The sequence below is a fragment of the Myotis daubentonii genome, chromosome 9 (assembly GCF_963259705.1).
Source record: "Myotis daubentonii chromosome 9, mMyoDau2.1, whole genome shotgun sequence".
In the NCBI taxonomy this organism is placed as follows: Eukaryota; Metazoa; Chordata; class Mammalia; order Chiroptera; family Vespertilionidae; genus Myotis; species Myotis daubentonii.
Window position 1 is genome coordinate 29,712,037 of NC_081848.1, and position 72,089 is coordinate 29,784,125.

The 72,089-nt window shown below is 41.4% G+C and overlaps 1 protein-coding gene across 2 annotated transcripts; it reads left to right on the forward strand.

Moving 5' to 3' along the window:
* The first annotated feature begins 5,947 nt into the window (after positions 1-5,947).
* Positions 5,948-51,470, forward strand: CTSC (cathepsin C). Of its 2 annotated transcripts, XM_059708192.1 has the most exons (7): positions 5,976-6,223; positions 7,947-8,092; positions 27,665-27,831; positions 34,501-34,656; positions 40,760-40,875; positions 47,478-47,609; positions 48,966-51,470. In XM_059708192.1, the coding sequence occupies exons 1-7, from the start codon at positions 6,049-6,051 to the stop codon at positions 49,466-49,468; spliced, it is 1,395 nt and encodes a 464-aa protein (XP_059564175.1). In that variant the 5' UTR covers positions 5,976-6,048; the 3' UTR covers positions 49,469-51,470. The 2 variants fall into 2 exon arrangements, with proteins under 2 accessions (XP_059564177.1, XP_059564175.1); XM_059708194.1 differs by lacking the exons at positions 27,665-27,831; positions 34,501-34,656; positions 40,760-40,875; positions 47,478-47,609; positions 48,966-51,470 and adding exons at positions 13,943-14,027; positions 15,625-18,308 and having other exon boundaries at positions 5,948-6,223.
* Positions 51,471-72,089: the final 20,619 nt, after the last annotated feature.

Below are 72,089 nucleotides of genomic sequence, written 5' to 3' on the forward strand. Positions count from 1 at the left end.
AAAGAAAGCACATTCTAACCCGGCTGAGAGTTGTATGCCCTGGCACATGGGAGCTGACTTTGGAATGCAGTCCATCCTCTTTTCCGAGAGCGGCCTTCCATTATGGAAAGATTTACAACCTTGTGGCAGAAACAGTCTAGTCCAGAGGCTCCTGCCCTCTGCAACCCCAGCCCCTATTGCCTCTAATCTGGTCCAGGAGGTGACTAGAGGCACCTGCCCTCTGCGACCCTTCTGCCCACATTGCCTGTAACCTGTGACCATTATACCTTGCCTACGTTACCATGCCTGTAATTCTTACTTTCCCACATATTCTTTACTCTTCTACCTAACCTAATATAAGCTGCTGGCTTATGGGGAGGAGCAGAACAGAATTTTGTGGATGACCTGCGGCTCTCCCATACTGCAGGCATTGTTGGAATAAACACACAACCCTGTCTCTCCTTCATTCACTCAAGTAGTGACAGGCAGCCCAGAACTATTGGTTGTCCAGTTGCACAAGGACAATGGGCCAGGCACAGAAAGTCACCAGGATGGAGAGCCCCTAGTGCTTAGCAAAGGGCAGAACTGGAAAAACAAGGACTTTGCCCTTAGGGTTTCGCTGGTCACGCAGTTTGGTCCCTCCAACTTTTTATATCCCTGGTCATGTAGTTTAGATCCCGACTTTTCCTCCCTAATGATAACACCTAGGCCTCAGTTGTCTTTTAGCAGCCAATACCGGACAAGTGACACTATAGTTGCCTCACTTGTTTGATTTTGCACCAGAAAAGCAGCAAAACCAGACAAGTGATGACATGGCTGCATTAACTAATGACCCCCTGCCTTCGGAGACCACCAACCTGAGAGCACACCTGGAAAGCTGATGAATATTCTACTGAAACCCTTCCCTGAGACCTCCCCTAAGATTCCCCACCAGCAAGAGAGAAATAAGGACATAGGACCCAGTGGTGTTCTGGGGAACGTGCCCATCATTCCCTCCCCCCTCTCCTTTCCCACAGGCATGCATCCCTTAACCTCAAAGACCTCATGAGACCAGCAGCCAGGGAGCAGTGGCCGTGGCAGCTCATTCCAGGCTAACCCCTTTAACCTGTCTCCAAGGCAGCCTTTTCTCTGATTTCCCAGTGAGCCAAAGCAGATTAGCCTAGACGAGTGGTCGGCAAACCGCGGCTCTCAAGCCACATGCGGCTCTTTGGCCCCTTGAGTGTGGTTCTTCCACAAAATACCATGTGTGGGCGTGCATGTACAGTGCAAAGTTGACTTAACACTTTAAGTAAAGTTTATTAAGTTAATTTTAGGGAACGTTGTGGAGTGAAAGAAGATGTAGTGTCGAGGATTGAGAAAGGTATGTTGAGATGGTTTGGACCAGGGGTGGGCAAACTTTTTGACTCGAGGGCCACAATGGGTTCTTAAACTGGACCGGAGGGCCAGAACAAAAGCATGGATGGAGTGTTTGTGTGAACTAATATAAATTCAAAGTAAACATCATTACATAAAAGGGTACGGTCTTTTTTTTTTTTTTTTCGTTTTATTCATTTCAAACGGGCTGGATCTGGCCCGCGGGCCGTAGTTTGCCTACGGCTGGTTTGGACATATAGAGAGGATGAACGAAAGGCAAGATGAGTGTGGATGGGAGAGTTGGAAGGGGTCAACCTCAGCGAACGTACCTCAATCAGATTGAGGACGTTTTTAGCAAAGGCCAGCTTATGAGTACCCTAATTAAGTTAATAACAATATACCTACCTATATAGTTTAAGTTTAAAAAATTTGGCTCTCAAAAGAAATTTCAATCATTGTACTGTTGATATTTGGCTCTGTTGACTAATGAGTTTGCCGACCACTGGCCTAGGCCCTCCTGTTGCTTCTTCTATGCTAATCCCTTCCTTATTTCACTTCCCTGAGTGTGCTTTTGCTGGGGCCGATAAATTCTTGCTTGCTATGCTGCACTTTGTCTCTTGACTGAAATCTTTCCTTCAAGAAGACAAGAACTGAGGTCTCGTCGTGGTTTCGCTGGTAACATCTCGATCTCCATTTTCTGATGTTAAATAGTATCCATTAGACTAAGAGGTCTCCAAGATCATTTTTTTACTTACCATTCATTGAATAAAGATTTTTTTTTGAAAAAAATTTATTTTATTGATTTTTTACAGAGAGGAAGGGAGAAGGATAGAGTCAGAAACATTGATGAGAGAGAAACATTGATCAGCTGCCCTCTGCACACCCCCTGCTGGGGATGTACCTGCAACCAAGGTACATGCCCTTGACCGGAATCAAACCTGGGACCTCTCAGTCCGCAGGCCGATGCTCTATCCACTGAGCCAAACCGGTTAGGGCAAGACTGTTTTAAACTTCCCTCTAAGTTAACTATGCTACTTTGACTACACTAATAAATTTCCAACACACTGTTCAGGTCTTCAATAGATATATTTAAATATAGTTTTTATTGATTTCAGAGAGGAAGGGAGAGGAAGAGAAAGATAGAAACATCAATGATGAGAGGGAATCATTGATTGGCTGCCTCCTGCATGGTGGGGACTGAGCCTACAACCTGGGCATGTGCCCTTGACTGGAATCGAACCCAGGACCTTTCAGTCCACTAGCCCACACTTTATCCACTGAGCCAAACTGGCAAGGGCCAGCTCTTCAATATTGATGTCTAGTAAAAGTTTTAATGTTTGAACAACCAATGACACACTTTTCCAGGGAACCAGGAAGGCAATGCTACTCTGTCAATGTATCACTAAACTGTAAGTGTGTTGTGGACGAAAGGGGCCACATGCTGACCTGACAAGCTCAGGAGAGGCCTGCATGGCAGCCTAGCAGACTCAGAGACCTAAAATAACCACAAAGGATGGGCTGAAATTAAACTTTAACTAAAAGCAGTTATGGTGGGCAGTTATGTCCTAAGCCAGTATCTTCACTGACAAGATCAACTTTGATCCTTACTGAGCCCATTTGCCTTTTTGCCTCTAAGATAACATACCCTTGAAATGTCTGGGTAACTTGTAACTTCCCTTTTTCTGGAGCCCCTGGGGCATAACCAAATGTTCTGGGCGCCAGGACAAATACTACAAATTCCTTCATTACCATGTTAATTGATCCGGCACCCACCTAAGTATGTGTCCATCATTTTACTTTTTATCCTATCACAGTGGTTTCCCTGCTTTGCTTAATCCCACCTCCTTAAATCTGTCAGCAGTGAATTTCATGTATAAATACGGATGTAACCCTGCCATTCTCCGGAGCACTATCTCAATTCGTTGAGATTCTGCTTCCTGGCATATGTCGACAGTTTGGCTCAAATAAACTCACAAAAACTTCTTTACAGGTTTCAATGGTTTTTTTACGTTAACAGTGTTAATTTTATGATGCCAACTTTTTACCCTGAGTAAAAGGCAATACAACCGAAAAGTAGGGTGTTGTTGCCTACATTAGAAAGCATGTTCATTTCTGAGCTTTCAAGTGCAACTCCTCTTGCCAAATGGAATTTGGCTTTTAGGCCTAAAAATCAAGATAATGTTTAGTGCATTTAACACCCCAGGATACTTCCTGAGTGCTTTCAAGCCAGAATCTCAGGAGACAGTGGTGAATAATGTATACTTGCTCTCTTTGAAAGCTTGTCATCTGTGGAAAGGTGGACCTACAAATACTTATTTTAACCAGTGTAATGAGGGCAAAATGCATGTGCCCTAAAAGTCAGGGACACAGACAAGTCTGTCTGGCTCATCACTTGTCCTTGGTGCTGGCTCAGGGCCTGACACCTGATAAACTCTGTGCAGGAAAGGAGCCCCAACTTCCAACAACAGCCAATAAAGTCAGAGGAGCTCTCAACAGAAAAGGGTGATATTTAAACTGAGCAAGGGAAACAACAGACAGAAAATAAACTGAGCAAGGAGGCATCTGGAAGTAACATGTAGAGGAAGAAGACAGTTTCTCTACCCTGAAGGTGATCCGGGAATTTTCCCTGGGCAGGATGGCTTCCCTGGATTCTTTGTCCGTGGGAGTTGAAGAATGAAACCACTGACGGAAGATGGTATAGTAAAGGTGAAAATTTATTGCAGAACAAGTACAGACTCCCACGTGGGGAGGGGGAAAGAGTCCCACTGAGTTCCTTAACCCCTCTCATCCCGTTTATAAAGGCTGCAGGTTTTTTTGTGCCTCGATATCCCCTCTGATTGGCCACTATTCCCCTTTGATTTGGTCACTATAGCAACTCCAGAGCTCCAAGGTCAAACCTCACCTGGGACAGGTAAGGTCCTCCTTCCTCATTGTTCTCCCATTCCCTCTGGACTCTTCTTTCTCCCTCTTTGAATGAGGGGCTGCCTTCCCTTTATTTGTAAATGTGTATCTTCTGCCACTCCCAACTCCCTTGTCTTATGGAGATGTAACTGCTGCCTCTTCCAACTCCCTTGTCTTATGGAAATGTACCCTTTTGGAACTTTGTAGCCCCGTATTGTTGTTTTCCCCCCATGGACCCCCAATTCTAAAAATTCCCTAAACCTGCCTATTTTACCCCTAAAAATTCCTATTTCAAAGGTTCTTTCCCTAAACTAATAATCAAATAGACATTGGCTAGAGTTACAAAAGAAAATAATTTAATTACCCCATAACATGAGAGAGTCCGAGACCCCACGAAAGGTTCAAAGACAGAAAGGCAAAATGGGTATGTATGACATTCTGAGCTAGGAACGAGGTAAGGTGACGACAGAGCTTTCAAGGGTCATCACAAGATGATAAGAACAGATGTTTAGTGATTAAAAATTTGCTCTGCCCTCAAATAGGGCAAAAGAGGTTATGTCTGATCTCTTTTTATGGGCAAGGCCCCCAATTCAAGTCTTTTAGTTAGTTAATGGAGGGGCAGATGTTTCTTTTGAGCCCGCAGCTAAAATTGCCTTTAGCTAAAAAAAAAAATCTGCATATCACTGAGGCATATATTGGGGTGGATCTTTCGGAACCCCCACAGGTGCTACCTAATAATTATGGAATTCAGACTGGCACATTGGGATGCTGCTCGTAAAACCAGCCTTCTCCTACCAGCTCCCTTCCTCACCCTGGACAAGTTACTTCCTCTGCCTGGGCCCATGCTTTTCAGCAGAAAAAAGAGAAGGGGTTGAGCAATATAATCTCTGAGCTTTTGTGCGTGTGTGCGCACCCAAGTGTGCACTAAATCCTATAAAATTTGCAGGGAAAACAAAGACCACTGGGACACAAAAACTGCAAGCTTGCACCACAACTGAATTCTCTGATGGGTCAGAAGCAAATGACATTAACCGGAAACCAAACAAAACGAAGCCAAAAGAAGGTAGTGAAAGTTTCGGAAAACGGAAGGAAGAGCAGTTCTCAAACAGCTGCGGCGGCTGGGGGTAACAAGTTAAATATTCTGAGAAAAAAACCAAACAAAAAACCCCTCCACAAAACCTACAGCCTTGAGTTGGTGAGGACAAAGTGAAGGAGACAAGTAACACTCCACTTACTAGATCTTTCTTTTTCTGGGACTTTTTCTCACCTCTGTCTCCCCCACCTCCCTTCCCTCTGTCTGTCAATGTCTGACCTTTGTCCCTGTCACCCCAGTTCCTTTGTCCCTGCCACCCCAGTGTCTGTCCTTCTCTCTCCCTGTCTCTCTCCAGCTCCCTTCCCTCCTCCCGTCCCCCCTCCTCTCTGCTGGCGTGAGTACATTTCTCTCTCTCTCTCTCTCTCCCCCTCTCTCTCCCTCCCTCCCTCCCTCCCTCTCGTGTGCCCCGCTTCTCAAGAAGGAAGTCTGGGTCTCGTGCGGACCCACTGTGGCTCTTAACTCCTATTTTGAGTCGTCCCTTGGCAATTAACCTTACCCCGGGCTCACCCCAAGCCCAGGGTGCAGGCGACCGGCGTGCTGGCTCCCAGCTCCTGGCCCAGGTGCCCAGCCGCCCCTCCCCCTCCGCCTGAGACCAGGACCGAGACCCCGCCCCGCCCCGCCCGCGGAGGTTTCCGCCCTCCGGTTATTTTAAGGCGGGCGGTCCGGGCCGCCTGATTCCTCTCGCTGCCCTCCAGCTCCCTGGCCACGCGGCTGCCGGCAGCATGGGTCCCCGGCCCCGCGCCCCGCTCGCCGCCCTCCTGCTGCTGCTGCTCTGCGCCGTGGGCACCGTGCACGGCGACACACCTGCCAACTGCACCTACCCCGACCTGCTGGGCACCTGGGTCTTCCAGGTGGGCCGCGGGGGTTCCCAGCGCGAGGCCAACTGCTCGGTGATGGGTAAGCCGCCGCGTGCCCGGACTCCTTTGCCGCCCCTGAGCCCCGCTCCGCACAGCGCCCACCGAGGAGCACACCTGCTGGAGGCGGAACACTGGCTGGCCCTGGGCCCGTGGGATGCCCGCTCCAGCGCCAGGGCTGCCAGGGTCGCCGGGGCCCAGTTGAGCTGCTGAGAACTTCTAACTTCACCTTTTCTTGGTTCTTCCCGGGGCTTCTATACTTTCTAAAAAGACTGTCTTTTCACTCCCCTTAATTTGCTGTTTTCTGTTTTGTTTGTTTTTCGGTTCGGAAGAGAGTTCAGACCTTGCAATCTTAATTATCCCCCATCCAACCTGTAGGATTGTGTGTGTGTGTGTGCGCGCGCGCGCCAGTGAAATCTGAGCTCAGACACTCAAGAATATACAGCAAGAAAAGTTTTCTACTTATATCCAGTGGTTTTTACTTAGATGTGTGTTGATGCTACTAGTCTGAGACAACTTCTGTACTGTCTTATGTATCCTAGGGGTGTATATAAAGTTTGTAGGGTTTTTTGTTGTTGTTTTTATTTTAATAACTCTTTAGCAATTAATTATATGTATTTGGAAATGCCTAGAGCCGAGCACAATGCCTGGCTCAGGGAAGGCACTCAATAAATGTGTAGTGTGTGAACACACTGGATAGTCCACGTGCCCTCAGATAACGTGGTCACACCAATGACAAGGAGTTTAGTGAAGGGAGAAGAGAAAACACTGTCTTGGACAGAAGTGGCACTTTTGTTCTGCCCAAGCACTTAGCAGCCTGTAATGAGTGAAACTGTGTCAGCTGCACTTTCCTTGTCAGCAGAACAAGGATTGCCAGGTGATCTGTCTCTAAAACAGACGGATCCAACTTGTCCAACATCCGGTGACTGTGGCATTGCATAATCCTGTGCATTTTAACCATCTGCTCTTTTAAAAAGTTGCTGTTGGAGGTGAGAACTTGCACCATTTGGGCACATGCCATGAGCATTAAAACCAGCCACGGAAAAACTGTCTAAAGTGTGGAACCCTGCAGGGGGTACCGCAGAGCCCTGTCCAGGCAGCCTCTGTCTATAAACTATGCCTTCGACTCTACTGTAATGATTGAAGGCACCCACATGTCTGAGTCCCGTCTTCCGAAGTTTAAAAGTTTGGTTCCTGTCAGCACACATGAGCTTCACGGGATAGAACCCTGGAGTTTGCTGCATCCCTTGGAAGAATGCAGATTCTGAAGTTGTGAACTGTGGAGAAAGAAGCCCCATTTCTTCGTGGAAGAGATCATCTCCTGTGTTCTTGTGACTGGTGGCAGGTCTTTTATATGTTTATGTTTCCAGTGTTTGGCTACCATTTTGTCTTCCCTTCATTTCCACCTGTCATTTTCGGCATCCCCCATTTTTCATTTTCTTCCGCGGAAGATTTTCTTCAGTCTTTGGATGCCCTGGCAAGTTCAAGGCTGTACTTTAGGGGGTCTCTCTGCCTGCTGGCCTTTTTCTATCTTTTGAGCCCTCACTTCACAGGCGTGCGTGACTGGGACCCCCTCTGGAATGATGTATACAGAGGGAGGCAACAAGGTGGGAAGTCTTGGTATCTTCACAAGCCAGATTGGCTCAAAAAATCGGTGGCCCGATTTGAAAGGAAAGCAGTTTAAAGATGATGGGAGTTACAGGGGAGGTTTTCCTGCCATGGAAGTACAGATAATTTTCCATTGTTGGGCATTTTCTTTTCTTTAGGACCACCAGAAAAGAAAGTCGTGGTGCACCTTAAGAAGATGGACACAGCCTATGATGACTTGGGCAATTCTGGCCATTTCACCATCATTTACAATCAAGGCTTTGAGATTGTGTTGAATGACTACAAGTGGTTTGCCTTTTTTAAGGTTAGTTTTGTTTAAAAAATGCATTCATGATTACAGTTATTTAATATCAGTAGACCCTCAGAATTTTAATTTAAGATTAAGAAGATAACCAGAATTGATGCCACTTTTCCCAAGAGAAATTAGGCGGTGCAATTTTGACAGTTTATTTAAAATTATGATTTCAGTAGATTAAAAAACCTGATCTATATTTGAATACGTATAATCCATCTATATTTAAATGTAAATGTTGCTTTAATCACTTGTCTTTGTACTGAATCTCCAGGAAAGATATGGATATTATAAAAAAAAATTTCAAGTAATTATGCTTTTCTATCATTGTTTGTTCTGAGAAATTGGCCTAAGTAACTCATTGAAGTAATATGATATACTAAGTACATTAATGTGAATAATTTATTTGACTAAAGTAAGACAGAGATAGAGAATATCGAGTTACTCCTTTGGCTAATTAAAGTAAAAAGTTGTCCACTAAAGTTCTCTCAGTAGGAAGAACTTTTTTTAATCGGCACCCAAAGATATGTTTATTTTTTTGGAGTGAGTGGAAGGGGGGTGGGGTGGGGCCATTGATTGGTTGCCTCTTTTTTTTTTTTTAAATATATTTTATTGATTTTCTACAGAGAGAAAGGGAGAGGAATAGAGAGTTAGAAGCATCCATGAGTGAGAAACATTGATCAGCTGCCTCCTGCACACCCCCTACTGGGGATGTGCCCGCAACCAAGGTACATGCCCTTGACCGGAATCGAACCTGGGACCCTTGAGTCCGCAGGCCGACGCTCTATCCACTGAGCCAAACCGGTTAGGGTGATTGGTTGCCTCTTGTAAGCTCCCTGACTGGGGTGCCCTGACCAGGAATTGAACCCGCAACCTTTCGGTGTATGGGATGATTCTCCAACCAACTGAGCAACGCAGCTGGGACCATTGTCCATTCTTACGTGCTAACACATTGCTCCCAGTTGCAGGCAGACTCCAGGGTAAAACAGTTCAGCATGGATTGTAGTCCAGCTATCCTGCTGCAGCTGGAAATTTTCCTATTGGCAGATTATGAAATGGTTTAAGTAAATTGAAACCACAAGCCTGAGGCTAGCTGTTTCTCATTTTAAATTGAGTATAAATAAAGACAGACTTTCCCATGGGGTAGGGTTTACAACCTTTGGAACATCTGGTAAGAGTTAGGCAATTTTAGGAATTCATGGGAAAGTGGGAGAGTGACTCTGTTAATGACGATAAAAGACAAAGTACCAGCAAAAGACTAACTTTTAAATTTATTGTGATTTTTCTTGTGTTGTGATTTAATGCCTAGGATATGTTGTTAAATCTGAACCAACTCTTTCTTTGAATAATAACTCCATATATATATATATATGTGTGTGTGTGTGTGTGTGTGTGTGTGTGTGTGTGTGTGTGTGTATGTAATTTCTTTAATAGTAAAAAAGAAAATAGGAAAAAATTGTCTCTCTTCACCTGGATTGGCTGGTATGCTACTCAGCTGGCAGGAACTGTCTATCCATGTTGGCTATTGAGGGTCAAAGTCCATTTTGTTAGTTGAAGCCCATGGTCGACCAGTTATTAAATATTACCTCTGGATACTATGTATTTTTAAAAATCATAACAGTATTTATATGAAATTTCAAAAATATACTTTTATTTATTTCAGAGAGGAAGGGAGAGAGAGAGAATCATTGATCGGCTGCCTCTTGGGGATCAAGCCTGCAACTCTGGCATATGCCCTTGACTGGACTCGAACCTGGGACGCTCCAGTCCACAGGACGACACTCTGTCTACTGAGCCAAACCAGCTAGGGCTTATATGAATTTTTAAAACTGTAGTGCATATGTAGTAAATATAATTCAATCTGATTAGAATTCTTGGTTTGCATATTCCTGAGCCTCGGGCTCTGCAGACTTCTTATAGGTATCCTATTACAGCCCTTCAATATTTTTTGCTTCCAGGTTGAGAATTCCTATGGAATTGGTGCACAAGAAAAGAGATAGTCAAGACAGTTGTTACTGTGTATCATTCTCCCCTCCTTCCCTTTCCCCTCCCCTCCCCCCTCTTTTTTTTCTTGCTTGACACATAATAGACACTTAGTTCATATTTATTTTAAAAATGAACTGAAGTGGAATTCAGTTGAGAAAAAGGTTGAATAAATTATATAAGTGCAAGGTGGAAAGCAGTATATAAATAGATGAGTAAGTAGTTTTACCCATTTGGCTTAGAAAAGTTTTCATTCTTTACTTCTGTAGAATTGGAGAAACTGGTGGGGAAACTTCTAAAGTCAGCATTTCATTGCTTGACTCCTAATCTGAAATAGACAAGGGCAGTTTCCCTCCATCAATATTTTTCCGTCAGTTTGCTCTCAGCTTCCATAGTTGAGGGCTGGTGGGGGCAGAGGGGACAGCTGGTAACTGAAGGAGCACTCAGACCACATGTTTGCATTTCTTTTTAAGTCACTGTGTAAGCAGATTTGGTCTTTCCCCATAGCCTCAGACATTAGTAGCAGGTCAAGAGAAAAACTACTGGTTAGCATCAAATAACGTTATAAGTGTTCTCAGTCGTACATGGGAAGAGCCAATACAGGTGGGGCAAAAGTAGGTTTACAGTTGTGACTATGCGAAAGTTTATTCTTGTATTATGTATTAATTATTGTATTATTTTCCATATGAACAACTGTAAATCTCAACTGTAAACCTATTTTTGCCCTACTGTAGGACAGAACCCTAACTAATTATCTGCTTCTGGATGGTATTCTCTTACTAGGAATAAAAATAGGAAGCCTGTTCTGCTACTGATTTCAGTATATATATATATATATATTTTAAATGTGCATTTGACCAGAACCATTATCAGAAACATGTTTTTTGTTCCTGCTGAAAAATCAACCCCTCTGACTGGTCAGTAGTTAGGACTGGTCTTAAAGATGGTAATATCAGTAAGCAGAGTAGACTACACATACGATGCTAGTTTTTAAAATGTCTAGCATAAGCAGTTCCAGATAAATATCCTTTGCAGAGTGGTAAAAGCTTATCTGTTTTGCAAATCTAACTGAAAGATATGGGGAGCAGAGTTTTAAAACTTTTAAGAAAAATGATAGGGTGGAATTGATTTTAGATAGCAGGAAAGTCATGCACTTTTGGTGACACTGGTTGACACAGAAAGCTTGCTGGGTTTCACCATAAACACCAGGGTTTTTCCTACTGTGGTGTTGGGAAACCATGCGGGGTGGGTAACTCAAGAAAAGCACAAACTATTTAATGAGTAAAGCACATGAGACTTTTCCCTACAGACTTAGAGAGTATCTCCCAAATAAAGATTGATTTATTTTTTTTAAGTGAACAATGATCAAAACGTAACCAGGATTTTGTTCAAGTTTAAGTGTCTCACGGAAAATACAGCATCCGGCCACTCAACCTGTGGCTGTGACAGAAGTATCTCAACCTGTGGGTTGTGACCCCTTTGGGGGTCTAATGACCCTTTCACAGGGGTCGCCAAAGACCATTGGAAAATATATATAATTACATATTGTTTTTGTGATGAATCACTATGCTTTAATTATGTTCAATTTGTAACAATGAAAATACATCCTGCATATCAGATATTTACATTATGATTCATAACAGTAGCAAAATTACAGTTATGAAGTAGCAACAAAAATAATTTTATAGTTGGGGTCACCACAACATGAGGAACTGTGTTAAAGGGTCTCAGCATTGGGAAGGTTGAGAAGCACTGTGCTAGATTATGCTGAGCTCCTGATGCACGCAGGGCATTCTGGGAGGCTCCTGCTCCACCCACTGCTCTGCTCCCCCAGGACCTCCTGCAGCTCAGATTTCCAACTTTGAAGCAATTGCAATGCCGCTTCTATTGCTAGGAACTCCCTTCCACAAGTTGTCCTTTTTCCGGCCTCACTTGGAAGATGAACATTTTCTAATGACTTTTGAGGTTCCTGTGTCTTTTTTTATCTTGCTTTTTATCTGCTTGGTAATCTTTTTTTTTTTTTTTTTTTTCCATGTGACTTCAAGCTAGATCAAAGCTTGGCAGGAAGTGAACCTTGACTCTGACACTTGGTGCATAGTTTGAGTCAGGCGGAAAGCATGATGTAAAAAATATTCTTACAAGATACTTTCCCTTCTCAAGTTCCTGTAGACATTCAGTTAGCTGAACACTTTATGGGGGTTACGATTTCAAATGCATCTAGGGCCCACCCAGGCAGGCACCTAAACATTTGAAACAATCAGAAGTAATTAGACCTATGGCAAAATAGAAACTTTCTTATAGGTCTCCATTTCAATCTTCTTTTCAAACAATATGCTGCCCAAGAGAAAATACAATACCGTCTTGCGGGCCAGTTTCTAAGACTATCAGAGTTTACTAGCATTTACCATTGGGTTATAGTTCACACTCCAATAAATTTGAACCCTTAAAAGTACCTGCAGATTAAAAGCAGCCAACTTCTTATAAAATTACAACATAGCAAAACAAAACCATGTAAAGGACATTTAATTATGGTTGGCTTTATGTGATGGATAAGTTACAATTTTTCTCCTTTATGCTTTTATATTCTTTGTTCACTTTTTACGATTAGCTTGTGTAAAGATTCTTCTCTATGTACTCTCCTACCCACCAAATTGCCCAATGGAAGGAAGTCAGATGAAACAAACCAAACTCCAAAGAATATCCTCAAGTTGAATAGGTTTCTAAATTTTCACTGTTTCTCATTTCACTTTCTCTGAGGCTGGAAAAGAGAGCTCAGATTTTATTTTGAAAATTAAAGCTACTCAAGGGCTGAAGAAGGTGTCTAGAAAAGAAACTAGACTCATTGTGGCTGAAAATTTTATTTGGTGATAGTCAAGCAAACTTCATTGATTTCTAATTGAGTTTCGCTTTGGGCCCAGCAGTCTTCATAGAATTGTAAGCTAAAAAAGATTACCATAGTGTTTCTTAAGCAGGTTGCTACTTAGAACAGAGAAATTTGAAAATCTTGGGGTGTTTTGGAAATGGTTGGTGAAATCCATACCAGAGGATTTATTTGCCCATTTTGTGTGCCCAGTGACTTGTAAGTTTGTCACAACAGCCAGAAATGTCAACCATGTGTTTCCACGTAAAGCAGCGGTTCTCAACCTGTAGGTCGCGACCCCTTTGGCGGTCAAACGACCCTTTCACAGGGGTCACCTAAGACCATCCAGCATATCAGATATTTACATTACGATTCATAACAGTAGCAACATTACAGTTATGAAGTAGCAACGAAAATAATTTTATGGTTGGGTCACAACATGAGGAACTGTATTTAAAGGGCCAGAAGGTTGAGAACCACTGAAAGGATTTGAGAATCTACCATTTTTCTCACTGTGCTTTCTGGGTTCATTTTAAAGATGTAACAATTTAGCCTTTAGAATACTTTTTATTAGGATAGGTTTACTTGTTTCAATGTAGAGTCAATACACAAATTAGGATATTTTTTAAAACCATCTTGGAGTTTACTTTTTTAAAAAATTTGTTTTATTTTTATTGATTTCAGAGAAGAAGGGAGAGGGAGAGAGAGAGAAACATTGATGATGACAGAAAATCATTGATTAGCTGCCCTCCTGTATTCCCCCTACTGGGCTCGAGCCCACAACCTGGGCATGTGCCCTTGACTGGAATTGAACCCAGGACCCTTCAGTCTGCAGGCCAGTGCTCTATCCACTAAGCCAAACTGGCTAGGGCATGGATTTTACTTTTAAGTATATTTCAATTCAGGGAAGGAATGAGAAGTTTAACACTTAATGCATGCCTAACTATGTATTTTTGTTTTCTTTCATGATGTTTAATTTCAACATAATGACTCAGTTTCCCATTGTAAACTCTTCGTAGGATGTCACTGATTTTATCAGTCAGTTGTTCATGCAGCTGGGAACTGTGGGAATATATGATTTACCATATCAGAGGAACAAACTGGGTGAGCTCCATTGAAATATTTTTAACTTTTCTTATTAAAAGCAAGCGTCCCTCCTCCTGGTGGCTTATGCACATTAATCTCTATTTATCAGGGAGATGGAGAGGAAACTGCAAAGATGATGGTTTTCTTGGAGATTTGTAGATTTCTTGCTTGAGCCTGCTGACTTGCTGCCTTTTTCATGCCTGCACTATTTTGTGTGAGTGAGCTTTTACTTTAACATGTTCTGTGTGCGCACATCAGATGAGCTCTTCCAGGAATGATACTTATAACATAAATAGACATGAACCCCAAAAGGTAAAGACCCAGTTAAGAAAAGATTGACTGTAAGTCCAGTTCAAATCCTTGAAGTAGCTGTGCTCCCTTGGTTTGTTCATTTTTTCCTTCTTAAAAAGACTCACGAGGGAACCATGCCAGGCCAAGGCACCTGAAGGCTGTCTTCCGTTAGAGAAGGTGGCTCTTCCAGAGACATTGAGGTGCTTGTCCCTTATTCCTGTGATATGTCACCCATCTTTTAAATAAACTGTGGACTGGAAGAAGAGGATATTTGTCACTCTGTACATTCTCACACTTGCACAATAGATGTTCAAATCATCGCTCGTGCTGGACCCATTCATTTAAATGTCCAGAATTTTGATGGAAAAAGTGGGTGGTTAGAGAGTCAAGTTGACAGGGACTTTCCTTGCATTTTAACATTTCCCCCCCTTTCCCTTCCTCTTGTACTTAGCTCTGAAGTACCAAAGCGAGGTATGAAAAATGGAACTGGCTAAAGCCTTTTATCCTATGACAGCATTTTCCAAAAATTGTTTAATGGCCCAGCAGTGGTCCACAAATCTGCCAGCTAGGATTGCTCATTACGTATGACATTTCATCTGGTTACGCTTTAAGGATCATTCCAGGCAGCCACTAATAAGAGATCAAAATGAAAACTAGAGCTGAAACCAAGAAGCTGTTTCTTCTGAGTTCTTTTCGGTCACTGAATAATTTTCTTTATTTCAGAACTCCTCAGAATCTTTACTATAATACATGATGATAGTTTAGGAGAAAGATATAATAGGAAATAGGAAGATATAATAGGAAATTGTTTGTTTTTACCTTACAAAAAAGTAAAGTATTCTCAATGCAGTTGATGCACTCCTGGCTTAAAACTCTCCCTCTCCCTCCTAATGATTGAGACAACAGTAAAAAGGACAGTCCCTGGTATTTGTTCTTAAATGATAAGTAGCCCATAACCTGGAAATAAGGATCTTCGCAGCACTAAGCCTGCGTTTAGAATTTGTAAGGTATACATGCTAATGTACCTAGGTTGCCAGATTAGCCTGTTTCTTAAGTACATTTCCAAAGTGTATGAGGTTTGTACCGTGGCCGTTAATTTCAAATGCATCTGCATGTGCCTCTTAAGCCTGTTGACTGCATTGGGCAATACCTGTTGCTTCAGCTTTCAGCTTTTGAGAATGGCAGCTTTTGGCGAATGTCTTACACAGCATTAAGAAAGCCCGCACAAAAACCCAGCATCGGGTATTTTTTTTTTACTTAAGAAATTAATATGGTTAAGCATTGTGAAGAGACAGTATTAACTCCAGTTTTTATTGTTTTGTAGTTATTACATAGAGCATCTGTTGAGGGGCTCTTTTAAAACCACAGCCCCAAACAGGCTTTGGGGCTGAGAGGCTGAGCAGCATGCCGCACTGGACCACCTACCTCTAACCGCTAGCGGAGGCCCCCGGCAGCCACAGAGCCCTCTGGAGTCTGTCTGTGCATGTAGAATGCAGAGGAGGCCTGGGGACCTACCTCCAAGGCAGCTGCCCTCCTGAACGTTTCCGTGGAAAGCAGCCACCACCATTTTGGAATGTGAACCGCCAGAGACTGCTCTACAGGAGAAAGAAAAACTGTTCTGGAAGTCTTAGGTGGCTTTACCATGCACCCTTGAGTAAAAGGAACACTGTGCAACCTAAGTTTTTTCCTCTTTTGAACACTCTCCTCTTGAGGGACCCCAGCATCCATCGTAAGGAGAAAATAAGGCCTCCGGATATCTTGAGATGCGCAGATATGTTATTGGTGGGAAGATGGTCCCTTGGAAGAGGCTTTTCTGAGGGAAGCCATCTGCCGAAGGGTATCTTTATGTTTTCATTAGGTGCCAGCCTTGTGCTAAGAATTTGAGGTACTTTACCTTTCAGAAACCCTATAAAGTACACACCACTAGCTTCCTTTCCTAGTTCGGGGTAGTCTCATGTAGTCACAGCTGAAGTGATAAATGATCAGGGCTAGTCTTGCAAACCTAAGAAGCATTTCCTTGTTCTGTGCTCTGAACATTTGTTTTGATGATGGAAGGAGAGAAGATTGGGTGGGTATGAAACGGCAAATATATGTGAAAGAAAAGCCCTTTCGCAAGTACTTGGGGTCACATTTGGGTAGACTTTCTGGCGAGTCCCAGTCCGTAAACATCACAGATGTTAGTTTAATGGAGTAGAATGTTCACTGCATTGGCTCCTGTTGAGATTTTAGGAGAAGAGTTGGCTTGAAGCTTAGGTTTCCTTTCCAAATGAGGCGACTCACTTTCTTTCCCAAGCCAGGGTCCTGTCAGTCAAGACCAAAATAAATAAAAAAATTACCTTCTACTTCCCTTTGTAGTCCCTCAAAGTGGAAAAGGAGAGCTTTGTAATCTTCAAATTAAGTACAACTTAAGTACCTTTGCCAAGTTCTCTTCTCTTAATACCACTATTGTTCACACCGATTGCTATCATTTAGCTCTTTCCTGCTGAACAATGGACTAGTTTCCTCCTCAGGTCAGAGCTGACTAATATCAGCCTTGGTAAACCGAACATGGGGGCTCCACCTAATTCATATTGTCTGAGAGAACTTCCCTCCTGCATCCCAGCTTGAATGGAGGAGTCTTTCCCTAGGTAGCAGGTTGCCATCATTACACTGTGAGCTCAGATAACTCCTTATACTACCTGAGAGGTCCTGATGGTCAGCAGCTCTGGGAAGGTGATATCTTATAAAGAGGAAGTAACGGTACAGCCGACTACTACCTGGATATTTTCTTCCATCCTACCTCCGGACCTGATCGCCCGTCTTCACTCAGGGCCTTCATGCCACCTCTGTGAAACCCTCCCCCGCTCTTTCTGTTGGTGGGAGAAATGCCATTATTTTGGTTCTCATTGTGCTACACAGGTCCGTCCGCTCAGGCAGTACTAACCCTGCTGTAATGGGATGATGTGATAGCATGTCTTCACCTTTTTCCAGACTGAGCATCTCTTATTTCCCTGGATATCGTAAGCACTCGGTGCACATAGAAATAAGGGGTTGGAAGGTTAACCATGCTTCTCTTGTCCTTTCAAAGATTTCTCACAAGTAATACCAGCTTACAAAATAAATCAGGGATAGTACTATGTTTAGAGTTTGGGTTCTCTACTCTAAGATGTGTCAGGTTACCTGTTTCCAGAGTCCTGAGAGAGTTGTATGTTTTCAAACAGATTTTCAGGATGTAAATTGTGACGAAGCAACCAATATGTGTAAAAATGTATTATGGAATTTAAAATCACCTCTAAAGTAATTTGTTTGTTTCTCTGAGAGTAACTGCATCTAAACCAGGGGTGGAAAACGTCTGGCCTGTGGCCTTATGAGGCCAGCAAAATCATTTGGTCTGGCCCTGCCAAGGCATTGGGGATGAGTTAATTAAATGTTTGCCCAAATATAGCAGGGTACTTTTAAAGTTGATAACTTTGAATGGCCCGCAAACGATGTTATAAATATCCAAGTGGCCTTGGCAGAAGAAAAGGCTCTTTATTGTTAACCTAAACGTTCGTTTTGATTATGGAAGAAGAGAAAATATTTGGTGGATATGAAACTGCAAATATATGTGTTAAAAGGCCGCATGGGCCGGGCTAACATGGCTCAGTGTTTGAGCATTGACCTATGAACCAGGAGGTTATGGTTCGATTCCTGGTCAAGGCATATACCCAGATTGCTGGCTTGATCCCCAGTATGGGGCATGCAGGAGGCAGCCAGTCAATGATTCTTTCTCATCATTGATGTTTCCATCTCTCCCTCCCTCTCCATGCCTCTCTGAAATCAATAAAAATATATTAAAAAAAAAAAAGGCCACATGGTATAATACTGCTTAGCATTCTCTGTTGTAATTGCCTGCTTGTCCTCTCCTCTGGGCTTTAAACTCCATGACGGCAGAGATGAACTCTGTATTACCATTTTATTCCCTCTGTATAGCACAATATGTGGAAATAATAGGGCTTCAATAAATATATATTTGTACAATCAAGAGAATTGAATATGTCATTGTGTTGTCCTCTTGTGTTATGGATGTTTCTGGACATATTGTTGCCTTTGAGTCCTCTGAGCCTGTGGTGGACCCTCAGGTCTTATTTGTAGAATGACTTTAGAAAATAGATGAGGTTTTCACATTTTATTCTGTTTATGTTTTAATTTTTGTGTGAGACTACAGAGGTCAAGATAGGACTCAAAGTTAAAAAGAGTAGACTTTCAGAATGACTAAAAACTAAGTTAGCTGTCAGGGGAATAGCTTTGTGACTGCAGTGGTTCCCCAAACCCTGGAGAATCAACTAGCCTGGGATGCGTAGAGTACAACATAAGGAATATAGTCAGTAATCATAATAATAAAGAGCTAATATGCTAATGGTTGGGAAGCCATAATGTGTAACGACCGATCGCAAGAGGCTGCCTGTGTGTGCACAGCGGGGCGTTGCTCTAGAAATGGGGTGGAAGCAGAGAGGCGCCCAGAAGAGGTGGGACCATCCTGTGCCCAGGAGGGCAGGGGTGAGAGCCTGTAGCGCCCCCCTCACCACTCCTTCACCACCCACCGCTTGCACTCAGAGCGCCCCGCTGCCCAACTGCCAGGGGAAGGAGCACAGCACAGCAGTGGGGAGGCTTCCACGCTCTCCTCTGGTGGTGTTGCTCTGGAGACGGAGACGGGGCTGAAGCAGGGAGGCGCCCGGAGAAGGCTGGACCAGCCCGAGGCCACTTGGACTGAGGATGGGGCTTGAAGGGGCCAGAGAAGGCCAGAGGAGGGGTCAGGGGCTGGGCCAGGTGCACTGGAGCTCTGTGTGGAGAGGTTCGGGTGTCAAGGCAGGGCAGCGGGTAGGTGGGAGGGGCCACGCGATTTCACTAGCTGGGCTCCTAGTACTGTAATAACTATGTATGATGTCACATGAGTACTAGACTTTTGAGGTGACCCGAAACTAATATACTACTGTATGTCAACTTTAATTGAAAAATAAATTTAAAATAAAAAGTTCATGAGCAAATAAGTGATGAATAAGCCAGGGAATTTGGCTACTTTGCTGAGTGGTAAATTGCTCTGTTTTCTTTTTCACTAGTTCTCGATCATGTATTTTGGCTCCAACTGATTCTCTTTTCAGGACTAGAAATAAATTTATGACCCACCATTTTTCCATGTAAATCTAGCTTCTAATTCCTTCAGTTAAATGCTGGAAGTTATTTGCAAATAATGTGAACAGTTTCATAATTCATTAAAATTCAACAAAAACAATGGTTAAGTCCACTTAGTAAGCAGAAAACTAGAGCAAATCCTTGAAACTAACATAGGGAAGTTTGTTTCTTTAGAAGAAAGACTTACTTTTGCCTGGCCAGAGGGACTCAGTCAGTTGAGTGTCATCCCATGCACTGAAAGGTTGTAGGTTCAATTCCTAGTCAGGGCACATACCTGAGTTGCAGTTTGATCCCCGGTCAAGGAGCATAAGGAAAACAACCCATTGTTCTTTCTCTCTTCTCCCCTGCCCCTCCTTTCCTCTCTATTCATGTCCTCCAGTGAAGATTAAAAAAAAGATGCTGTACTCGGGTGGGTTTGGTAGAACATCAATTTAGTAAAATGTGCCTTGCTCTCTCTTGTTGCCATCTAACAGCTTTACTCACCCCCCAGACCAAGTGGTTAGTATAGAAATAATACAATCTATACAAATAAAAGGGTAATATGCTAATTAGACTGGGAGACGGGACATCTCCTGACCATCTGAATTTTTCCAGACAAAGCCACGTTGGTGGGGGCCAAGGGAGAGGCAGTTAGGGGCCATGAGGCTGGCAGGGGACTGCAGTTGGGGGCCATCAGGCTGGCAGGGGAGGGTAGTTGGGGGCCATCAGGCCAGCAGGGGAGCGGTTAGAGGCGGTGATCAAGCCAGGAGGCAGGCAAGCAGTGCGGGATTGCAAGAGGGATGTCCGACTGCCGGTTAAGCCAATAAACTGGCAGTCGGACATCCCCTGAGGGGTCCTGGATTGGAGAGGGGTCCTGGCAGTCGGACATCCCCTGAGGGGTCCTGGATTGGAGAGGGTGCATGCTGGGCTGAGGGATCCAATCCCCCCACCCCCTGCATGAATTTTGTGCACCAGGCCTCTAGTAATTAATAAATAAGAATAAATTCACAACTGTAAACCTACTTTTGCCCCACCCATTATGTTTACATTAAACCAAGGGCAAAAAATTGAATAAACATTCTTTATCTTAAAGTATTGTCAGAATGTAATCTCTCTCCATACATGGTTTACCATTAAATCATTCCTCTTTTCTGCAATGGTGAATGATTTGGATGGAATAGACCTAGATGTCCAAGTTTTTAATTATGGATCTCACAGAATGTATAGGTACATTTAAAAATTATATACATGCACTATCAAACATGAAATAATAAATACAAATAAATAATATTGGATTGATTTATTATCAGAAAAATGTCCTGCCAAAATACATTTCACGATGATAACCTTTGAAAACAATACACAAATATGCTTCATTATCATGACTTTGTTGCCAAAAGCCGTGTGAGAGTCTCTGTTACTGATAGTTTTCATTACTGCAAATTTTCAACCTTTGGAAACAGAATTTTCTAATTAAAATCTTTGAAATAAATAATTTTATTAGTTTTGACCAGTTTTGCTAAAGTTTAGAAGTTCCGCAGGTTCATTGGAGTTTAGAAGAATTACTGTTCTAAATGTCACTTGGGATAGTGACATTTTAATAGACAAATTTGAATGGAATCATTTGCTTTATTGATGAATAAGATTAAAAATTGAATACTGCAGTGATGGAACCATTTCAAAGCACTGTTTTTTAAAACCTTATCTTTTAACTTTCCTGACAGAACTCATACAGGGAATAGGGTAAATGTAAGCTTCGTCCTTCTCTTATGTGTGCTCCTATTCACATCTTTAGTATTTGCAAATATGATTTCCTTGCATGCATTATGTTAAGCTACTTGTTCATTTTGTGAGAGCTTAATTAGTAAGGATACAAAGTTCAGCAGGCACATATAAAAGGGAATATGCTATGTCCTAACCATCTCATAGGTAGCACACTGTACATGACAAGTGAACATGTACACTGGAACTTCGTGGAGGTATCAGTGTTGCTTTGTATATTAAGTAATAGTGGAGGTTGTTTTTCAATTTTACTTCTATATTACAAATATAAATAGAAGTAATAATATTTTTTCCAAAATTTCTATGGATTATCTTTCCATCTCATTTTGGAAATCCCTAGTTGACAGGGTAGGCTGTATATTGACAATATGGGTTGAAGTGTAAGTTCTTTGATGACATGGATAAAGTCTTAAACAGCTTTGTATCCCCATTGTTACAGATGGTCGTGTTTATATTGTTACTTGTTTAGTGCTTTAAACTTTTTGAACTCTTCCAATTTCAGTGTCATCTTTATCCTTTATAGGAATCCAATGAAATAGATATCATTCCCATTTTCAGATGAAGAAATCGAGGCTCCCTAGTTATGACTTGCTCTTGAGTAAGTGGCAGAACAAGGAATTACAGGTCAAAGTCCTTTTTACTAAACTGCATTTGTCTCATAGCCAATATATTACATATTCAAATATTTGCTAAGTATAGCATTAATCAGGGAAACAGTGGAACAAGGTGTAAGTGATTTTTCTCCCCTCTGTGTGTCAAGAAGTAGTTGAGAAAGAGATCTTCAGTAAATAACAAGTTATAAAATAGGCCAATCTGTTTTTGTTTTTGTTTTTAAATTGGTTAATATTTCTTAGTAGAGCTGATTGAATAGTGGATAAAATCAGTGAGAAATGGAAGAAAGATCTTTTTGATGAACGCTTGGCAACCCAGTAGTAATTTTGAAGAAGCAAATGGATTGGATCCTAGTAGTTTTCTAAACTTAAGTGTAAGGGTTTGGAGGTTCTTCAAATTTTATGAAATTATCTACTTTGCTGCAATAAAAATTGGCATAAGTGAATAGAAACTTAAATTACCCTATCTGTGCAAAGCAGTATTCAGAGACTAATGTTTATACAAAAGAAATAAAAGCCTTAGAAGAAAAATTCTGGCTACATTTCACCCAAGATTTCAGCTTCTTAATTGGTAATAATGTCAAAAACCACATAAGAAGTATTTCACAATAGCAGAAAAAATGACAGATACCCTGGGAACATTCAAACCAAGAAGATAACAGGGGCACTGTGTGTGTGGTCCTCTCAAATTAAGGTACTGAGTAGATGGCTTCTGGAGGGGTAAGGGCCTCATTCCCCCTAAGTTATAGCTGTCTTGCATAGCAGTGTTAGAGCCCTGTCCTACCTTTTATAAGGTAATTTCAGTTTCTTAAAAAGAAAATACCAAAGAAAACCCAACAAATTATTTTAGATGGGGGAAAACTGCAGAATAATATAAAATAACATTTTAAAATGGAAACTAATTCCATCCATTTAATGTATCAAAGATGGTACACAAATGGATAGCTTCTTTCGTACATTTATTTGAGCTAAAACAACAAAAACAGTTGTAGTTTTTTTAGGATTATTTAGGATTCCGTAGACATATAAATACTGAAAATACATAAAGAGAGTGTCTAAACTAAGAATTACTTGCCTGGCTTTATAAATATTAAATAGAAACCTACAGATGTAAGGAATGCAATTAGGAAGCTGAAGAGATATGTTGGAATTTCCAAGCTAAAATTGCTGATAGAGAAACAGATTTGGAGAGGAAAAGTGACTTCTAGAGTAACATTGTAAGTCAGAATTTGGTCTTTGATCATGGCAGGACCACACTTCTGTTAATTTTAAACTTTGTATTTCTTCTGAGGTTCTGTGTGATTGTTGAAATAAGACTTGGCATTTGTTCTAACTGCCTCTTAGTGCCAGACAGTATCCTACTTATTGAATAAACAAAAATCCTGTTCTCACGGCACGCGCGCGCATGTGTGTGTGTGTGTGTGTGTGCGTGCGTGTGTGTGTGTGTATGTGTGTGTGTGTGTGTGTGTGTGTGTGTGTGTGTATCTATGTGTGTCTGTAAAGAATAACCTCAAAGGCTGCTGTGAAAATTAACTGGGTCAGTGTATATAAAACAGGACCAATCAAGGAGAGGCTATTATTGTCATCCTGCTTCCATAGATGAGGAGACCAAAAGTACAGAGAGGATGAGTAACAATCAGGATCACACAGCCAGTGAGTGGCAGAGCTAGATCCAGTCTGGGTAATCACACCTAAGACCATGTCCCTCACCTCTGCTCAGCATCAAAAACCCTTGACAAAAATGGTGAAAAGACTGACTAGCCAAGGAAATGTAGAAAGTGGCTGTTAGTGCTTCTAGCGTATTTAGGTGACCCTTGAAGGGACTTGGGTGCAATTTGGACCTCAGTTTTTTATTTGTTTGTTTGTTTTAAGGAAAGAATGGATAAAAGAGATCCTCATAAACTGTCAATTCATATTTGAAATTTTTCATCTCCTTTTCACTTTGCAAAGCCACTTTATTTTTTCCATGAGTGGTACAAGGAATTGGGAAGAATGCTTGCTTCTACCAGTCTTTGATTATACATTCTAGTTCGACCACCTTCTTTAGTAAGTCTCTTTTTTTGTTCCCTGAGACTATATTATCTCTATGTTCTCTTTAACCTCTAAGATTTAAGAGTAATCTATGAAATGTTTATAAAGTATTAAGTGATAGGTAAATGTTGGGGGAGGAGCAGAGAGTCATTGAACAAATATGAATGATCAAGGGACTGGAGCAAAATCAGTCATGCTGACTCAGTCTAGTGATTTTCCCTCTCAGAATAACAAGTTGGCCTTCCTCTTACAGGGGGAGTTTAATTGCTGATAACCATCATGCTTATAACTATGACTCAGTTATGCCAAGTAGGTGAGCGAAACCACACGGATGAGAAACACAGGGCCTATTTCTTCTACTTTGAATGCCCCTAACTCTTTTGGTATGTAAGTTATTTCATCTGTGATTTTTTTTTTTTTTTGCTGAGACAGGGAAGTTTCTCGGGCTTCTCCAAGCATGGCTGGCTTGCTGCACCACATGATGTTGTAATGAACTATGTACATGTTTGTTTACTTCATAGAATCCTAAACTTCTTGAGGGCTGGGGCCTCATCAATACATATGTACTTGCTAATACATATGTACTAGCACTTTGCACAATGCCAGGGAAATAGTATGTGACCATTATGTATTTGATAAATAAATGAAAGAACTTAGCAAACTGTACCAAAAGTTATGTAAATAATGATTGTTTTCGGGAAGTGTAACAGTAATACCAGATGGATCCAAGTCAGTAGCCTCTAGGAACACCTGGACCCCCCTCATAGATGTCCTCTTCTAGGACTTTGGAGGCTACGACTCTCATTTTTAGGAAATCAGAGCATTTTTAAAAGTGATTAATTCCACAAAATCTATATAACAGTCTCCATTTGGTAAATAACCAAGAAAATCCCACCCAGAGACTCATTTCACCTTCCATGTCCATTTTTCAAAAAGCATATTTCATAATGTATATATTTGTATATATTTGCATTCAACCTAAGTATTACCTTGTATTTTTCTCCTCCTAATGTGTCATAGGTGCTCTCTGTTTATTGTTCTATAGAGCCGTCAGCAAACTTTCTCTGAGACACTGTTTAGGCTTCAGCGGCTTATGGTTTCTATGGCAGCTGCTCAGTTCTGCTGCTGTAGCACTAAAGCAGCCATAGACACATAAACAAGCAGCCTGGCCATGTGCCAATCGACCTGTATTTATGAAAGCAGGCAGCCTTCCCTCCCTTAGTTTGCTCACCACTCTTCCATAGAACTCATATGGATCATTTAAGATGGTAGGTAATATCCCTTTGATTTATTAATTTACTTAGTTACTTGTATACTTGAAAATTTGGGCTATTTTTAAAAAATGTATTTTTTAATGATTTCAGAGAGGAAGGGAGAGGGAGAGATAGAAACACCAATGATGAAAGAGATCATTGGTCAGCTGCCTCCTGCACGCCCCCTACCTGGGATTGAGCCTGCATGTGCCCTGACCAAGAGTCAGACTGTGACCTCTTGGTGCATAGGTCATCACTCAACCACTGAGCCACACCAGTTGGGGAGGGGTATGCTTTTGTTCTTGTTTTTACCTTTTCCATTATGCTGCAGTGAGCATCTTCTGTGTTTAGTGTTTCTTTTTTTCCATGTATTTATTTTTGCTGATTTCTGCAACATAGATCTCAAGCACTCTCACAGCCTTGTCAAGACTGTTTTCTAAAACAGCAGAGGAGCAGGCAGTGTTGGCTTAGCCACACCTGGCCTGCGTGACTGGCATGTGACAGGGAGAAGGGGACATGACCAAGAGCCTGTGCCAAAGAGAAACGCTCGGGGTGGAGGTTGCATCACATGAGGTTACCAATATTAGACTGCTTTAGACCTATAAACATTGCTGCTTCATGTACCTCAGCACAATTAGCATAAATTTTGTCAACCTTTCACACAGCAAACCCTCTAACATTGCAGCCCGAGTACATCCTAGGCCTTTATTTCAGTGTTCGTTGCTCTGAGTTGGGGCTTGAGCAGGGATGCTTGGAGTGGTGAGCTGATCTCATGCTTGTGAAGATATTCTTAGCCAAAGGGAGACAGATGGGCTTCACAATGTCATCAATGCTACTATTTAGCAGCCCTTAGTAATTTATCCTGTGCTGTGGGGCTTTAGTGGGTGGTGAATCCAGGATTCAAATCCAGCTCTTTTGGATTCTAAGGTCATACATTTTTAACTCTACCACTCAATATAACTTGATTTCGGAGCTAGTCAGACACAATTAGGTAATTTTATCTTTAAGTATAGTTTAGCCCACTCATTCCTCTACACTTGGGGTTTGCAAACTATAGTCCTGTTTTGTAAATAAAGTTTTATTGGAACACAATCTAGTTCATTCATTTATCTATTCTCCATGCACCTTTTATATTGCATGGTGGCATTGAGTGGTTATGACAGAGGCCTTAAATCTGCAAACTTTAGTCCATGGACCAAAACCAACCTACTGTATCCTTTGGTCAAGAAAAGTATTGAAGCACAGCTGACTGTGGTGTCGATCTGACTGCTTTTGTTCAATTAAATTAAGTCAATGCCTGAAATTGTATCCAACTCCCCTCATAGAAACTTAGCATTGCCCCCCTGCATCTCACTCTCTGTCTGTGCTGTCATTGTGGAATATGTCTCCCTCCTCCATGAGGAGATGTTATAACATGAGGGTTTTAGGTTCTGAAGCCAAAGCCTCTGAGTTCAAATTCTGGATCTATCACTTTATAGTTACCATTGGAATAAGACAAAGGGCCATATTAGTGAAATAAAGTAGACAGAATACTTAGTATCCTATCAGCTTACTTTAGCTCTCTCATGATCAGAATCCTATATAATAAAAGGCTAATATGCAAATCAACCAAATGGCGAACAATCGGTTGCTATGATGTGCACTGACCAGCAGGGAGAAGATGCTCAATGCAGGAGCTGCCCCCTGGTGGTCAGTGCACTCCCACAGGGGGAGCACCGCTCAGCCAGAAGCCCTGAGCCTGGCTCACGGCTGGTGAGCGCAGTGGTGGTGGTGGGAGCCTCTCCCGCCTCCGTGACAGTGCTAGGATGTTTGGCAGCACTCCCTTGGGGAGCAGGCCTAAGATGTCAGTTGGACATCCCCCAAGAGCTCCAGGACTGCGAGAGGGCACAGGCTGGGCTGAGGGACTCCCACCTCCCTGTGCACGAATTTTGTGCACTAGGCCTCTAGTAGTCTAATAAATTTGGAGAACGAGAGAAGAAAGGATTTTGTTTAGTCCTATGGAAAAATTGAAAAGTTTTATCTCTTGTGCTTGTGTTTTGTTGGAGTGGACCTTTTGAGTGGAAAACTGTAGTCTACAAAAAGCAGGATTTTGTTTCTGTTATGTAACAGCTCTGTTCCCTTAGGTATAAGCTACCCATTCTCTCTGAGCTGAGCCTCCCTCTTCTTGCTGGGAAAAAGGGGTTCTGGGTGTCTGTTTCCTCATAGGCTTATTGTGAGGATGAAATGAGGTAATTTGTAAAATGCCTGGAATGTGGCAGTTGCTATAAAAATGTTAGTTTCTTTCCCTGCCTTTCACACCCAGAAGTGTTTTGTTATGTAAATTTTATTTGGTGACTAACCATGCTTATCATATAGACATTTATTTATCTTCCTTTTCCAGAATACTTTCTCCTTGTAAGCTCTCAGGGTGAAGTTTTCCTTTTGGTTGTCTGAGGCTGATCTGGAAGGTGAACCGAAAGGGGTGGGGGTCGTCTTTACTATGATGGGGAGGCAGGGAAGTGGACCTGCGAGTTGACCACAGATTCACGAGGCCTCTCTTTCCCTTATTTAATTGCAGTATAAACAAGAGGGCAGCAAGGTGACCAGTTACTGTGATGAGACCATGACCGGGTGGGTGCACGATGTGCTGGGCCGGAACTGGGCTTGCTTTACCGGAAAGAAGGTGGGAATTGCCGCGGAGAATGTGAGAGTGAACGCTGCCCACCTTGAAGGTCTCCAGGAAAAGTGAGTTGTCACAAATGAACAATATATTCCATTTCGTTTTTATTGTGTATGACATTAGGTGTGTATGTTAAATTCTTGGAAAATTTTATTTTGATTGTATAAAATGTCTTTGCTTGGAAACAAAGCTTTACTGGAAAAATATGTCGACTGGTGTAAATGAGAGAAGAAAGCATGGTTTTTCAAAGTCCTCCAAACATGATGTGTAAGAGGACTATAGAACCACAGTGACTAATAAAGAAAAGTCATTTTATTATTGCCATGTAAAAGCATGTTGCATGATGTTTGTAGACACATATGTTTATGTTGCAACAAGTGTAGGCGATACTGATTGGACATAAATTTTAAACAAGGCAGTAGTAACTGAAATTAAAATTCTTAGTGTTTATGTAGTGTATGCCGTTTGCTAGGGCTGCCACAGCAAAGGACCACAGACTACATGGCTTAAACAACAGAAACTTATTTTCTCAGTCCTGGAGGCTGGGAGTCCAAGATGAAGATGTAGGCAGGTTTGATTTCCTCTGAGGCCTCTCCCTGGGCTTCTCATGGCCACCTGCTCTCTGTGTCCTCATGTGATTATCCACTGTCTGTGTCCTCGTTTCTACTTCTTGTAGGTACACCATACAGATTGGGTTAGGACTCACTCGTATGACCTCTTTTTTTACTTTAGTTTCTTCTGCAAAGGCCCAATCTCCAAATACAGTCACATGCTGAGATCCTGGAGGTTAGGACTTCAGCATCTGAATTTGGACAGGACACAGTTCAGCCTGTAAAATGCAATTAATGCTTTTGTTAAGTTTGGTGCACGTTAGGTAACGTGAACCACACAAACAAGAGATTTCAGACTTTATTAGTTTGGACGGAAAAGAAAAGTTAATATTGGTAGCAGCTTTTTATGTTTTATTTAGCTGTGAAATCCCCTGAAAGTGCACATGAACACATCATTAAAGCAGGTCACCCTGACAGGAATGACTCCTGCAGCGGAGAGGCGGGGGCCTGCGTGTAGAGGACGGGATGTGCGCTTCTGGTAAAGTGCTGACCTAGGTCCACACTGCCCCATGCCCCCCATTTAGCTTTTAAATTGCTTTGCTTGGCTTGATCGTTGAGCAACACATTTCCTAATAAGCTGTTCACTTTTTACTCTGCTGTTTAGGATTTACTATGTACTATTGTACTTATTTGATATTTCAAACGTTGCCTCATTTAGCGTAGAAGCTAAATTGCTAACTGGAGTGCTTAGAACCTATGTTACATCACCTGTGAAATGAGGAGGAAATTACTCTCGAGACCTCTTTCAGCTCTTAATAATCTGCTAACCCATACATAGTGAGGTACATTATCTTTTAATCTCATTGGGTTTAATATGTATATTAAACACACACGTATATATTTCACCCATTAACTCCATAATATGCCAATTATGAGTTAGTTTTCAGCAGTCACATCCTTGCTCATGGCTGCATAAGGGTGTGCTTAAGTGGAAAACGGAGATCAGAGACATGGCCAAAGGTGACATCACCCAGCCTACGCCATTTCAGCACAGTTGTCAAGTTCAGTGCCAGTTGGTAAAGCCGGTTTGCTTCTGTTCCCTTTGTCAAGGATTCTCACATTTTGGAAAATCGGACCATTTCCTGGTTCAAATTCAAGTGGCTTTATCTAGAATCTTATTGGCAACTGGTTACTGTAACACCAGCCCAGCCTTCTCTGCCCCTGTGCTGGGGCACTTCCCAGGGTAATGATAATACTGCAGGTCGCCGAACCCTATGCCAAAAGTGAGCTTCTCCAGAAGGTTTTGTTTTCCATGGGATCCAGTGTATTGAACACGCCACACCCTTTCATTTTGGCGAGAACAAGGGCGTCACTCATGAGGTCTAGACGAGGGTCTGGGTGTGAACATTGTAGAAAGAATAAGCAGCCTTTAGCCAGTGGTTCTCAACCTTCTGTCCCTCATGTTGTGACCCAACCATAAAATTATTTTCATTGCTACTTCATAACTGTAATGTTGCTACTGTTATGAATCATAATGTAAATATCTGATATGCAGGATGGTCTTAGGCGACCCCTGTGAAAGGATCGTTCAACCGCCAAAGGGGTCGCGACCCACAGGTTGAGAACTGCTTCTTTAGACTCTCGTGGGTTGGATGGTGTCAAAGCTCAGGAAATCTCATTGTTTGCATTCTCCACCACAAAAGTGTCAAGTTCGTTTCCATGGGGGTAGAACCAGGGCTCCACCTCCTCCTGGCTCATGGCTGCTGTGAGGTGAAACTGCTTCCGGTACCTGGTACCTGGTGGGGAAATGGTGCACTATTGGAATATCCTTTGTATCACTTGGCCACATTCCAGCTTGTCTTGGGAGACTCTGGCAGTCAGTCAGCTTCCGTGGGCTTAGGGACCAATGCCAGTACCTGCAGGTGCTGATAGGCTTCGGTAGGTAATTCCACTCACGCTGTGTAAACAGCTGGGAAAGTGTCCTCCAGGTGAACCTGCCCGGTTATCTATCTCACGGATCAGAACTAGAGCCACCCTCTTGGAGCACAGCTTCTTGTGGACACACAGGACGTTGATCTCCACCATCTTCTCTGTGTCACAGACCTGGATGTTTGCTCGGATGGTGCTGATGAACCCAACCAGTTTCCGACTTGAGACCACTCGAACCCACAGTGCTGTTGAGGGAGCCAGCCAGGTGCTGGAGAGCCCATAGAGGAAATTCTGCGGGATAATCAAGCCGAAACATGTTGCCATCCTCTCGCACGTCATTCTCATTCAGGAGGGCATATAATTCTTGTTCCACACCTTGATCCCCAGGTCCACGGCGTCCCAGGTGAAGCCCTGGGGCAGGGCATAGGGCCCCTGGCGGATGTTGTCTTTGTCGGGCTTTGCACTCCGGACCCTGGCTGTTGACCACTCCTCCCAGTTTGAGGACCTGCAGCTTTTTATTTTTTAATATATTTTATTGATTTTTTACAGAGAAGAAGGGAGAGGGACAGAGAGTTAGAGAAACATCGACCAGCTGCCTCCTGCACACTCCCCACTGGGGATACGTCCACAACCAAGGTACAGGCCCTTGACCAGAATCGAACCTGGGACCCTTCAGTCCGCAGGCCGATGCTCTATCCACTGAGCCAAACCAGTTAGGCCAAGGACCTGCAGCTTTACTTGCTAGCCTCTTCCGTTGTTTTGGCAATGAAAACAGTTCAGTGGCCTTCTGTATTTCCTGATCTTCTGCTGGCAAAGAATTCATCTTCACAGGCTGATTCTGGGCTGACTCTGACTCGCTGCCTTTTTCTTTGTTTTTTTTTTGTTTCTTTGTCTTCTTTTTGGCTCCAGTAGTATTGGCTGGATTCAAACCACCCCAGTGTAGCTGCTCTCCTCCTGGTCTTCACAATCCCTGTGGTGCTCAAGACGATTTCATTTCCCTTCCATCGCCTGAGGCCTGAGGCACCAGTGACTGTCACTCTCTGTCACGCCTCCTTATCTCATTGGATCTCACACACTAAAAACAATGGTGTTTAAGACCTTCTTTGTCATTATTGTAATACACATAGCATAGGATATTTTTATTTTCTTAAAATATTTTTATTGATTACAGAGAGGAAGGGAGAGGAAGAAAGAAACATCACTGAAGAGAGAGAATCATTGATTGGCTGCCTCCTGCATGCCCCACACTGGGATTCAAGACTACAACCTGGCCACGTGTCCTGACCGGGAATCAAAGCCTGAACTCCTGGTTCACAGGTTGACATCCAACCACTGAGCACACTGGCTGGGCTAGCACAGGATGTTTTGTTAGATGTTACAATACAGGTCTGGTTACTGCTTTTCAAATACTTGAAGTCCATGAAATAGTGACTCTTATCAGTGGAAAATATTTCAAGGTATACATTTATAATTTAACATTTACGCTCGTCTAAAGAAACCAATAACTGTCATTTGTTTTCATTGTGATAGTGTGGTGAGAAGTAGGATACAGGCAGTTTTATAATCTATTTAAGAAAACTACATCTCTGGTTTCATACTTTTCAACAAGTGGGGAAGAACTTTGGTAAAAACATTAAAAGGTTATTAAGGTAGTTGCATGTTTTTCTTATTAATTTCAGTGCTGCCAGGTTCTTTGACTATATCAAAATGGTCTATGAAATAAGTATTCTGGGCCTAAATGGAAAATGGTATAATCTTTCAGGAAGGCAATTTTTTTTTTTTTTGGTAATGTAACATCAGCACTTTCTTCAAATTTTTAAAAACAGTCTTTATTCTAAAATAAAAATTTTAAAAATCCACACGTTAAGTTCACCATGGTATACTTTTGTTGGCAGGTATTCCAGTAGTGTAAGTTAAGAAAAAGAAAAGCGCACAGTATGCCTAAGATGGTACGCAGGTTAGGTTTGTCGTGCTTTCCATAAAAGAAAGTTAATGGAAGTCTTGGATAATGGCTCATACTTCAGCCACTGAATTGAATTCAGTTGTAATAATATTATAATTCTATAATTCTTAGCACCTGGCACATAAGCTGGACTACATGTTTGAATTAAATGAGTAATCAACTCCCCCATTTTTTTCTTTGTATGTTATATTTATATAAGCATTTAGCGTCAGGTACACCAGTGCTTCTCAGATTTTAATGTTATTGTGAGCCACTGCTCTGGGGAAGGAGGGATCTTATTAAAATGCATATTCAGATGAGTGTGGGTTGGCTGCATTTCTACCAAGTTTCCCCATTCAAGAACCCAATTTTAGTAACAAGGATATAAACCAAATGTTCATATGGAATACTTTTTTAAATCATGTAGTTATAATGTTTGCCATACTCTGTGTACATTATACAGTTTGTTCTGTCCTCTCTCTCTCTCTTCTAAAAATGATTACAAAGTTATAAAAGTGCATGGTAGAAACTGTAGGAGGTAGGGAAAGATGGTGATCCTGTGTCACCACTCAGATAACCATGGTTAGCATTTTTAAAAGGTACTTATATTATAAATATATATTATACTTTCACATAATTGGTTAATTTTATATAAACTTCCTTTTATTCTGCTTTTTAATTTAATATAGACTTAGCACCCTTCCATATCACTAAATAATCTTCTAGACATTTTTACTGACTACATTATATAGTGTATTATTTATTTAATCAGTCCCTTATCTTAAAAGATTTGTTTAGTTTGTTTATAATCTATCACTAGTGTAAGTGTTTCATTGAACATCTTTGTACATACATCTTAGTTAGCTTGAACCTTTACTTTCATCAGAGACATTCTAGTTCCAGGCTACTGATAGATATCCTTTATAATAAAAGGCTAATATGCAAATTGTCCCCTCAATCAGGAGTTCAACTGGGAGTTTGACCAGGGGGCAGGGCTAGCCAGCCAACCACCCATGTCCCCTCTCCCCTGGCCAGTCCTGGCCCCAATCAGCACCCCCCCAATCGGGGGTGGGGCCAGCCCGCCAACCACCCACAGTCCCTCCCCCGGACTGATCTGGCCTGATTGGTCCCATTTGGGGCAAGCCAGCCGGACCCCACCTGTGCAAAAATTTGTGCACTCGGGGGGTCCCTCAGCCCGGCCTGTGCCCTCTCGCAGTTTGGGACCCCTCAGGGGATGTCCACCTGCTGGCTTAGGCCTGCTCCCCAGGGGATCGGGCCTAAGCTGGCAGTCAGACATCCCTCTGGCAGCCTGGGAGCCCTCAGGGGATGTCCACTTGCCAGTGGGGAGAAGGCCTAAGCTGCAGTCAGACATCCTTAGTGCTGCTGAGGAGGCAGGAGAGGCTCCCGCCACCACTGCTTTGCTGGCAGCCGTCAGCCTGGCTTGTGGCTGAGCAGAGCTCCCCCTGTGGGAGCGCACTGACCACCAGGGGGCATCTCCTGCATTGAACGTCTGCCCCCTGGTGGTCAGTGTGTGTCATAGTGACCAGTCATTCCCAGTCGTTCTGCTATTAGGGTCAATTTGCATATTACCCTTTTATTATACCGGATATATATCCTCAGGCAAGAGTGGACAGTGCCTTTTGGACTCACAGGCTGTCTCTTTATATATGAACCAAACCAAATTTGCTTTGGTGCCAGAAAAATGTCTTTGTTTGAACAGAGGATATGAACACAAACTGTACTATAGCCTATATATTTAGAGCCAAAGTAAGGGAATTTTTCTGATCAAAAATTGCTTACCATTTATTGTTGGAATGTCTGATGCCATCACTCGAGGCTCCCAAGTGTATCTTAGCTGGGTCGATGGGGTCATATTCAATACAAAAGACTTGAGTACAGTGAATACTCATTAGGGTTGAGGATAATGCAGGGATTCTTAATATTTTGATTTTTGTCTTCTGAAATTGGGTTTTATTTTACCTTATAATTTTCATTTTATCTTAATTTTGTGTTCTGTATATACGATATTGCTTTTCCCATTGACTTTTGGGAAATTTGCCATTGTATGTTTCTCTCTATACCACGGTATACTTAACCTGTGGATTTTTTAAACATTTTTATGTTAGAATAAAGACTGTTTTGAAGATTTGAATAAAGTGCTGATGTTACATTACCAAAAAAAAAAAAAAATTGCCTTCCTGAAAGATTATACCGTTTTCCATTTAGGCCCAGAGTATATGAATGCTTATTTTAATGGAGTCTAGTTACGTCAGTAAGGAGTGTGCCTGAAGCTATCTTGTTTTTGTTGGCAGGTATTCCAATAGGCTCTACAAATATAATCACGACTTTGTGAAAGCGATCAATGCCGTTCAGAAGTCTTGGACTGCAACCACATACCTGGAATATGAGACTCTTACCCTGAGAGAGATGATTAGGAGAAGTGGTGGCCGCAGACAGAGACTCCCCAGGTAATAAAGCACATCTCTTGACACCAATAAAGATATTGAATGCCATCATCCCTTCCAACCAGCATCTCTCCCTGGGTTGGCCACCATTTCACTGGTCATCCCAACTTACATTTTTTCTGTTATCTAAGGAAGGGAGAGAGAGAAAAAAAAGTGAGAGAAAAATCAATGTGAAAGAGAAACAATCTATTGGTTGCCTCCAGCCCCCACCCTGACCAGGGATTGAATTTGAAACCTAGGTATGTGCCCTGACTGGGAATCAAACCTGCTACCTTTTGATGTACAGGATAATGCTCCAACCAACTGAGCCACACTGACTAGGGCCGTGATCGGCAAACCATGGCTCGCGAGCCACATGCAGCTCTTTGGCACCTTGAGTGTGGCCACAAAGTTTCAATCGCACTGTATGTGCGTGACCGCATGTGGTATTTTGTAGAAGAACCACACTCAAGGGGCCGCAGTTTGCTGACTACTGGGCTAAGGCCTATTGTCTTTTTTTTTTTAAATATATTTTATTGATTTTTTACAGAGAGGAAGGAAGAGGGATAGAGAGTCAGAAACATCGATGAGAGAGAAACATCGATTAGCTGTCTCCACGCCCCCCCCGCCCCCCCCCCCACTGGGGATGTGCCCACAACCAAGGTACATACCCTTGACCGGAATGGAACCTGGGACCCTTCAGTCCACAGGCCAATGCTCTATCCACTGAGCCAAACCAGCCAGGGCTGTTGTCATTGTTTTTTTGTTTTTTGACCATTTTCCTCTCCTATTCACACACACTCTCATGCTCTCCAATTCCTGTTTATGGGTTTTGCTTTCACAGCATCTGCCGTTTCCATGATTCACTTTCCATTTTCTTTTCTTTTTTTTCAATATATTTTTTATTAGGGGGGTAAAGGGAGGGGGGATGAGAGATATCTGTAATATATTTTTTATTGATTTCAGAGATGAAGGGAGAGAGAGAGATAGAAACATCAATGACGAGAAAGAATTATTGATCAGCTGCCTCCTGCACACCCCCTACTGGGGATCAAGCTGGCAATCTGGGCATGTGTCCTGACCGGGAATTAAACTCTGACCTCCTGGTTCATAGGTCAATGCTCTACCACTGAGACACACTGGCTGGGCTCCCTTTCCATTTTCTAAACTTTGGCTTAGTTAGGGCTTTGTTGTCTCTTTCCTGCCTTGTGGCTCAGCCTCCTACCCCGTCTCTTCGGTCCCGTTTCTTTGGTATCTTTCTCTCTCTGTCCCCATTCTAAGCCAATCTATAAAATATTGCCAATTTCATCTTTCTTTACTCAGCTATTACTGTGTTACTACCTATTGTCTGATGGATACGTTTAACTTGGTAAACATATCCATCTAAACCTGACAGTAACTATATTTAAGTACTGTGACCTGCTTTCAAATATATGACACACAATGACTGAAAACTTTCCTTTCATATCATCTCTATTCATGATATTCCCTTCGTCTCAAATACCCCTCAACTTGCCTGTCAAATTTGCCACCTGTAAACATCTCAAAATCATCTTTTCTGTTTTAAGTTCCAACCAAAAATGTTTCTTGTTTACCAATATACTTTTACTATCCTCAGCCAGAAGTGACATTTTCTATCTTTAGCTTACACACCCCAGAGTGTAGTGTTACTTTGGGAAATTAGGTCGTAATACTTTTAATTTATATAGTCAGGAATTTGGTAGGATTTTTAAAAATTCTTTCAAAACCATAGCTGCATCTATCAGAGTATATAGTTCCTTAACATTTGTTAAGTAGCCAACGGTGTTTCTGTGATGCCAGACCTTGCTTCAGGAGAAATTCATAGAACTGAAGGGCAGGGAACTGGAAACCAATAGGGAGCTAGTGGGAGTCAATAAATTGTGTATGGTTGCTATTTTCCCTTAATAATCATAACGTTTTCCAAATTTCTGAGATGATATTGATGATTTCCTTAATATAAATAGAGTCCTTGGTCCAGATTTTATTGTTTGAACAGGCCACTCCTTGGTTAACTGTTAAGTAATTAAAATGAATTATGACTTTTTATCTTCAAACTAATAATCCTAATGCTCTGGCATTCTTCAGCTATGAGGCTGTTTGGAGACTTATCCTACCTGTCAGAGTTCTGCCCCTTTTTCAAAAAGAATCTTACATGGTATTTCTCAAGGTGTATTCTAAGGAACTGCTTGTCTATGAGATGCTCTTGATAATCAAAATTGGGGAGTGCAGTATGTCATGTTCTTTCTTAGATTCATAAAGTGAAGAAGTGGGGCTCCTGCCTGAAAGATAAGAGCCTCAGACATAACTGCTTTGCCACCTGTCATGTGCCATATAGTGGAGGAACTCCCGTGCTCTGCTCCCCCTCTCTCTCCACCCCACCACCTTTGTTCTGGGGAAGGGCTAGCTTTATGAAGGGCTGCTTTTGAGGCTAAGGCTCCATAGGAGGCTTGGGATATGGAGATGGAATTGAGTGAAGTTGGAAAGACTGAAGTAGACATCGTGGTCTAGCTGCTCCCGTTTCAATTGCATTTTATATACAATAAAAACTCTCAGAGATACTTTTTAAAAAAATATGTATTTTATTGATTTTTTACAGAGAGGAAGGGAGAGGAATACAGAGTTAGAAACATTGATCAGCTGCCTCCTGCACACCCCCTACTGGGGATGTGCCAAGGTATATGCCCTCGACCGGAATTGAACCTGGGACCCTTCAGTCCGTAGGCTGATGCTCTATCCACTGAGCCAAACCAGTTAGGGCGAGATTCTTAACTTTAGGTGTAGGGAATTTGTGCAACTGCTGAAATTATAGAAAAGTTCATCATTTGGGGGCATCTCCCTGAGTCCAGAGCTTTCGCCAGATTCTTAAAGAATTTGGACCTAATTGATTAAGAGCCGGTAATGTAAAGTGTAACTATAATGTTGTAATTCCCACATCTCCATCTTCCAAATTCCTCTTTCACTCTCTTCATTTTTACACCATTCAGCTTCAGTTGTCACACTGTTTTTGCTTTGTCCGTGGTGTGTTGATGGGCAAACATTCTGCCTTATAGAGTGGTGGGAAGGAGGAAGTTAACATTTGAATGCCTCTTGTGGGCCAGAGAGTCAGTTAAATCTATCAGTATTCTATTTAATCTGTTCAATGACATGAATGATGATGATGACAGTTATCACACTGGCTTAATAATTTATTTATCAAGGACTTATCAGAGACAGGCATTGTTCTAAGCACTATTTTCCTAAAAATTCTTTGAGTTAGATATGCTTATACTCATTTTAATAGGAGCCCATTATAGTTTTGTGGTGTTAAGATCTTTGACTGCCCTAACTGGTTTGACTCAGTGGATAGAGCATCGGCCTGCAGACTGAAGAGTCCCAGGTTCGATTCCGGTCAAGGGCATGTACCTTGGTTGCGGGCACATCCCCAGTGGGGAGTGTGCAGGAGGCAGCTGAATCGATCTTTCTATCTCATCGATGTTTCTAACTCTCTATCCCTCTCTCTTCCTCTCTATAAAAATCAATAAAATATATACATATATATATATATATTTTTTTTTAAAAAAAGACCTTTGACTAATGCCTTGTCCATTGTGGCTCAGTTGGTTAGAACATCATCCTGTACACCAATAGGTGGTGGGTTCGATTCCCAGTCAGAGTACATACCCAGGTTTTGGGTTCGATCCCCAGTTGGGGTGTGTGTAGGAGGCAAACTATCAGTGTTACGCTCTCTCATTGATGTTTCTTTCTCTCTCCCTTCCTCAAAAAAAAAAAAAAATTATTGAATCCTAAATTAAAAAAAAAAAAATGTCCAGCCAATGTGGTTCAGTTGTTGAACCAGAAGATCACCATTCAATTCCCAGGCCAGGCCCACGCCTGGTTTCAGACTCAATCCCCAGTAGGGGGCGTGCAGGAGGCATCTGATCAATGATTCTCTCTCATCATTGATGTTTCTATCTCTCTCTCCATCTCCCTTCCTCTCTGAAAATCAATAAAGACATATTTAAAAAAAATAAGATGTCACACAGCTAGTAAGTGGTGAAGCCACTTGTAAGAGGTTGGTATAACTCTGAGATACCCGCCATGAAATTATGGTATGCTGCCATGCTTCAATTCCTTTTTATCTTCCATATTTTTTTAGTGTGTTTTTAGGTATTTATAGGATAATTAGTTAATATTTACTGAGTAGTTGAATCTTTTGGCCTCTCAACGTAAAAATCACAGAAATTGTTCATTTCCTTCCAAAATTTGTTTGTACCCTAGTTTTTATTCATAAATTTCAGAGTAAATATCCAAGGTTTATATCTTTTTTTTTTCTGTCCAGCATATAAAATTTTCATGATGCATAGCTTTTTTATGTACATTGGTAATTCCATGGACATTATCCAGGTTAAATGTTTTATAGCATTACTATAATTGCCTTGTATTTGTTATGGTAGTTTATGTATGTTTCATGTCTCTTAATGCTGTTTTTTATGTATATGGTCAAAGACCACCTCATGTTCATCTTCTAGCAATGTCCTTGGCTTAGTTAATATTTTAGCGAAAAATTGACATTTTTGTATGGAATATGCCATCTTTTCTTTTTAAAAAATACATCTTTATTGATTTCAGAGAGGAAGGGAGAGGAAGAGAGGGATAGAAACATCAATGATGAGAATCATTGACCCACTGCCTCCTGCATGCCCCATACTGGGAATTGAGCCTGCAACCTGGGTATGTGCCCTCACCAAGTTAAGTATTGACCTAGGACCTCATGGTCAATGTTTAACCATTGAGCCCGACTGGCTGTGCAGTGCTATCTGTTCTTTACAGTTCTCAAGGTTATGATTGCTAGTCAGAAATGATTTTCCCCCTGTCTTCCATCTCACTTCCGTTTTGACCTAGCATTAACTTATATAACCCCTTAGAGAAGTGTGTGAGAGAAGGACTTAGGATTAGCTGCAGAGGACATGAAGAAGTCCAGAAATAATCTTTGCCAATGACTAACTTGGAGGCTGGTAAAAACCAACTTGGTAATCACTGGAAAGTTAGAACACTGTGGTATGATAATTCCAAGTTGAGTAAGAAATTCAAGTAGTTTACAATAACAGAAAAATAAATGTTACCACAATATAACAGTATTGCCCTAACACAAGAGATAATGGAGCATAGAGAGAAGTGGGTTTTTGTTGGGGGTTGTGGGTGGAGGCTGTTGTATGAGCAGTCTTTAAAATTAAAAGTCAGGGAAAAACTCTAAGGGGATTTTTTTCTAATCAGTGGGCAGCACGCATTTTAAATAGAAGGAACAGCAGTACAAAGACATGGAACACAGAGCATTCAGCAAACTTGGGCAAACTTTAAGAATTCAGGCATGGCTACAGCTAGAATGCTATGTGTGTGTGTGTGTGTGTGTGTGTGTGTGTGTGTGTGTGTGTGTGTGTGTGTTTTAAATCTCTAATACAGAGAAGCTTGTAGAACAATTTCCTCATTTCTTGGCAATGATGGATAGGCAAAAATGTCTATCCATCCTTTCATCATTCCAGGCAACTCTCATTTTGTGCCTTATTTTCCAAGCATATCCTATAAGCTCTAGTTCTGTAATGATGAAGCAATTTTGTCCTCTGTTTATGGAGCTAGTCTGCCTACTTGATACTTAGATCTTTTATTTCTGTGCCTTCTTCACTTCTTTTACCTCCTCACTATCACTACTGACCATCTCCTGAGTTAGATGTCGGGAATTTCTCTATATCCTTTGTAGGCCAACTTTAACTTCCCATGTCTATTTTCTTGGTCAAAATCTGTTAGAAGTAAAAGAATGCAGCTACTGACACATGTTAAAAACACATTGCAGTGATATACAAAACCAGTGTCATTTCACAGGGGGAAATGACTAGATCATGAAAAAGAAATGGTTAATGAAAGCCACACAACATAGTTCTTTAATAGAGATATTATGTAGATTGCCACATGATTGTGCAATACACACATTGAAACATTGATGAGACAAGTGTCCCTTGAGTCTGAATGTATCTTAGCCAGGCAGGAGGTTGAAATTACGGAATTAGAAGTTAGGAAATCATCCTTAAAGGAAAGACTGTATATTGATGTCAAATGTATATTTCCATCCTAGGCCCAAACCTGCACCACTAACTGCTGAAATACATGAAAAGCTTTTACGTTTGCCAACATCTTGGGATTGGAGAAATGTTCATGGTACCAATTTTGTTACCCCTGTTCGAAACCAAGGTAAAAAAAAAAAGTCTAATTTTTCATTAATTTATTCTGAAACATTTATTGAATGTTTACTATGTGCTAAACTCTGCAGTAGATTCTGGAGATACAGAGATGAAATGGGCATGATTTACTTTAGTAAAGAAATGGAAATGATACGGCCAATGAATATTCACTTCTTCTTTTGTATCCACAACAGACTTTGGTACTAGATAAGCTCTCGTCGAACTGAGCTTAGAATTTCTTAATTATCCTTCTCGATATAGGTTCCATGTTGCTAATGGGATTAATCAGAGTGATATGTAAGCCAAACTCATTTGCTCTCCTAGTAAGGAGAGACTCATGTAGAAACAAAGAATTGTATACAGATAGAATTGGTATTGTGTCTACAATCCCACTTTGCTAGCTGTCTTCCCCCTCTCTGCCCTGACCCCATCATTTAGACTTAAGTACTATAAAAGGCCAGAAAATGGATCCATAATTTTTTTCTGGTAGATTTTTTAATCTGTGACCTTTCCATTTATTTTATGTCAGGATATTACCTATTCTGGTAAATATTAACCCGGCTTCCAAAATGGTGGCCTGGGAGCAGAGCCTGGGTTTACCAAAGGTATGACTGTAGTTCCATTTTATAAGTTATTTCCAGAAATTGGATACAGAATGAATACATTTAATAACTCTTCCTCTAATAGCACTTGGTAGCAAATTATCTTTTTACCCTAAATTTTAGCCAACAATGACTTGTGGAATCATTTATGTAATACTCAGGTTATTACTTCTAAGCTCAATTTCAAGATAATTAGAGTACATATGACTGATTTGTTACTGTAAAATATGTGTAGTATTTGCTGTCTGAAAACAATCTGATTGGTATCTCCTGAGAACATTATAAGTTAATAACATCCAAAGATAAATTGTTCCTCCCCTTCCCTAAAAATTCAGTGATAATCAGCCTGACCCACTTAATCACCGCTGACCCTTCAATTCCGTCCTCACTGAATTCTTGCAAAATGTTCTAAATGCCCAGAGCTCTGAGCAGGTCTTATAGCAGCCAATCAGCAAGGTTCCTGTCCAGCTGACACCAGAGGTCTTCCCTTTGTACCAGTTATTCTAGAACTCTTCAGCTCGAGAGAAAGTGTAGAAATCATTTCCTACCTTCTCTTTTGCTGAAGAGGGATTGGAAATGAGAGAAATTTGAAGGTGATTGAGAAATGAAAGGACTGATGTTTAAAGAGAGGATTAAATTTTTCTGTCATCAAACAGATTTCCTATACTTATTTGAAATGGTTAAGTAACTACTTCATGTCGTATTGATTATGAGGGCCTAGCACGGGCTTGCTTCTGTTGTGTTGCATGTTTATAGAATACTAGAGGCCCGATGCATGAAATTTGTGCAAGAGGCTCGGCCCTCACAGCCCCGGCTTCTGTCTCGTGGCCCCAAAGCCCCGCCCACTGTTCATTCTTGAGTCCAGTCTAATTAGCATATTAGCTCTTTATTATATAGGATGTTGTGTTAGGATTTTTTGGTAGTGGCTGAGGATATAAAAACTAATATGACATGTTCCTTGTCCTAGAGACTCACAGTTTAGCAAGACCTGCAAGCAAAACATTAAAATACAATATGAAAAATTATTTGAGAAAGTGTTTTTAAAACTCAATGGAAGCATAGGAGAAGGTGGGGAAAAAAGTTTGGTTCCTCTCACTCCCCAAACGATATGATCAACTAGTGATGAGACAGTTAATCAGTGGAAGGAAATTAGACTTTCTAAAAGCCAAGTTCTTTAATGTTGGTTTTCTTATAGCTTGAAAAGCTAATATTGTCTCCCATATCCCATATTTCATGAGAGTTATAACTGTGAGTTTGTACAGAGGCACAGGTAATTTAAAAACAGAAGGATTCAATAGATTAATTGCTTTGCAATTGATTCCTCATTTGTAGAATCTTGTTCAGTACTTGAGAAAATAATGTACTTAGAGGTTCCTCTTTTGACTTTCTTTTGGTTTTCTGTACTTTCGGTTGGAAAAAAAAAATATTTTCCCTTCCTGTTAATTGGGCAACTTGGAAATTTCCACTAACTTTAAGAACACCAGTGTTCTGTATAACCCAGAATTCAAAATTAGCTGTAGTTAAGGGAATTCACGACTTTATGCAGAGAGCATATCAAGATGAATAAAAAAAAAAAGAGACATTGGGAGGACAAATGAGGTTTTAGCTTTACACTTAGAAACAGGTTTAAGCCCCAGCCTGAATGGCTGGGTTGACTTTGAAGTGTGAGAGGCAAGAGAGCTCGGAAATTGGAAGACATGAACTTCCTTAGTTTTTCTTCCAGCTATGCTGCCTTTACTTATTCCATCTTCATGAGAGAAGAGGCTGTCTCTCAGGTCACGTTACTTAGGAAGTGCAGAGTGTTTTGCTAATGTTTAAAATGTAGTTCATTTCAGACTTGTTTTAAATGCTGTTTATGCCGGAAGGCAGGAACCTTAAACTGTCTGCTTCACCCTATTCATTTTACATACAAGATAGAGAGAAATGCCAGAGAGATCAAGTGACCTATTCACAGTCACATAGCTGAGTGACGAAGCAAGTGGGAGGCAGGAAGGGGTAGGGATTCTGACTCCTTACTACTAGTTCTGTATGTTTCCTGCTGTTGGAAGGTGCAGCTGAACATTGTTAAATCTTGCAAAAGTCACATTATTTACTTGACACTGTGAAAATTGGCTTGTTGCAGAGCTCTGTCTGGGCCAGACCTCCCTTAGTCTTCTGAAGGGATAATGGTTCTTTTAGAATCTAGGTTCTGGCTTTGGTGTTTGAAAGTCATTAATTGCCTCGGCAGCTGACACATTCTACTGGGAACTACAGGGGCTTGAGGGAAGTTAATCGCCTTTTCTCATCCCCATGTTTTTTTCTGTTAAAAGAGCACATTCTGATCTCTTGAATGTACATGTGACTTGTCGTCCCCCCACCCCCACAATGATGGATGGTCAGAAATAACCAAGAGAGGTTATTTCCTTGGCTGCCATGGGCCAAGAATCCTGGGTGGCCAAAATGGGGCTGTTTCCAGACCCTTGTGGAATGTTATTTGTTTACAAGACCCTTGTGTTTCATTGTAGGAACAACTGGCTTTGGCTATTTATTGTCACTCATGTAGTTCTTTGACATTCTATCACTTGAAAGTTGAGGGTCCTAAGGATAGTGTTATTTGGATGGTTTAAACAAAATGTGTAAGTTAATTTTGGTCTATTTAGTAACTAGATGACAGGGAAAGGGAATTTGAAGATTCATTAAAGTAGATAGAGAGAGACCTGTGAACTGAAAAGGACACTAGGCCTGCATTAGCAGACACTAGGCACTAGCCCAGGGATGGGCAAACTTTTTGAGTCGAGGGCCACAATGGGTTCTTAAACTGGACCGGAGGGCCGGAACAAAAGCATGGATGGAGTGTTTGTGTGAACTAATATAAATTCAAAGTAAACATCATTACATAAAAGGGTACGGTCTTTTTTTTTTTTTTTTTAGTTTTATTCATTTCAAACGGGCCGAATCCGGCCCGCGGGCTGTAGTTTGCCCACGGCTGCACTAGCCCCTGCCATCTGCTGGCTTTGTGACTTTGGACAGGTCGTTATTGCTTCTTTCCAAGTCTCAGTGTATGCATTATCAAGTGAGTGATAATTCATTTAGTATAACTAAATGAATTCCAAGGCCTTCTCCCAAATGTTTGTCTTTTTATAAAAAGTATGTTTTTATTGATTTTATAGAGAAAGGAAGGGAGAGGGAGAGAGAGATAGAAACATCAATGGGAGCTCATCGATTGGCTGCCTCCTGCATGCCCCCTACTGCATGTGTCCAGACTGAATCGAACCAGTGATCTCTTAGTGCATGGGACAATGCTCAACAAACTGAGCTACTGCCAGGGCTTACCAGCAGCCCCTGAATGACGGATGAACAGATTACTCTGACACAGTTTCATTGTGAATGAGAGAGCTAAGGGATGGCCTGGCTGAAGGAACCAGGCAGCCTCAGTTGCTTGCCTTGTTAGCCTTTTATTGTAGTTTTTATCTTTAGATACAATCAGTCGGGTGAGTAATCTTGGGGGGGGACACATGTGTTTGCATTGTCTTCAAGCAATGGCATCCAGGGATTAAGCATAAGGATTCCAGCAAACACCCAGGGATCTGCACATTCACAGACTTGTTTAGAAAGGACAGGGAATAATTAGGGGCACTGACTTCGACACTCCCCTAAGTCTCCCCTAAGTCAGAATTCCAATAAACAGGGCAGGTAGCCTCCCACACACTTCCCTTTTCTCAGAATGTCCTCCTTACAACTTTCCAATCAAGTGTCATGTGTTCCCCAACAAACTACACTGGCCCATCCCAAGTGTTTGTCTTCTACTGTCCATAATTTAGATGATCCCCCAACAGCAAAAGGAGTGTATAATGTGATATGGGTAAATCTGAGATGTTTATTAGGAGAGTTTGGGGGAACATCAGAAATGGTAGCAGTAAAAGGCTAGTAGGGCTCTAATAGATTCTAGGTTTTGGACCTCTGATATTGTTGAATTTCTTAGAGAGGGCTCACATTAGGCCCTAGGGTTGTGTCTCCCTTACAGCTTAGAAACAAGTCAAGGTTCACTATTTCCATTCAAGTCATTTCCCCCCGGATACAAATACATATCTTGTTCATAACTCGACTCTTTCTTCTACAAACATGCATTGCGTCCCCTTGTTCCATCAGGCACCAAGATGAAGAGAACAAATTTCCTGTGAACACTCAAGGAAATTTACAGTATAGTTTGTGGAAAACAATATAAGTAATTCAAATAGAGTTTAGGATGTTGGAGGCTGAGCATAGTGTATCCTGGATTTACTTTGTGTCGTAAATGTTTCCCTCCACGTCCCGCGTGGTTCAGGGTTCAATATCTGGAAGAGGAGCCACACACAAATGAAATAGAAAAGACAAGAGATAATTTGGAAATATTGGGGGACCAGGCGGGTAAGTCCACCTCAAGAGGAAGGACTTCCACCTGTGCTCAGTCCACACCGACCTTTTATAGTCTGAGGTAAACAATGCAGTGGTTACCATAGTTACAGTTCTTGTGAGTTTCATCTGTTTTGATCATGTTTACACTCCCTGCACTTCCCTCAGCCCATTAGCTTCCCAGGTAAGATCTGGGGAGTGCTATAAGGTCAAGCCTAATTATGCTAAGAGGACTGAGCCCTCTAAGCTGGGACTTGTTTGTGACTTTGCCAGCAGGTCAGTCCGAGGCTCAACCCTATATCAGTTTCCCACAACTTTGCACTCAGGGAGGAGTGAGAATCATCAGTTACCTTCTCCAAGTAACATATTTTGAATGCATAATGTTCTTTTGAGTATTTTTCTTTCTAAGCAAACAGTATCTAAATTGTGAAATTTAGCTTTATTAAATAGAGCAAACGCAGCATTCTCTTTACGTAGAAGGAGTTTTTTGGATTGTAATAGGTCTATTCACTAATCTTGTTTTATGTGCATAAGGGAGTGCTCACTATTCAGATAATTTGGTAACTAATATTAATAAAGTGAACAACATGCCAATTGTGTATATTTGCATTTAGTACCAATGTCTTGGTACTAAATTTGTATCAGTGACAAAGAGGCTATGTAATAATAGAAATATTAACATTATGCCCATTTCTTTCTAGAATTATAACAAGTAGAAGTCCCAGTTTTGTTATATATGTGCCACGTTTTCTTATTTCTTAACCACACATTGAAGAAACATAGAAAAATAATATTGTTCACATATTTTTCTTTATAATATATTTTTTCTTCTTTTGAAATAGCAACTATGTTCCTCGCATATTTTTCTTAAGTAAATTGATTTTGTCTTTGCCAGAGCATTCAGGTGTTAAATGAAGCTGTTTTTTTCCCCTTCTCCCTACCCCCATCAGCTATTTTCATGTTCTTCTCTCCTCTCGGTAATACTTTTTGGGGACCATAGCTATACTGCTGTTACCCTTTTTCACTTGGAATCAGTCTTCTTTTAATTTTACTACTTCCATGTCTTATATCTTTATTTCCTCATTGGACATCTTAAGTACCATATTCATCATTATAATTATTCTCTTTCTTTCTTGGGCTTTGTTGTCTTTTGCCTCCTTGACCCTGGTTAAATCAAACTCTATAATATACCCATCCTTGAGCCCATCTTAGGGTTAGTTCCACCCAGCAAGTTGTGTTAGAAAATGCTGCTTTTGAAAAGCTCAGCTTACTTGTATCCCTCAGTCTGTTTTCTCTCAGTCTGGTGGCTCTGCAGACATATGTCATTTCTTCATGATCAAGAATACTGTTAAATGCTTTGCAGAAGTTAGGAAGTTTTTGTTCTTTTTTTTTTTTTCCTCTCTTAAAATATTCTCAAGGAAAGCCCCATATAGTAACATTTGCCTTTTGATGAAAAAGCTGAAATCTTAATGTTTGCTTTAAGTTCAGTCATGTCTATTGATTGACTCTTTTTTTATTGTGCTTGAGCAACACTCAGTGTAAATATATTAAAATATCTTAACCACTGAGCTTTTTCTCTTTTTTTGTGAGTACTTCAAAGGTCTCTTGGGTTATATATCTTTTTTTTCTCCGTCACCAGCATCTTGTGGAAGCTGCTACTCATTTGCTTCTATGGGTATGCTGGAAGCAAGAATACGTATTCTAACCAACAACACCCAGTCGCCAATCTTGAGTCCTCAGGAGGTTGTGTCTTGCAGCCAGTATGCTCAAGGTAAGTGTTGTATTTCAGGCACTATTTCCTATGTGTGTGGTTGGCCATTGTTGGCAAAGATAAAAGAATGGTGTAGTAGAGAGAGCCAATGTCTGTAGTCAGAAAATCCTGGTGCAAGCCTGCCCCTATCAGTTATTTATGAGTGGTTTCTCATGGAATTTATTGCACCCCCAATAGTTATACTATAGATTGCATGAGCACTGCCTCTTAGGAATCTCTTACATACATTACCCAACAATGCCCCAAACCCTGAAAGTAGATATAATCCCCAATTTATAGACAGGGAACAGACACGAAGTTGTTCTATAATCTTTTAAAGGCCACACAGCTTCTAACCCTTAGAGTTTCAGTTTCCACTAAGGTCTCCCTCCAAAACCTAATTCTTGTTAAAACCAAACTAGCACTGGTTTTTCTTTAGGATAATTTAAAAATTCTGCAAGTATGTTTTTGAGAAGAGGGCATATGGAATGTATGTAGAAAGCCTGATTGCCATTCATTCAGAGAGAAACATTCCCATGTTAAAGTTTTCTTCTGTCAACCCCGGATTTGGCCACGAGAAAGTTTCTCAGTTCACCAGCGGAGAATGATTATTTGCCAGTGGACCTTTCATTCTTTCTGAAATACTTATCAAACATGGATATTGTGACTTCCAGGCTCTGGGGATTGTGATGGATCAAGACAGTCCTTCCCCTTATGAAGAGCCACAGTGTGGTGTCTGGATATTTAATAAGAAAAATAATAGTGAACTTTTTAAAAAATATATATTTTATTGATTTTTTTACAGAGAGGAAGGGAGAGCAATAGAGAGTTAGAAACATCGATCAGCTGCCTTCTGCACACCCCCCACTGGGGATATGCCAGCAACCAAGGTACATGCCCTTGACCAGAATTAAACCTGGGACCTTTCAGTCTGCACGCCGATGCGCTATCCACTGAGCCAAACCGGTTAGGGCAATAGTGAACTTTTATTGCTTTTACATGGAGTGACTAATTTAATCCTACCAGAAAGGTGACATTACTATCTATATTTTACAGATAAGTAAACAGAGGTGCAGAGACATTCTTCACACAGTTTTGGGTTTGAACCTACATAGCAAGGCTGCAGAGCCTCCCACCTAACCACTATGCTAGCGGTACCTTCAAGTGCTGAGTAAATGTCTGGTAAATAGATAGGGATGATAGGATAGTGAGCTGGCTAATAATAGATAGATGAATGAAGTGACATTTAAGCCAGGTACAACTTCCAGGTAGCATAAAAAAATGAATGGAATAGAAAGAGAGGCTAGGAAGTGGGACAATTTCTCCTTGTGTCCCTTTCTAATAAAGGGGTAATAACTCTGTGTTATTCCTCCGCAGGCTGTGAAGGCGGCTTCCCATACCTCATTGCAGGAAAGTATGCCCAAGATTTCGGGCTGGTGGAAGAGGCGTGCTTCCCCTACACAGGCACTGACTCGCCATGCAAAATGAAGGAGGACTGCTTTCGTTACTACACATCTGAGTACCACTATGTGGGTGGTTTCTATGGGGGCTGCAACGAAGCCCTGATGAAGCTTGAGCTGGTCCATCATGGGCCCATGGCAGTTGCTTTTGAAGTCTATGATGACTTCCTCCACTACAACCAGGGGATCTACCACCACACTGGTCTGAAGGACCCTTTCAATCCATTTGAGCTGACCAATCATGCTGTCCTGCTGGTGGGCTATGGCACTGACCCCAAAACTGGGCTGGATTACTGGATTGTTAAAAACAGCTGGGGCACCAGCTGGGGTGAACAAGGTTACTTCCGGATCCGTAGAGGGACTGATGAGTGTGCAATTGAAAGCATAGCAATGGCAGCCACACCGATTCCAAAATTGTAGCATGAACCCCCCAGCATTTTATACTGACCACCATCAGTCATGAAAGGGGATGATTTATTCACAGGTTAGAGATTTTATTGCAGCAGCTTCAGAAGATTACAAATAGATTCTTATGAAGATTTTTGCCTTCAAAATTAAAACTGCCCTTGATTTAATATACCTTCCCATTAGCCACTAACCTAATTTTTATAAGTACTCAATTAAATGAGTTTTTTACGATGGTGGTGAACTGTGCACTAATGGATTTTGCTAATCATTTCTAATTCAAACATGCTATATTTTGAAAAGTCTATTTGAAAATCTCTAGGAATTATGGCAAGGACTATTAAAAAATATTTTTTTGTAAATGATCAAGTGATATATATTGTAGAATGTATGTGTGTGCATAAGAGAACTTCTGCCATTGGCTCCTTCAGTTAAATTCAGATTTATTGTGTCACCTATATAAGTACTTTAAGAAGGAAAAGCATTTGAGGGTATTTTAATTAAAAACAAAAATTTATGAAACTTTATGATAGGGAATATGTTCAAATAATGGCAAGTGAATGCTAAAATCATCCCCTGTACAGTTGATGAGCCAAAAGTCATAGCAAAAAAAAAAAAAAATAGGAGTTTTGGTCAAAATGTTGATATTGGTTACATTTTCTTATGGTCTATCTTGAATTTGGAAGTATTGGTTAGCCTTCATTGGGTGAGCAGTGTTAGCTTAATTAGTAGAATAGTAGAAGTTTAGATTTGGGCAGATCTTTGGGTCTCTAAGATATATTTCACAGTGATATGAAACCATTATGCTGAGTAAACAGGTGTCATCTATTAGAAATGATTGATTAGGCAAAATTAGGCAGCCAAAGCTCTAAAGCATACATAAGAACCACAAGTCTTTTGGAAGAGACTGTAAATAGAGATCATGCCATCAAACCTCTGCACAGAAAAAGAGACTAAGGCTTAGAAAAAGTTCAAGTAACTCACCTAAGGTCACACAGGTGGTAAGTAAGTGATGCATGAATAGCACCCAGATCTAAGGCCTGATCTTGAGCAACTGGACACTGAACCTCAGCACTTTGCACCAGAATATCCAAAATCCTCAGGGATACGAGGTGTATACTTGGAAATTTCACCTTGACATGTTAAGTCTCAGAGTTTTGTCTTAAACCTCGTGTACTCTTCGCATGACTATTGATTCACTACGATGACACTTTTATTCTCCTTGAACTGAAGTGGCCTTCCAGGAATTTACCGAGTGTTTAAGGTGTGGCTTCTTGTGCTTCTTGGAACACTGAGACTTACCTTTGACCTTTTCACCACATGGTGACACAGAACTTCCAGGAGGACTCCAATGACTAGTATTTCCTCTGTTACTGTTACTGATTCAAGGTAATTTTAGTCCTACTTTATGCCTAGCCTTGTCGCTATGTGAAAGTATAAAAAGAATATGAAATCAAGGATGCATTTATTTTTCACTGAAATTTATATAGATACTACCTCTCAGCTTAACAGATATGACTTTGTTAACAAGTACACATGAGCTTATCCTCTGGGTTTCTATTGGATAGCAGTTAGCGGACGCATAAGAGAGCAAGTCATGAAGATGCAGAGTGCCCATGATTTTGCACAATTTTCTGAGGGCCCTGACAGCCCCACAGGAAAATCATTGCTGGTATCATGTATTAAGTACTTGAGAAAATACTGAAAAACTAAACATAGGTGTGAACCTAACTGGCAGTGGGAAGCAGCTCTCACAGCACGGTGAGTTGAAGACAAGCAGGGGTTTGAAGAGGCCCTAAGTCTTCAGAGGTGGCAAGGATTGCCCAAAATGAGAGCTCAAGTTACACTGCACTTCCACCTGCATTTATCGGCGTGGAGTCTGCTTCTCATGTGTCTATAAGACAGAAAAGATCACTTATTTCAGCAGCAGTGGAAGAATTAAAGACAGTGACTAAATGAAACATTGTGGTTCCTCCAGCCTTGTGATTAAACTGTTAAACTGTACAAATAGCAACAAGTTTCATTCTAAAATGTGTTCTTGTTGGTGTTAATAGCACATCAATAATCAAAATCGGCTGACACATTAAACTATGGAAAAAACGGGATGGCGATTTTGGCTAAGCTCCCCAAAGACAGTCCCAGAAACACTACAGTGAAAGCATGCATGGGTGACACCACTGACCACAAAGAGAAGCTAAGTTTAATCGGGCGTCTAGCTCAGCTGTGACACTGACTGACACTGAACCACCATGAAACCTTGGGCAGTTTCCTTAAACCACCTGTGCTTCGTTGTCCTCATTTGTTAATGGAGATAATGGAATAGATCTCCCGTTTAACTCTTCCTACCTAAACCCTTGCTGTTGCAACAAAGGAATCAAATGGATTTGTGCCTTCAGGTGATGTCATCTGCCTTATTTAAGATCAGGCTTTTCACCATCCCAAGTGGGCAAACTAAACTAAATTCAGATAATGAAATCTTCCACGCTCAAGGAACTCTGACCTCTCACCACTGAATGCGGGAAGGGAATAGATTTGGATAGGAAGGGATACACATGTACTTCACAGAGCTCTCTGAGGATTAAGTGCCTTCAGATATGCAAAGGATGCAGAACAGTGCTTGGAACATAATAAGTCCTCTTTTTTCTGAACTCAATCATTTGCTATAGGAAGCAGCTAAGACGTAATTCTGCTAATGAACAAAGTCTACCCTACTAGGGGGAGAGAGAAAAAGCAAGAGAGGGACACTGGTACAAAGCATCCCAGAGAAAAAAAGCTTTCGAAAAGTACAAATTAGACAGCTCTGATCTGGTGTAGAGGTTTCCCTTCCCCACCACACCGCCGCTGCCCCTGTGGAGAGAACAAGTGTGAGCTGATCTAGGGCAGATGCTGCAGCACAGCTGGAAATCAGACCCCAGTGGAGAGGAGGTCACTAACTGAATCAAAAAGGAGCACGGCTAACCTAAGGGGCAACCGCTGCATTTTCCTATTTGGAATTTTTCTATTAGGATAAGGTAAGCGTAACAGAGTCACAGGACAGTGCCACAGGTCATCTAGTCCACCTCTGTCCTTGAAATAAAAATGGGTTTTGCAGGCGAGATAACATGTCTGGGGTCCCAGTGTGTCTAGAGAAGCAAAGTCGCAGCGTCGGGACTGATTCCAAAGTCCCAGTGTGTCTAGATAAATCTGGGCCCCAGTGTGTCTAGAACTTTCTACGGTACCCACTGCCTTGGAATTAAGAAAAACAGAGAAACTCTAACTGTGAGACTAATGACTTCATCTTGCTCTGTTAAAATCATTTCTAAGATCTTTCCCAACTCTCCAATCCTTTTCTGGTCTCTTGGGGGAAAATGCTGTAAGCTCCAATCCTTGTGGTTTGGAAGCTTTAACAGTTTTCTTCTAAATATAGTGATGCTAATATGTATATTTCTTAATTGTAGTAAGTATTTATTTTTGGATAGAAGCTTCCCGACCAAGACAGGAGAGCTTTAGATAAATCAAATTCTTCTGCTCTGAGGGAAGTGGATGGACTTGACATTAGCCATTGGACCATAGTTTCATTAGCTGTAAAATATTGACCTCGCTGAACTGTAGTTCCGAGTGAAACTGTAAATTTGCCTGAAATTGCCTGGGCTGTAAGATAATTGAAACCTCAGCAGCCCTGGCCATGCGACACGAAAATTGCAGGAGATGAACCGGCCTTTGGACAGAAAATGCAACACATGCCTTTGTTGTCTCTTCCTTTTTCCTCTCAGAAGTCCATTTATTGAGATCCATTTTCTTCAAGTGCTTTTAAGAGTTAGCAGCAGTGGAAAATTTAACCTCTCCTTTTCTGATCTTGAGACTATGATGCTGATTTTCAACTTTCCTAAAAGGCAATTTGTTTTTTGAAATTTAGTTCTATAGAAAAAGCCGACTTGTTCCTTCCCCTAATACAAACGGTCTAAAGAGAGAGAAATCCTAGCAATCAATTGAGCAGAAATGAGTTGGAGAAATAGCCTTTCCCTGAGGAAATGCAGGAAATGCCAGGAAGGTAAGGTGGTGCATTAAAGGAATCATTGAGATAATTTATTTTTTCCCTGTACTATATTTTCTTAACCTTCAAAACTATTGAATAGGGTCAGTATAGTGAAAGATCAATGATAGAAAGTGAATGCTGCTAGTATCAGATTTTTGTACCCACATTCTCTCTTTTGTGGGATTTCTGGAGACCTAAGAGAAAAGCCAGTTTGTCCTTCCGATAACTACGCCTGTGCCGTCATAACAAATGCACAGTATTCCCAAGAGCTAGTAGACAGCAGCCTAAGATTCAATTGTGCAACAGAATGAGTCAATGGAAAGTAAACAGAATAGCCTTGTGCTGTCAAAATGTACTGGACTTTGGAATCAGTCCCGATGCTGCGACTTCGCTTCCCCCATGTTTGTTATTTGGACCTGAGTCCAATTACTGAACAGCAATGTCTAGTCTTCAGTGTCTTTGCCTGTTAAAAGGTGATGCTAGTACTATCAAGGGTTGTGACAAGGTTTAAAAGAAGCAACGAGTGTTTATTACCCCTCTGTGTGTGTGTTTTAAGTTCAAAGTGTTTTCCAAAGGTAAAGATGCAGTACAAAATAAGTTAAAAAATGAACTGAAGTAAGGAAGATGAAGGTAGAAAAGTAGGCTATGACCGAACACAGTTTGTTCAGAAAGCGTGCCTCATACTAGCTGATATGTGGTGGAATTACGTTTGAACAGTGCTACACAGCCAGGGGTGATTTTGTTCCTCGGACGTTTGACAATGTGTGTAGACATTTGGGTTGTCACACGGGGAGAAGACACACTCCATAATGAAGAATTGCCTAGCCCAGGTGTCGGGATGGGAAAGTCTGCCAGACAACATGCGAATGCTCTTACACTTGTTTTCCCTGGCACTAAGTGATGGTTACAGACTTTGGAAGAGGGAGGTAGTTCTGAGGACTGAAGCTGTCCCAGAAGCTTCCAGAGAGTAGAGAGAACTTGAGCTGTGAAGGATCAAGAGGAAAAGTAAAAGGCATGGAGGACGAGGGAGTGGGTAAAGACTGAAGTCACGACAGCAGAGAAGGTCAATGCCCCTCATTTCAAGATGACAGATTGAGCCCTTTCTAAGTAGCCCCCGACCAATAGGAACCCACTGATAGGCTTTTTAAAATATCTAAAACTTAATAAATGTATAAAAATACAGTCATAATTAATTGTAAGAATTGGGCTCATTAGTGGATCAGATATTGGTTGATTTTTTTTTTTTTAATCCTCACCTGAGGATATTTTCCCATTGATTTTTAGAGAGAGAGACAGAGAGAAACAGTGTCAGAGAAACACATCAATTGGTTGTCTCCTGCATGAGCCCTAACCAGGGCTGGGACTGGGGAGAAGCCTGCAACTGAGGTACATGCCCTTGACCAAAATCAAACCCGGGACCTTTCGGTCTGCAGGCCGATGCTCTGTCCACTGAGTCAAACTGACTAGGGCCAGATACTGGTTGGATTTAACAAAGGAGGAGAGGAGCAAATCGGAAGATAGAATGATAATTGGAAGCCCGTGTGTGAGAAAATCCCGTCAGAAGATAAACACATTTGGTCAAGATAAGGATGAAAAGAAATGAGGTCGGTTGCAGGATTTTTGCTTAAAAAGTACACTTGTGTAAAGCATTAATCCTCTCTTGTGAGGTCATGGACCATGGACCCTTTTGAGATGGATAAAAGCTATGGCTTCTTTCCCAGGAAAAATGCATATTTAACCTCCCATAAAAGCTCAGAATGGTCTTGGAGATTGACAAGCCCCAGCACAGTCAAGTTTACTCTTGTGTACATAGCACCTTTCCCCCCAGCCAATTAGCTATTCCAAAGTGCAGATATTTTCCCTGTGTTCTTTCAGCTACAGGCTGGGAGGAGCCATGGAAAGTCTTGGCAGGTGGGACAGAGGGAGCCTCTTCCAGGTAGATAGCTCAGCGTCCAGGCACAATCCCAGGCTTAGTCAGACCCTGTTTGGAAACAGCTCCCCATTTGTTCTCTGAGCCTTAGTGGCTCTCAGTGCCTAGCCCCTTGTCCTGGTTTCTGTGGGGTGGAATCTAATCTCACTCCCACTGTCACCGTCAATAGAGTAGGAATCGGACCAGTAAAATTCTGCCTGGTAACTAGTCCTTCCACCAATGGAGAGAATTCTGCTGCCCACTGCCTGCCCACAGGACTGTTCATTTTGTGCAGCCCCCGGGCTCCCGTCACTGTGCTCCTGCCATTCACAGGAGCCACACCATGGCTTCTCCCTGCTTGAACCTCCTGCTGCCTCCTGACCTGGACTGCCCACTGCAGCAGTTTCACCCAGAGGGTCTCTAACTGCCACGTTATTTAATTTTGCACCCAGTTCTGTTCTTATTGGTAATAATAATAGTTGCAGATTTGTCAAGGTCTTACTTTAAGCCAGGTGGTGTGGTGAGCCTCCTTCCGTTCCTTGTAAAGATCCTGTCTTACAGCTAAGGAATCAGAGCACTTAAGTAACTTGCCCCAAATCACAGAGCTCATCCGTTTACTTGGGATTTGAACCCAGGTAGGTCCCTTTGTTCTAACAGCCGTGGGCAAACTACGGCCCGCAGGCCGGATCCAGCCCATTTGAAATGAATAAAACTAAAAAAAAAAAAAAAAAAAGACCGTACCCTTTTATGTAATGACTAGGGGCCCGGTGCACGAAATTCGTGCACTGGGTGTGTGTGTGGGGGGGGAGTGTCCCTCAGCCCAGCCTGCCCCCTCTCACATACTGGGAGCCCTCAGGCGTTGACCCCCATCACCCTCCAATCGCAGGATCGGCCCCTTGCCCAGGCCTGACGCCTCTGACAGAGGTGTCAGGCTTGGACAGGGGACCCCCATCTCCCCCTGATCACTGGCTCTGGCCCCCGCCCAGGCCTGAGGCCTCTGGCCCAGGAATCATGCCTGGGCAGGGGACCCCCATCTCCCTCTGATCGATTGCTCCACCCCCCGCCCAAGCCTGACGCCTCTGACCCAGGCTTCAGGCCTGGGCAAGGGGACCATCATATCCCCCCAATCCCCGGCTCCGCCCCCCACCCAGGCCTGATGCCTCGGCCAGAGGACTTGACCCTCATCACCCTCCGATCACCAATCACCGGATCGGCCCCTTGACCAGGCCTGAGGCCTCTGGCCTAGGTGTCTGGCCCGGGCAGCGGGGACCCGCAGCTACAGTGGCCCCGCGATCGTGGGCTCCACTTTAGGCCCAGGCAAGGGACCCCTAGCTCCCGGGACTGCCAGCTTTGACCGTGTCCAGCTCCCATCGCTGGCTCCACCCCTACTTCCTGCTATCACTGGCCAGGGCGGCAAAGGCTCCTGATTCTCCGATCGTGACTGGGGGGCAGGGCAAAGGCGGCCCCAGGGCCGCCTTTGCCCTGCCCCCCAGCTCTTAGCTCCCCGCTGGGTTTTCGATCACTGTCAGTGGCAGGGGGCTTCTTCCTGCTTTCCCTTTCACCTCTCTGCATTGTGCCTACATATGCAAATTAACCGCCATCTTGTTGGCAGTTAACTGCCAATCTTAGTTGGCAGTTAATTTGCATATAGCCCTGATTAGCCAATGAAAAGGGTATCGTCGTACGCCAATTACCATTTTTCTCTTTTATTAGATAGGATGTTTACTTTGAATTTATATTAGTTCACACAAACAGTCCATCCATGCTTTTGTTCCGGCCCTCCGGTACAGTTTAAGAACCCATTGTGGCCCTCAAGTCAAAAAGTTTGCCCACCCCTTCTAGAACCACAGCTCTTCACTACTCTGAGATGTCCTACCTGTGTCTTTCCCAGTGGTTGATTTTTTAAGACCTGGTCCATTTTGTTGTCCCTGTGTTTTTGTAGGTGACTATCATACTCTGCACAGTTGCTGAGAAGTAAGAAGATGCCTTCATCATTTAAATCAGGATGAATAAAAGAAGGGTGGCCTCAGAGAGAGAGAGGTTGAGTCAGGAGGGAAACAGTGAGAGAGGGATGATGACATACTCTATTTTAAACGTTGCATTTCAGCTGACTGCTGCAAACACAGTAAAAGCTACTTTCAACAAGCGTCTCACCAGAAATGTGATAGGATTCTTAGGAAGGATTTGGCTAATGTAATGTTTAGCAGATTTGCAACAATTGCTATAAGCTCAAAGGGAAGATAGTTTCTGGCAAGGCACTGGGCCCTCCCAGGGAGAGTGGATTATTTTACTTGATGTGCAAAGGCAAGGAAGGTATTAAAGATAGCTACTTTCCTTCCAATATAACAATATAAATAAACAAAAGAAGAAAGATGATTGAGGCCTTCTCTGTTGTATTTCATGGACCTCAGCATGCTGGTAGAAAGCAACACAGAACACATACATTCAGGTTCACAGAAAGTTTAAAGTCAACCTGGCCACTCAAGGATCTCTTTCTGTATATTTGAGTGGCCCACCTGTTGGGCTTTTGAAATTTGGAATAATAAAAGAATAAAAAAAAAGAGGCCCTGTAGTTTTTGCATGCATTTTCAGGGACTTCAGCTCAGAGCCCTTTAGGATGAAGAGTGCTATCTTGGGCAAACATCCAAAAAAACATCTCTTAGGGGGAGCCTTCTGTTTTTGTTTTGGAACAAATCTGCAATTAATCAAAGCATTATTTCCAGTTATAAAAAGTTGGAAACAACCTAGAAGTCCAACAAATAGAAACAGATTATTTATGGTACACAAGCTTGACAGTATATTATAAAATATTAAAAATAACTATGCTGCCAATATAACCATATTTAGAAATGTTTATGTTATGTAGAAAATGGATGCCATGTTTTGTTATGTAATAAGCAAATGGACATGTAAGCACCTTCAAAAGGGCAGGAGGACTATGAATAGCCACGCAAGTTATTTCCTCTATTGTTTTTCTTATAACAGCTCTTTTACAAATAACAGAAAATGTGATCAAAATTTGCATAACCAAGAAGCCCTCATCACACAGATATGCTCCAGTCTCTGTTCTGTCATAAAAAGCCAACAACTTTTCATTTTACTGCAAATATCACGTTACCTTTTTCCTTCTCTCAACAGCCAAGCTTCTTCAAAGAAGTTTCCTTTACCTTCCAGCTTTGTGTTTTGTCCCCAATCTATTGAAATCTGCCTGCGCCAAATCACTTTTTTGAAATTGTTCACATCAAGGTAAGCAAAGTTCACCTTGTTGCTAAAAGCAGTTTTCAGTCATCTCGCCATTTTGATGTTTGGTCATGCCTCCCTGAAGCTTGCAATTCCCAGCTTTTCAGATCTCTATTTCTTTATAGTTCTTTTCAGGTTCCTGGTATTACACCCACTTCTTAATTTTTCCGTTCTTCCAGCTTCATTACCAATTCCCCTTTCTCCATTTCTACACACTGTTTCTGTTGAACCTTTTCACAGTCAGTATATATTGTCTATGTTCTGGTGAATCCCAAATCTAGCCTTCATCTCCAAAGCTCACGAATAAGTTATCTATTGTGGCATTACAAATTACTCCAAAACTTAATGGTTTAAACCACACACACTTACTATCTTTCAGTTGCTGTAGGCCAGGAATCTGAGCACAATTTCACGGGATTCTTTGCTGCATGACCTCTCAAAGTATGCATGCATCAAGGCACCCACCCATGATCTGCAGTCTCATCTGAAGGCTCAACTGGGGGAGGTCACTCACAGATTGCAGGCAGTATTCAGTTCCTTGCAGGTTCTTGGATTGAAGTTTCCTGCTCACTGTTGGTCAGAGGGCACCCTCAGTGCCTTATCATATGGCCTCTCCAATGTGACAGTTTGCTTCATCTAAGTGTGCAAGCTGTGAAAGCAATAGAGAGAATGTACTAGTAAAATAGAATTCACAATCCTTATAACCTAATCCTGGAAGAAATATAGCCTCAATGATCCCATATTCTATTGGCAGAAGCAAATTAGTCAAGGAGAGAGTATTACAGAAAGACTGAATATCAGAAGATGGGATTGGGACCATCTTAAAGATGCCTATGACCTCGGCCAGCATGGCTCAGTGGTTGAGCATCAACATATGAACCAGGAGGTCACAGTTCGATTCCCAGTCAGGGTACATGCCTGAGTTGTATGTTCGATCCCCAGGGTGGGCTGTGCAGAAGGCAGCCAATCGATTATTCTCTCTCATTGATGTCTCTCTTTCTCTCTCTCTCTCTCTTTCTCTCTCCCTCTCTGAAATCAATAAAAATGTATTTTTTAAAAAAGATGCCTATGATAAGTCTAAACAGCTCTCACCTCCAACTTATACATAGATGCACAACCCATTAGCAAGTGCAAAATGCACTAATCTGAATACATCGTCTTTTTCCCATCCCCAACGCGTGCTCATTTTCATTCTTTTAGTTAATGACATCAACATCCACCCAGTTTTCTGAAATCAGAAATGTAGGTGTTATCATTGATTTATTTTTCCTTCTCAGCCACAACATGCAATTAGTCATGAACTCCTGCCAATCCTGATTTCTAAATATCTATGCATCTGTTGTTCTACACATGCCTATCTTAAGCTATCATGATCTGTAACTTGTGTGACTGCTATCGCCTCCTAACATACCTTTCCACGTCCAGCCATGCCCTCTTCCAATCGTCACCAGAGCACTGGTGACAGACGTCACGCCCCTGCTTAAAGTCTGTAATGACTCCCCATAGTTCAGGAATATTTCAAGGTGGACAGGCTAGTAATGTGGAAATCCACATTCCATAAACCTGTGGTTTTCATAATGCAGGCTACAAAAATTTAAACTCTGCATAATCTTCTTGTTTGGGGGGAGGATATGTGGAAATTGAATGGCAGACATCATGAGGGGGATATCTTTCTACTTGAATAATATCCAAACTCCTTGATAGGAGGTAAGTGATTTAGTCTGGTGTCCCAGACATGGGGGATGTAAAGTTAAAACAGTTGTATTCGTTTGTAGTAATGGCTGTGAATTTTTCTTTTTTTAAAAAAATATATTTTTTATTGATATCAGAGAGGGAGAGATAGAAACATCAATGATAAGAGAGGATTGGCTGCCTTCTGCATGCTCCCTACTGGGGATGGAGCCCACAACCTGGGCATGTGCACAAACTGGGAATCGGACTGTGATGTCCCAGTTCATAGTTGGGTGCTCAATTCCTGAGCTACACCAGCTGTCAATTGTTCTTTATAATGTTATCTTTTTGAAAGCATGAATCCCTTGAAGATATTTCAGTTCTAGCATATAACTTTCCAGGCATTTTCATTTATTAAAAGTTCATACCAAGTCTAAGAAACTCAGACCTATTGATTCTGACATTTTAATCTCTCAGAGTCTCAGTCAGCCCACAGGATGACAATGTAAGAACAGGAAACTGCTCTTGTGCAGGTGCTGGCAGAGGCAGGGCCCACACCTATCAGAACAGGGCTCTAATTTCTCCCAAGACCATGGTTCTAGATCAGTGATGGCGAACCTATGACACGTGTCACCTCTGACACGCGAACTCAATTTTTGGGTTGATTTTTCTTTGTTAAATGGCATTTAAATATATAAAATAAATATCAAAAATATGTCTTTGTTTGACTATGGTTGCAAAGATCAAAAAATTTCTATATGTCTCACGGCACCAGAGTTAAGTTAGGGTTTTTCAAAATGCTGACACGCCGAGCTCAAAAGGTTCACCATCACTGTTCCAGATGCTTAGAATTTAGACATGTGGTCTGCTTGTAACAGACCTCCTCCTTTTTCTAATCTGCCCAGAGGGTGGGAATGATGAAGAGTGAAGATAGCATTTCCTAGTCAGTTGTAACATGATTGGTTGTCAAATATTTCTCTGGCTGTTGTCCCCCGAAGGTGTTGATGCCAGTTCTGAAATGTCTGTCTGGGAGCTGTCTGAGCAGAGGCAGACCTGAATGTGCCAACGATAAGCTGGAGGCCACACACCTGTGCTTATTTCAATCGGTGCTGTCCCTGCCTTAAAGATGTAAGTTACTGGATTCCCTAAAATACACCTCATCTTTAAATTCAGTTTAACTGGATCCATTTCCCAGGCCTGGAAAACAGATGACTCTTGTTATCCTAACAGCCCCATAAAAAATGAAATTTGAAAGATGCTGTTTTCACAGGGACACATAAGAAACAACTATAAATCCCCTAAGACTTGGTTTGGCAGAAGTTTTTTCCATTCAGAACCGAGTAGTGTTTTTGGAGCTTGCTGTTATGCTTTATAGCTGGCAGCTGAATTATCCTGGTCTCTGCTGAAAACTCTGGCCTCAAAAGCAGATCTTCAAATATCCTGTGTTAAAAAGGGATTTAAAACTCCTAATGACTATTTATATGTCAAAAATAAGACATCATATTAACCAGATTATGAGACACTATGCCTGTGAAAATGGCCAAAATAATAATAGACAAAATAACTATCCACGAATGGTAGTGTATTGTTTATATTGTTCCTTACAATAACCTGAGATAGGTAGGGCAAGTTTTAATAGCCCATTTTACAGGTGCAAAAACTGAGGTTCAGTGAGCTCAAAAGCCTGACTCAGGGTATTTGGAAAAACCAGTACTTGATCCCAAGCTTAAACCTAAGCCAATTCTTTTTCCATTTTGCCATATCCTTTTCAATGTTTATTTTATGTAACGTAATGTAGTGGGTTTTGAGTTAATAATTCTCCCTTTAACTGTACCTGACAGAAAAATTATACACCACTGTTGGCCAATAATGACTTGGAGAATTATTTATGCCTTCCTTAGCATGAGTACTGTAACACTACTTTTGAAGGTAAATCATCCTAGCTGTGACTGATCTATTATTATAAAACAGGTGTGGGCTTGGTCGTCTACCAACATGCCCATAAGTGAATATATCCCAGTGCCATAAATTAGGATCACCCATGTTCTTTGTTTCTAGAACATTTATTTTACCTAGGACTCCTGCCTCTATAAACTCACCATCCTCTACTTCATACCCTCATATCATTCAATGCTTTGGGAGCTCCAAAGCCTTTGTTATGAGACTGGGACCCAGCCTGTCTCCTCTGTATTAAAAGCCAGTACCAGTACCTCCCTATCTTTCAATTTGATAATAATTCTTGCTTATTTCAATCCTGTCATATTGCTCCCAATCCTCTGTTCTTTTTTTGTGGAGAAAGGAGATTAGAACTTGCCTAGGGGAGAGTCAAATGGAATGAGAATAGTGTGAGAACCCTCTATTTGTGAAGCAGTGCAGGGCCTCACAGGCAGGTTGGTATGGAATAAAGGGAAACAACAGTCCAGTACATGGATTCCAATGACACATGGTGATGTGATGGAGGCACTATTGATATTTAAGGGGACATGTTCTACAGTTGGTGGAACGTGGCAGCCGGAGCCCACTGGGTTCAAATGGTGGCATAACATGGTTGTAAAGCTTGGAAAGAGACCCCCAGGTAGGTAGTGCCTGGATGAAGTAGGTAGGCATAGTGTCAGGACCCAACAATATGATAGGGAAGCATGGCATTCGAATACAGGAAAGCAGGCAGGGCTTTGGTGTGTGTGTGTGTGTGTGTGTGTGTGTGTGTGTGTGTGTGTGTGTTGGGGGTGCAGGGGCCTGGAGTACAATCCAGGAGAGTGTTCAAGGTTCTGGGGAGGAAGGAAGGCTACAGTGTCAGGCTGGGGATACATTGGATTTTAACAGTACTGAGTAGACCCACCTGCCAGTGAGAGTGGGGTCAGTGGGGAGGAAGATTTTACAAAGGGAAATAACACAATCAGATCTTTACTTTGATTATATTTTTATCTGTTTTTAAGAAAAGTTTGAGAGGAAGGGAAGACTGCACACAGTGAGATTAGAAGGCTGCTGATAACTTCAAAGCATTGTCTGTCTCACCGTTATCCTTGTGAGACTTACTTTTCCAAATATCTGTAGATGGACTACCCTTGCCAAATCTTTTAACACTCGCTATCTTTCTGTGTCATGCTTCTCTAATGAGATTGTAAACTTTGATGACTTTGGTGAGTTTAATTGTTTCATAGTATTAGGTTCATAATAAACAATCAGAAAAATACATGGGTGCTGTTCAGTGAAAAATAGAAAGTGTGGCAAATAAAGCATAGTGTGAGCATAGAGATGGAGGTATAGGATGTTTTACAGGGTATAGATGCATCAACATGGAAAGGTGGATGGATTTCTATAACCAGATATTATCAGGCGGGCACCTTTTTGAATCACAAGTGACACCAATTTATGTTTGGTGTTTGAAAACTAGAGGGTGGGGCAAAAGTAGGTTTTAAGTTCTTGATATGGAAAAAAAAGTAATAAATAATAATATAAAAATAAACTCTGTGTTTCATGTGCTCACAACTGTAAACCTACTTTCCCCCCACCCTGTATATCATTTTATAACTTCATTATTCAACCTGATTGTGTTTCATGTGTTATTTATAAACAGAATATATAGTTGGGTCATTTTTAGAATCCAGCCTGATCTGTTAGTGTGTTGAATCCATTTGCACTTAAAATAGTTACTGAGATGGGTGGATTTCTGTCTACCATGTCAGTGCTTGATTTCTATTTGTCCCACCCACTCTGTCTCCCCTATTCCTTTTTTCTTGCCTGCTTTGGTTGATCTGAGATTATTTTTGCTTTAGTTACATTCTATGCGTTACAGTCTTCAACTCCCCAGTGTCAGTGATGCTTCCTTATAATCAGTATGAGGCCTGGAGCACTGGAGGGTATCTTGCTGTCCTCCTGCAGGCTCAGGTAGGCCCTGTGCACCTATGTATTGGGGAGTGTGATCTCCTGCAGCGCCCCTGCCTCCTCCAGTGATGAGTGCAGCTCCCAGCGCTCAGTGCCTGACATGCGGAAGGCTTCTTTCATTACCTTTCTTCACCATCAAACTCAGGCCATAAACACTTGCACCATAGAGTTTCTTTTATTTCCTCTTTTCGGTCCCCAGTCTTCTTTGTGAGCTCTCAGTGAAGGCCAGGGAAGGAATTGGGTGGGTAATGTGATCTTTGTGCCTCAGTGTTTAACAATTAATTAAGCCTGGCCAGTGTGGCTCAGTGGTTGAGAATCGACCCATGAACCAGGAGGTCACGATTCTATTCCAGGTCCAGGCAGCAAAAAAAATAAAAATAAAAATTTCATCTATTTTCTTCTTACCCACACGTAGCTTCCTCCTCTTCTCACTGCTCTGCCAAAGGTAAGTCCTTTCATCAGAGACTTGTCACCTTTTGCATTTCAGTTCATTAGGTCACCCTGTGCTCTTAGATTCTTTTTTTTTTTTTTAATATATTTTATTGATTTTTTACAGAGAGGAAGGGAGAGAGATAGAGAGTTAGAAACATCGATGAGAGAGAAACATCGATCAGCTGCCTCCAGCACATCTCCTACTGGGGATGTGCCTGCAACCCAGGTACATGCCCTTGACCGGAATCGAACCTGGGACCTTTCAGTCCATAGGCCGACGCTCTATCCACTGAGCCAAACTGGTTTCGGCTAGATTCTTAATAGACTAAAAACCTTTTATGATTCTGTATATTATCCAGCTTATTCTCATTATTAGAGGGGAAGCAACATTTTCCTTTCACTTTCTGCATCCTAAGAAAATGTAGAACACAGATTATACATTTTCCATACTTAACTGTTGGCACATAATTGGTGCTAAATAAGATATTTGTTAGTTGAATAATAGAAATACTCTCATCTAATAATTGTAAGTTGTTGTTTCATTTCACCTGTGCTCAAATTTAGATGTTGTTTTCAAAAAAATAAACACTAAAAGATACATAAATAAACTCTAAACAGCAAAATAAATTCTAAAATCACTCCATTGACTCTGGCCAGCTAGCTCAGTTAGTGCTGTCCTGATACACCAAGATTGGGGGTTTGATCCCCAGTCAGAGCACATACAAGAAACAACCAATGAATGCATAAATAAGTGAAACAACTAAGTGATTCTCTCTCTCTCTCTCTGTCAAATCAATAAATAACACTCCATCATGTCATGTATTTAGATATGTAGAGGAAAAGGGAATTCTTCTGCTGTTCTGAATATTAGTACATAAGGGCAAAGAAGAAGTGAACCTTCTGCAAGGCAGGTCTTTGTGGTAATAAAAGATACTCTGAGATCTCTTAATCTAAATATGACTATGAAATCTAATAAATAGCAAAAATCCTAGTATCTCCACAGTTCCTTTGTCATGGGTAATAAATCTTTCTGCCTTTTCCAGAGAGATCCTTGCCTACGCATAAACACAAAGACCCTTTCTTAGTTATACTTTATTTCTGGGTCTTGATAGAAATCTATGGGGATAATTCCTATGTAAACCTGATATTGATCTTTGATAACTGCACAGACATTCCTAAGTGTGAAGGAGAGGGATATGCAGTATTTAGAGGTCATCCAGCGGTTATATAATGGGTTAGTATCCCATAAAATAACATCTGGAAGTGTAGTCAGGGGAAGTGACCACATCACTCTGCAGTGTATCTAGGCCAACAGCCTCACCCCTGAAAAGCAGGCTGGTTGCCAGGGAGGGAGAAGATGGGCTTCTTTCTTCTTGTGACCAGAACAGCAAGACCTTCGTGTCCTGAAAAAGCAAAGACAGACTAAAATATCATGAAACAGACCCGGGATACTAGAAATAAAAAAGCTATTTCTTGTTGCCCTGAATCTATTACTTACTTACAGAGGTGGGCCCTGAGCAGAATTTGAAGGAACCTAGAACACAAAAATAAACTACTAAAAAACACAAGGAACTGAAGAGAATTCTGAGTTATAATGAAAGGGAACAAAAGAATATCCATTTGTCAGGACTGAATTTATTTAAACCTTAAAAGAGAAATTAATCACTAATGTATGCAGCCGTAATTAGTGAAATTAATCACTAATGTATAATGTCTTCATATATACATTTGTACATATACATATATGCATAAATGTGTGTGTGTGTGTGAGAGAGAGAGAGAGAGAGAGAGAGAGAGAGAGAGAAAAGAGAAATTGAGTATGAAAACCAATCGCTCAGAGAAATCTGAAGTTTTTCTCATGAACTTGCAAATGGAAACTGGAGCTGTGCCTGGAATGAAGATGAAACATTTTGACTGGATTAGACTTTTCTCCAGTGCAATTGTTAGGGTGAGAATTTGCAGCACGAGGTTCTTGCTCTGGGTGCCTGTGCCTCAGAGATATGTCAGCTCAGGCCTCATGTGTCCCTCTGGAGGTCCCTCTCAGTCTGATCCTGGGAATGCTAAACACCTGACTCATCTCTTCATGAACCTGAGTCTGTTTTATCCCAAGGTGTGGCACGCTGTCAGTGACTCAAGAACCAGTAATCTCACCGTGAGCTAGATTTTTGCCTCACAGGAGAAAAGCAAGAAAACTATATTTTCTGAAAAACCAGCATGTAGGATAATCTTTGTGTGAACCTTTTGAAATCATCAAATGGATTCAGGGCTGTGAAATGTTTATCCAGGTTATTTTGAGTTGCATGTATTTTTAATTTCTTTGCACACAATTATTTTTATTCTTACTAGCAATACTGAGAGCTAATCTTTATCTCATGAAAGTTTTCTCTATTTTATCATCTGAGTGATCTTTAAACAAACCAAATCTGTGTCAAATTATTTCTAAAACTGCGTTGGTTAAACCCTTTGATTGCCTTTGTCTTTGGGTTAAAATTCAAACTGAGAGTTACTGTAACACAGAGGTTAAGGGCACACAAGCCCTCGAGTCAGACCGGCAAGCTTCAATTCCAGGTTCTAATACTTTCTCATCTGCTATTTTAGTTTCCTCATCTGGCAAAGGGGTATAATGAGATCCTCCTCCTCCTACAGTTGTCAAGAATACTAAAAATGATAATTTACCACTTTAGCTGGTTTGGCTCAGTAGATAAAGTGTCAGCCTGCAGACTGAAGGGTCCCAGTCTTATTCTGGTCAAGGGCACATACCTGGGTTACAGGCTCCTTCCCTTCAATGGAAAAATATCTTTGGTAACAACAACAAAAGATGATAATTTACCTTAAGCCTTAAATTCAGAAGTTGCCTGGCACACAGTAAGTGTTTGATGACTGCTAACTAATATTTCCATTAAGCCAGAATGCAAGGCCCTTTGTGTTGCAAACATACTTGACCTTTAATTTGCCTTGTGTTGGGAACTTGGCTAGATTCTTCCATACATGATTTTGTCCAATATTTAACAACAACCCTATTAGCTAGATATTACCCCTGTTTTCAGGCATATCAAGTAGTTACATCATCATCATCACCATCATCATTATTATCATAATCATATTTTTCTTCATTATGTATTATTTTCTAGTTTTATAGAGAAGTAATCCCTTCAGATAGACCCAGGGGTGGGGAACCTTTTTCTGCCAAGGGCCATTTGGATATTTATAATATCATTCCTAGGCCATACAAAATTATCAGCTTAAAAATTGGCCTGCTATATTTGGGCAAACATTTCCTAGGCCTCATAAGGCCCACCTCTGATATAGATGAATAATTTAAATGAAGGACATCAACCTGGGAAGAGAGAGAGAGAGAGACTTGTAACAGGAACAGAGAGAGGTAAAAAACAGGCCATTTAGGTTTCAAGTGTGGGTTTCTATGTTACAAAATCTGTATATTGCACCAAGTGCCCACCACCCAAAGCCAAATCTTCTCCTGTCATCCCAATTAATTTAATAAATAAATATCTATTTTTTTAAAAATGAAAGAAACAGGCCATTCAGTTTTCTACTTCTAGCTGCAATATCTTCTTGAGACACAGCAGCACTGGAATTTTTCTGAATTTGCCCTCTTTCATTATAATGCAACTAGAGGCAAAGTGCACAAAAATCATGCCTGCACCCTCTTGCAGTCCAGGACCCCTCACTCCTTACCATCCACCTGCTCCCTGCTCCTTACCGCCCGGCTGGCTGCTCCTTAGTGTTGGCTTCTGGCTGAGTGGTGTGCACACTGACCACCAGGGGGCAGCTCCTGCATTGAGCATCTGCCCCCTGGTGGTCAGTGCTCATCATAGCGACCAGTCGTTCAGCCATTCAGTCAGATTTGCATATCATGCTTTTATTATATAGGATACCTTTTTTTGGCTCAAGCTACTGTTTCCTTGTAAGTTAAGAAGTCCTAATTGCTACTGTATGGGGGAATACAGAGAATTAAAGTCTCAGATGGGCCTGACCAGTATTTCTCAATGGTTTAGCATCAACCTATGAACCAGGAGGTCTCTGTTCAGTTCCCAGTTGGGACACATGCCTGGGTCGTGGGCTTGATTTCCAGTGGGGGGCATGCAGGAGGTATTGTTGATGTTTCTGTCTCTCCCTCTCCTTTCCTCTCTGAAATTAATAAAAAATATTTTTTATTGATTTTTTACAGAGAGGAAGGGAGAGGGACAGAGAGTCAGAAACATCGATGGGAGAGAAACATCGATCAGCTGCCTCCTGCACACCTCCTACTGGGGATGTGCCCGCAACCAAGGTACATGCCCTTGACTGGAATCAAACCTGGGACCTTTCAGTCTATAGGCCAATGCTCTATCCACTAAGCTAAACCAGTTAGGGCAATAAAAAATGTTTTTTAAAGAAGTCTCAGATGGTATGATGGATGGTCTTTGAACAAAGAATTGGTTTGTTGTGTGTATACTAAGCCATTTGCTATATTGAATTTTTATGTGTTAAAGTAAAAGTAAATAGAATACATTCATTACATTAAGAAAATATGCATTAGTCAACCCCCATATCTTAACAATTTCTATCTATCTATCTGTAGTCATACCTTATTTTATTGTACTTCACAGGTGTCACCTTTCTGACAAATTGAAGGCAAGACTGTCCACCTGCAAAGTTATTAAGACTCACTTTATTGTGATACTCACTTCATTGCTGGGGTCTGGAACAAAACCCACAACTCCAAAGTATGCCGGTATCTGTCTATCTCTTTGTCTGTACATATGAATATAAATAATTCTGGACTGATATTTTCTAATATTACTAATCATTTTTTTTTGGTGATGATACACTGTTATTTTACTTTCTTCTTTGTAATTTTATATTTGCACTGGATTTTTAATAGTGTAAAGATATTAAAAATAGTCACTTATTTAAAAAAGGAAGAAGGAAGGAAGAAGAGAGGGAAGCAAGGAAGGCATAGAAAGGAAGGAAGGAAAGAAAAGAGAAAAGGTAGTTTATAAAGGTAGAATTCTGGGTCAGAAGTCACAGTTCTTCACACAGGTGACCTGCTCAATCTATCATAGCTTTGACTATTTCATTAACTGCCCTGAGACACTTTTCATTACTTGCCCAGGGACACTTGGGAAATTTACTATTTTTTATTTATTGACTTATGTGTGACAAGAAAGTGTCAACATTTAGAATAACTTTAGTTTTTTAATACTGCTTCCTAGTGTAAGATTATGGAAGACATGTTTAGTAATAATTAAGGTTCCAAAGTTAAAAGTGGAAATTTAACCCTTGGCATATTAAAAGATGAGTGTCAGATAAAAAGTTATCTACACACACACACACACACACACACACACCCCGAACTAAATTTGCATACCTGTAGACAATGACAGCTCTGTTATAATTTAGGCTAGCCCCTTTGGGTTTTGATTTGAAGGAGCATCTTGATTTCAGAAACATTAAAAGGTGGAGAGGAAATAAAGTGTGTCTTGAATCAAGACACTGTAACGTTTATTGTTTTTAGCAGAACGTAGGGCTAAACCATGAACTAAGGATGGCCATATAGATTGAAGTCTACCTTTTATCTAGGATTCTAATTGCCAATACTTTCTATGCATTCCCAGTATCTATAATTTATTGATAATTTAAATTCTTTGTAGTAAATTAAACTACCTTGCTATATATATCATCAAAGAATAAGAACCCTACAAGATGTGTCATGAACTATTTACCAATTCATTAATATATGCTTTTCTATGTTAATTACTTAAAAATTGGCAATTTATATGAACCATATTTGGAAAAATTCCCTAGTTAAAGAAGGTATAATCAAATAAATTGAACTAGCAAAGTATTGAAATCAAGCAAGTTGAAGTCCTTCCTAAATATCATGCTTCCATTTCTATAGATAAAGCAACTATGACTTAAAGAATAGTTTTCTAAATTCATGGCAAAGTCAGGACCACAAGCCACACTTCCTGTCTTCTGCCCAAGGCCCTCTCCACTTTACCATCTTATTTCAATGCATCTTATTCCTGACCTGTAACAGATAACTAAACTTCTACAGTAAAAAAACTCAGCCTGTTATTGAGAGCAAATAATTATATAGTTGGTCAAAATGAGCTTATCATCCATAGGGTAACAGATGAGCAATCCATTCTGCCAGTAGAGCCAAGGGTCCCTGCCCCAGTCCTCCCTGGCTTATCTCTGAACCTGCTCCACACTTAGAGCTTACTGGCCAGACCTACTCCTATGTGGATTGGGAAATAGAATAGATTAACTGGTTTAATTAAAATGACAACAAAAGCATTGTATGTATTATCAAAAAATATATATATTATTTGGCCTAAAAGTTTCCTTCTGGGAGCCCAGGAGGGATTATTGTGGAATGTTCTGCATTCTAAAGGCTATGTTTGTTTTCAGTACATTTTAAGTGGAATATTTTTCACCCTTCTGAGTAGGGCAGACAAAGGCTTTAATTAAACAAACGTCACATGGGAACTCTTGCCCCAAAAGCCTTTATTGGCCCTAATTAGCAGATGCAGCTGTAGACTCTCTCAATATTAGATGGTCTGTTTATTGTGTCCATTTATATCCTACTCATCAGGGAGCATGTGCAAGGCACCCCAGAATTATCAGGCTTAATTAAAACTCGCTCAATTGCTAGAGAAAATATCCCATGTAAAAATGGGTCAGGAAGAAGAGGAAGATTCAAAAAAAGAAGGAGAAGTCTACTGGAACTATTACCAAGGCTTCTCTGGGAAAACAAAAGGATGATTTGATTGTCTGTAACCACCTGGGACAACACATACATTTCGGGGCCAGGCTGACTACCAGCCGTGGGCAAACTACGGCCCGCGGGCCGGATCCAGCCCGTTTGAAATGAATAAAACTAAAAAAAAAAAAAAGACCGTACCCTTTTATGTAATGATGTTTACTTTGAATTTATATTAGTTCACCGAAACACTCCATCCATGCTTTTGTTCCGGCCCTCCGGTCCAGTTTAAGAACCCATTGTGGCCCTCGAGTCAAAAAGTTTGCCCACCCCTGGACTATACAGACAGGGAAACCACTGAGGTAAAATGTTTCCCTCCTCTGTCCAGGCAGAGCTCCTGGGGGATCCCCAGGGGTCCCCTAGGTTTCATTTTAAGCAGACTGGGGAGAAGGAGCGGCACGTTTTGTTCATCTAGGCATGTGAATTGAATTCATCATTTAAGGAATTATACAACACTAGATCTGAAAGGCCCTAGAACAGTGGTTCTCACCCTTCTGGCCCTTTAAATACAGTTCCTCATGTTGTGTCCCAACCATAAAATTATTTTCGTTGCTACTTCATAACTGTAATGTTGCTACTGTTATGAATCTTAATGTAAATATCTGATAAGCAGGATGGTCTTAGGCGACCCCTGTGAAAGGGTCGTTCGACCGCCAAAGGGGTTGCGACCCACAGGTTGAGAACCGCTGCCCTAGAAGGTGACTTTATGTATCTC

Excerpts from the sequence above, each read along its gene's own strand:
- CTSC (XM_059708192.1), top strand. The coding sequence starts at position 6,049 with ATGGGTCCCCGGCCCCGCGCCCCGCTCGCCGCCCTCCTGCTGCTGCTG. Across the intron at positions 8,093-27,664 it reads AGTGGTTTGCCTTTTTTAAG|TATAAACAAGAGGGCAGCAA; the intron begins GTTAGTTTTGTT and ends ATTTAATTGCAG. Across the intron at positions 27,832-34,500 it reads CTTGAAGGTCTCCAGGAAAA|GTATTCCAATAGGCTCTACA; the intron begins GTGAGTTGTCAC and ends TTTTGTTGGCAG.